The following is a 72,089-nucleotide window of genomic DNA, read 5'->3' on the forward strand; positions in this document are numbered from 1 at the left end:
ACACTAAGGTCTATATAAAAGAGACTCAGATACGTATAGGGGACACTAGCTATAAAAGAGACTTCAGATACAGTATTAGGGGACCACTAAGGCCTATATAAAAGCATCCAAAAAGCAGCATGTCATAGGACCTTTAAATATAGATCATTTAAAATATAAGCCAGTTTTATTTTGTTTAAATAGTTTTTAACCCTGGTGTTCATTTTATTCAGTTGGTTTTAAAATGAATTGTTTTATTGTCCTTCCTTTCTCTCTTATCTGTGTCTTAATTTAGTGATTTTATAATGTTGTTCTGTGAAGCACTTTGGGCTGCATGCTTGCATGAAAGATGCTATATAAATAAATACAAGTTAAGGTAAAGTTATTATGCATTTGACCATTACTGATATACATTTACTGATGGTGTCTTCCAGTCCTGTTTTAAAATGTAACGATAGGGCTGTACCGTTTGCTTACATTTGGATTATGGATTATGCCTTTATGAGAACGAGTTGCTCAGCAGTGCGAGTGAGGATCTGGTTAAAGTTATGCTTCTAGCAAGGAATTAGCCTGACTGCTTGTTTAGCGCTGTGTAGAGGAGCTAATGGGCCTGAATAAAGTACAGCGCTAATGGCTGAATGACCCTCATAAAACCGGTTGTCGAAATAATGATTTGAATGCACAATTTCACTGAAAGGAGAGAGCCTGCTTTCAGTCACAGCGTGGAGGACTAATATGTAGGGCTGCTCCCTCTTAGTCGATTAGTCAACTAATCGGTCGTTTTGGTCTTAGTCAACTAAGATTTCTTTAGTCGATTAGTCATGTTTCATGCTTTTTTCATGCTGAATGACTTATTTCCAAGAAACGTATGAGCACATCTCTGGTAAACACAAGAATTAAAGTGGTGCTTTTGCATGAATCTTTGCAGAGAAACTCAGATTTACAGATCTGTCGATTAAATCAACTAATCGATTAGTTGATACAATTGAATGAGTGTTAGTCGACTAAGAATTTCTTTAATCGAGCACAGCCCTATTAATATGCTAAGTGTCGCATGTTAGCCTGTGAGAAGGCATTAGCTGCTGTTTGGGGAAGTTCACAGGGCTAGGGGGTATTTATGTTGATATATAGCGCTACTCCTTCCAGGCACCTCCACTCCCTATTTCTTCATACCTGTACCCAAGGGCGTAACTTGGGGTTCAACATTGGGGGGCTTGAGGTCTCCACTTTTGAGCATTGGAATTTTGAGCATATAAAACACATTTTTCTGCACTAGTTGGTGCCTTTTCTGCATCAAATATCATTATAATAGTTTTGTTTTTTTGGGGGGGAGGGGTGTTGCACTGGCTAGCACCCATAGGGGAAGGGTTGTGATTCTTGGAGGGCCCCTTTTGGGCCTTCAAATGAAGATGTCTCCTCTGAATGTTACGTTGAAGGCAGACTGGGCGATGCTTGGCTTACTGCCACCCACTTACAGAGAGACAGATGGGAGAAGAAAGGTGTTGCCCGTGGGGTGGGGGGGGACCCACAGACAGAGTGGGACCTCAACCAATGTGTTGGGCAGAGTGTGACTTGCTAGTACCATGCTTGCTAGAGTGCCATCTCGGAAATACGTCTGTGTTCAAAGAACTCACGTTAATTAAAAAAAAAAGTTCCATTTGCTATTCATGCCTTTGAAAATCAAACCTATCTACGTCATGGTTTTAATTGTTTTTGTAAAATAGTTAGTAGAAATCTATAATGAAATGATATGCTTATTCTATGGAGTTAGTAAAGTATATAAAACTATTCAATTAAATGCAGGGGTGCAAACTCATGTTAGCCTGTGAGACGTTTTCCCTACGGACTGAGCTACTGCAGGCCCTGTGTGTCTACACAGAGCTGACAGCCAAACGTTGGCAGAAAAGGCAGTGTGACTGATCAGTCTCCCCAAATTGGTCAAAAAAGTGCCTCGGAACACACCAAAGTGACGAGATGTAATACGTCTTCATAACAGCAGGCGGTATTGTAATCTGTATTGTTGCCCAAAAATGAAAACTGGCAGCTGATTGGACGAACGCGTCACGTGGATCTGTTTTCTCCGGAAATTCAAAGACGGACTGTCATGGCGGCTTGTTCAGAATACGATCTCGTATTGTACTAAAATAGTTCACTGAAACGTTTCTGAAAACATTTTAAGAAAGAAATAGGCTGTGCAGATTTTTGTCAGATTTTGAGAGACTCTAGTCACGCTTATCCTGCTCCCCGTTTCCGGGTTAGCTCTCCACCAATCAGATGGGTCATTTGAGTCCGACTGATTACACATGTCAAATCGGCCAAAATGAAGGACGACGGCCCCTTGGATGGACGACAGCACGGAACACTGACCTCGCCTGACTGTCCAATGGACAATTATCGGCTCTGTGTGTCCGGGCCTTTAAGTGGCATAAGTTGGTGTTGTGGGGGATTTTCCAGTTTACAAACTCATGCTATGTATGTTGAGACAGTGGAACCCAGGTCTCATTCAGGTCAGGGTCCAACTTAACCTCATAACCTGTCTCAGGCAGAGTAGTAGTTCAACTCTGTCTCCATAGAAGACGGCAGACGTAACAGCTTTATGATAAGACAGTGCTGCCTCAAGCGCTCCCATCAGGGACGTCCCTAGGATTAGATTAATGTGGATAACGTTAGTGATAGTGAGGTGCTTGCTACAGTTGCATTTCTAGTGATGAATCAGCAGAAAACATTTATTTATCCAATTCACTGCTTTGTTTTAAAGGTGCCCTGCCACACAAAACCGTTTTTACTTGCATTTTTTGCAATATGTTAGGTCCATCTGTGTTTGTGTTATGTGGTGAATGTGAAAATGAACTGCTACCTCCTCTGTCAGCTCTAGCCACTGAACAGAAATAAGCGGAGAAATCAGGCCAATTACAAAAGCTGGTCAGTCTGACGTGGTGTTGCCTGAGCTCATTACTATTCATGAGCTCGCCCAGTTGCGCTGGGTAAAGGATGCTGATAGCCAGGCTCTCATTGGCTAGCTGTTAGCCAATCAGAGTAAAGCAGCTTAGCTCGTTGAATATTAATAAGAACTGGCAGAAATCGAGCTGAGTCTTCCTGCAGCCTTTCTATACCACACTAGAATGGCTTGAAACAAGGTAACCAAGGCATTTTTTCCACAAAAAAATGTTGCAGAGTCCATGGTAGAACTTCAGACATTACCACAAAGTAATGAAATATGTGTGGCAGGGCACCTTTAACGGCGCTCGGTCTCTTCAGTCACTCTCCGTGCATGGTAAATACACCTTCAGGAAGACAGGAACTTCAGAAGTTGGGATGGCACTACACTGTACTGTAAATTCTCCTCAATTAAGATTTCATGAAATGCTTCAGTGTAAGTCACCAAAGCCTCCTGAACCTTCTCCACGCATGTGAATATCAGTTGTAAAAGCAAAAAAGGGGAAGTGAACGAGACAGAGATGGGGGGGGGGAGGGGGAATCTGCTTCACGAGAAAGCAGGTACATGACACATTTTTGGAATAGCAGCAAATAAAAAGGTGGCAAAGAGTGTGAGAAAGGTTTTGTTGACAGTAGTATCGAAACAGTGGGCTGAATGCTCCCAGACCGGGTTAACACCTTGTTGCTTGCAGAGCGGATATGCCTCACATTTATCCTCGAGTTAAATGTAACTTTGGTTTCAAGTAAGCTATTGGCTTGTAAGTGTATATGGCGCTTTAAAAGTTTTCATAGTGTTTATCTTTGGTAAAAGTACTGTACTTGGACCAGGCTATATTGTGATTCTGCAATCAAAATGACATAAAAGCAATCAAATATCATTGATCGATTGTATTTTTCACCATAAGTCACTGTCAAGGGGGTAAGCGAGCATCCAGAAAGCGTAGCTCCTACGGGGAGATTCTGAGGCTAACAAGCCATCACCTCCCGTTAGCATCCCATTGACTTCCATTCATTTTGACGTCACTTTGACAGAGAATAACTTTACATCTGAAGAGTTTAAAGACTCTATTTGTCCATTGTTTATTTCTAAAGAAACACGACAATGTATAAAAGGCTCCATTACCTTGTATCTCACGTTATGGCTCCGTAGCAGATGGTTTTTATAAAAAATAGGCTAACGATTGTGTCATGACCACGCGACTTTCTGTCGCACAGTAGAGAAATTACCGTATAGTACAGGAGAAGCTCGCAGGCAATCGGGGGGACATGGAGGCATACAGTCAAGGGAGAAGACAGAACAAAATATTTCAGCAACGTTTTGCTCCTGCTCCTACGCTCATGGACAGCTCCTACTCACGCTCTCCGTCTCTGCTAGATTGGGAATGATTGAGATTTCTCTTGGCACAGCTACCAGAAGACTTCCAACTTTCAGACAGGTTGCTCACGTCACATCTACGTCTTCAAGCTCAGTTGGAGGCTGCTCAGTAACGCTCAGCCATCACCGGAAAAGTGCTTCTAATAAACTTCACTGACCTCCATCAAAGTCAATGGCGTGTCCATTCTCTTACTGTCTATGGTCATTGTCAACCATCAGCTTACTTCTCTTGTTGGCTTCCTTTTATCTCCTTAAAATCCTCAAATCTAAACAAATCTGTTTCTCTCCTGCAGTATTTGCAAGCTTACAAACTAGACTAAGGTCTTAGGAAGTTCAAATTGCTACTACTCTGTATTTGTATTGGATCCAGACCACGCCCATCCCATTGCAGTGTTAACCCTCTAGTGTTTACTTCCAGCACATAACACAGAGTCCGTGACCAAGGATTGGTGGATGTGGGAAAACGTGCTGGTTTAAGGCAACTGGCACATATTTGAATATGAGCATTGAAGAATTCAACCTACTTTTCTCTCCTGTAGTGTGAAAAGAAAGAAAGTGGAAATCAGAGAGTGGGGGAAGTACATATACTCTGGTGCTTTACTTAAGTAAACTTTTCAGGTACTTGTACATTAAATAAACAATTCTTTTAGCGTGTATAGAGCCAGCATATTTTCACATGTAAATGAGTGAATTAAGCATTTATTTCAATAAAACCACAGTGTTGATTGTTGGAACGATGGAAAGAAGAAACAAGACGGCTTATGATTGAGTTTTATTTTGTTCCTGTCGACTTTGAATGAAGTGTGTTTAATGACAATAAAAGGGGAACTATGCAGTTTTTTTTAGCTTAATTTACCTTAACTGAACAGCTTCAGAGTCATTGGAATGGTTATGTGACTTTTTACGGGTTGAATGGTGGTCGTCTCGCTCCCTCCTAGCGCCTGTGAGCGGAAAAACCACCCTTGCAACTTTGGGCCGGCATGTCGCTGGCCTCAGCGTCAGGAAGTATGGCGTGATATCAGGTCTCGCAATGTAACGGATTGCTTAAAGGCCGTTTTACAGTAACCGCAGCCCGCGTGGCGCATCCAAATGTGACGTCATGAGATCGCCGTGACGATTTATACCTGCGCTGGTGGTCACGACACTAGTTGCAGTCTTCTCCTGAACAGAGGTGGCGCTAATGAGGAAAGACTACTGACGTTGCTCTTTCTACGGACTAGAAGAAGAAGAAAAAGGTAAACAACGGCAGAACTGGCTGCAGCATTGCCGTCAATGCTTCGATCTGATTGGATGAGCTACTTCGTCGGATCAAGCCTTTCATTCACCATAAAAGAACTCATCTTAACCCAGTAAGTTTACCAGAGAGACTAGCAGTCACTGTGAGAGCCCTGGCATCCAGTTGGCTGCGGACCCGTTCGGCCTCCCGTTTCCGCTTTGTCGCGGACGCGCCGGCAGGATATGACATCATTTTGACATCACGATGGCGCGCGCCAGCTTGGATGCGTTCAGTATATAACACCTGTAACGCCACTGCGCACAGGGTCGTCGGACGGGGACTGAGTACCCAGGGCCCTCATGTGAGGAGGGGCCAAAAAGATGCTAAAATGAATAGCTGTGGATGCGGGGAGGGGCCCATAGAAAATGCCTTTCTACAGGGCCCAGAATTTTGTGTTACGCCCCTGAATGCACACATACACACCGCTACACGCCCCCATCCAGGAACCGGCTAGCTATAAGAGCAAGGTAGCGATGGAGTTTTTCACACTATCGTCATGGCTGAGCCGGCTAAAAAGAAGCAGAAAGCTAGGAAAGCATTGTCGGAGGAACAGAGAAAGAGGAAACGGCAGACTGACCGAGCGAGGAGTCAAACACAAGCAAACATCGGAGCTGCGTTATCAAAATGGCGAGAACTGAGACAAACAGAAGCCTCAGCATCAGATGCTGACCTGGCGTTCTTGCTGTTGCACTTGTAAGTATCTTTGATCAGAAACGTTATCTGCCACAGAGTTTCTTGTCAGTTTGATGTTGGCAAAGTTGCTTCTGCTCCGACAGCGTTCTAAGACCATTGTAGGAAAAAAGAATAATGTTACGGACCCAGGAGAGAGGGGTAATATTTGGAGAAAAACCTCATTGGACACGGCTCCGTGCGTTCGCCGGCTTCTTTGAAAACAAATGCCCATGACCAGAGGGAGAAGATGGGAAGGGGGAGAGTCGCCAACGAGTTTTTACGACAACGTTGCCAAATATCTATTCCGAAGCTGTAGGTGGAGCTCTATAGAGAAATCTGTGAGCAAAAAGCGAGAAAACAGAAATAAGAAATTGCCAGAACTGCATAGCGCCCCTTTAAATGAGTCTGGTGGGTTTGGCGATGGCGATTTCGGGGTGGTTTCATGTTAAGGAAGGATCTTACTCTTTAACAAAAAGGTCTATCTCTGTAGGGAGTCTTTCCATAATGTTGTCAGACACTTAGAATAATAATCTGAGCCTGTCAGCGGCAAAAACAGAACTTTTAGTGGACAGAAATTTAAAGTGTGCACATGCCCATTAACACTACATTGCAGCGGTCTCGTTAATACTGGACCAATTCCAAAGATTGTTGTTCCCATCAGTCCCTTAGACAGAAAAACATAAGAAAATAGGGTCCAGGTTTAAAAAAAAACAACTTTAAGTACTTCCATTATGCTGCACTTTAATTCTCTTCCACTACATTTCAGAGGGAAATTATTGTTATTAATGATAATAACGTTTATTTATATAGCACTGCACTTCAGGGCTGGAGTGGGACTGATTTTCAGCCCTGGAGTTTCATGCCGGCCCACTTTACTTCACGACTGACTATATTAAAATAATGTCATTAAAACCTTAGTATAAAAGTCTGCAACAGCGCACTGTTCTCTACAGCCTTGTAACTCTGTGTATTTTTGTAAAATATAATTTCCAATTCAGTGCAAATACAGTAAGTGTTGCTTCACAATGTAGATTTATTAGAAAACAATGTTATTCTTTACAACAACCTAATAATGTTCAACAATATCAGAATGTATTTTCTTTGCAAATTGCAAAGTGTTCACAAATATCCAAACCTTGAAATTAAATAAAAGAATAAAATAAAATGTATTGCACTTTGAATAATATTTCATATAACTTTCTATACGCTTTCAGTCGTGGGCTTTATGTATTTACTATCCTTATTTCTTTGATAAAAGGCATAATGGATCACTAGTTACTGTTTCTGCACTACATATACTGTTAACACACACACATAGCTGTACATACTGTACATATCTGTCTATATGGTTCATACTGATTATCCATATTTTACTCTGTTCTTCTTATAATAATACACTGCATTTATCTATATTATTTTTTACTACTACTATTATAATGTTACTGCTGCTACATTGCACATATCTGTACATGTTGTTCATATTACATAGACATATTTATTCAACTCTTATCAGGTATCTGCTAATACACTGCACACAATTATATTTAATTTATATTACTCTAAACCACCTTCTGTTAATCAACTGTACACTACTGTCTACACTGCACCATATTTCTTGTCCTGTCTATACTTGCACTTTTCTGCTCTCATTGACAATTAAATCTAATCTAATCTAATCTAATCTAATCTAATCTAATCTAATCTAGTAACATTTAGTCAATAAAAAGTGGTAATATTGTAACTAATCTGATCATGTTTGCTTGTTCACACACTGTGGTCAAACAGTTTAGATGTGCCTTCCACACTGACAGCAGCTTTTACAAAACTTTCTCATGAAGTCAAGTCAGTTTCATTGGAGGGTCACTACCGTTTTTTTCAACCTATGTTCCTATGTTTTTTGTGTCTAAGTGACTGATGGGAACAACAATCTTTGACATTGGTTCAGTATTAAGCGAGATCGCTGCAGTCGGCAATTGTGCAGCATGTATATTTTCACAAATGTGCTTAATTTTGCCGCTGACAGGCTCAGATTAATATTGTCTTAATAAGTGTCTGACAACATTATGGAAAGGATTTCTAAGGAGGTCGACCTTTCTGTTAAAGAGTAAGATCCTTTTTTTAAATATCAAAAACATTGGCGAAATTTAGTTTGCGAAAGCCACCAGACTATGTATGTAAGATGTAAATAAACAATAATTTAAGCAACGTAAAATACATTTCATTCAAAGTCGACAGAAACAAAATAAAACTATGAAAAGCTGTTTTGGGTCGTCTTTCCACTCTTCTTTCAATTGAATTAACTTTATTCATTATCGGTAAAAGTACATTAATACTGTGCTTTTGACATAGCGGTGAAGTGGGAGCCGAGGAGGAGGTGAAAGGCTGCAGAGGGTCGAGGGTGAAGATGGGGAGAGCGTGGAGGTAGAGGAGGGTCGAGGGGCTGTTCAGTGTTTGGTTAAGGCCAGATGGCAGGAGAATGGCGTGTGTAGCCCCCGCTCTGTGTGCTGCGCAGCGAGGGCTGGGAGGAATGCTCGTCTTTTCTTTGCTTTCTCTCTGTGAGTGGAGACTCAGAGGACTGCTGTATAACAGTGGATTAAGTGCCACATTCCCGTTTTAATCTCTCTATAGTCACCCTCAGCTGTTCCCCCTCAGGCACATGCTCCTCTACCTCTCACTGCCTGTCTGTTGATGTTGGGCTCGCATACAGTATACTGCATACTATATACACACACACACACACACACACACACACACACACACTTTGACCATAGACATGCACCAAAACCCAATCATCAAGTGAATATCTCACAGATTGGGACTGAAGGACATCTCAACCAAACATTTGGCGCACTGAACTCCCATCATCCTCACTGTGTTGATTGTGGGCTGATTTTTTGGGACTTACGGCATAGACATGGCCAGACTTTTACAGATGAAATTTAATATAACCTACAGTTGAAATATGAGCTTCAGAAATCAAATATTACCAAAATCATCCGCCACAAGCTCCACTGATTTCCGACATCTCTGTCAAACCTGAAGACGTCAGCTAAATGTGTGGAAAAGTCATGGTACATGAACGCTAGTTAGACGTTTCATGAAGTGGGCTGAAGTGCACGAATTAGATTTTTGATCATTAGAAAATCTTCAAAGCAAACAAAGAGTGTGCCAAGAACGTTTCACACAAGTAGGTTTTTACTTCTTTGTCAGCTAATGTCTTTCAAATGTCATGCTTTCTTACAATAAAAACTAACCAGGCTAATGCTGCATTCAGGTAGTGTTGGAATAATCTGAAAAATGAGTTCCTGACTGGGAAAATTCATGGGAATTCAAGTCGGAACAACAACTCGGAAAGTCTTAGTGCACGACATGCAGAGTTTATATTACGGCGTAACATGGTGAAAGTAAATGTTGGATTGATGGTAATTCACGTTGGCCTAATGCTTATCAAATTTTTGGTATTAGGTTGTAATAGTTAGTTGCTGCCCACGTAAAGTGACCTAGATTAGTTAGAAAAGTTATTTATTAGCATGAACCCTGATAAAAAAGTTCGGTCAAGCAATATTTGAGTGGTTTTAGGGAATGTAACGTTACTGGTGCAGCAGGTCTGGGACAAAATCACTGATATAAAGCTTCAAACTAAAGATAAATATTCTTTTCTTTGTAACGTCCACATTAAAACTAAAGCTCAGAAGAACAACTTACCAACTCGGGATATGAGACCATCCGAGGAGCACGTCAATGCAGCACAAGAGACGTGGCCGTGTTGGCTCAGTGGTAGAGCAGGCGCACGTATATTTAGAGGTTTATGCCTCGACGCAGAGGTCCATGGTTGGAGTCCGACCTGTGACGATTTCCTGCATGTCTTCCCCCTCTCTCTCCCCTTTCTCACCTAGCTGTCCTGTCAATTAAAGGCGGAAAAGGCCAAAAAATAATCTTAAAAAAATGCAGCACAAGAGTCTGCAGTCGTGATAACCCAAACACAAGGGATCAACATAATGAGGAAGGTGGACGGTTACATACAGGCTTTAAATTAACTTTTTTAAACACCAGCCAACACGGCTATTAGATTCTTAAAGTGCCCATATTATGAAAAAAACACTTTTTCTGGGATTTGGGGTGTTAGTTTGTGTTTCTGGTGCTTCCACACACATATAAAGTTGGAAAAATAACATCCATGCTGTTTTGAGTGAGATACGGTTTCTGAATGTGTCCTGCCTTCAGTCTCTGGGTGAGCTGTTCAAAATCTGCACGGCTTTTTACGTCACTAGCCGAGACGAGGGGCCTAGGGGGCTAGCTGTTAGCATGCTAGCGCTAGCATGCTAGCTTGTTCTGCTACAACACACACAAATTCACCCTAATTTACAAAATAAATTGTATAGAACTAATTACATGTCCCTGTTCTGCAGGTATTCCACACAAAGTTGGAAGTGCGCCCTCATTTAGAAGAAGTCTCCCGGTTAATCCTGCCTTGTACAGGCTGAAGTTGCAGAAACAGCTAGCTAGCTCATGTTATCCTTACCTAGCTACTGAGCATGTGATCTTACCTAGCTACTGAGCATGTGATCTTACCTAGCTACTGATCATGTGATCTTACCTAGCTACTGAGCATGTGATCTTACCTAGCTACTGAGCATGTGGTCTTACCTAGCTACTGAGCATGTGCGACTGCCAACAAAGATGTTACAGCAGTGAGAGGTCTCACTCTGTAGCTAAAACAGAGACCTGAACACAGGGTGAAAAGAGGAGCTGCAGCAATGTGCAGTACAACAAAAATATGGTGTTTTCTGAAAATTAAACCATGTAAACCTATTCTGATACAATCTCAAATTACAATTATGAACCTGAAAATGAACATAATATGGGCGCTTTAAACTTACCAGCAAGTCAGATTTTCCACAGGCCACATTGTTTTTTTCCTAAATAACTTTACTACTTCATTTCAGCTTCTCTGGTTTGTTTCACACCGTTCCGTTCTTTGTTTCAGCGTAGCTCGTAATCAATACCTAGACGCACCCTAGACAAGTAGCCAACGGTTGTACGACACTTCACGACATAGTGTTCATGGGAAATGTAGGATTAGTACTATGAGCAGTGTTGCGAGATGAAGGCCCTGTTTACACGTACCTGGTTATTTTGAAAAACGGAGACATTTCCCTTCGTTTGTTCCCTTCGTTTACAGAGAATTCACTTCTGAAAACAAGTCTTTTTAAAACCTCTGGCCATAGTGGAGATTTTGGAAAACTTTGTTTGCACGTTTGCGTGTAAAGTGAGACAAACGGAGGTTTAGGCTGCCGAGGAAGTGAGGAAGAGAAGAGAGAGGAAGTGATTAGTTGCTGTTGTTGCTATTTTCGGGATTCTAATTGGCTAACGTGGGCTTGAGCTTCTCGTTACACCGCCACCTACAGGTCTGGCATGCTCTTAATGGCATTGACGGATATACACACGGGGACGTGTAAACAAACACTTTTCTGAAAACTGACAGCTGTGCACGATGTTATTTTTGAAAACGGAGAGGTTGAAATGTCCGTTTATGAAAATAGCCGGCCACGTGTAAACGTACCAAAGATTACGTTTCTAACCAAACGCACACAAAAACGCCCAAATTTCTTGGCAGTTCTGCAGCCGGCCGATTCAAACAGACGGCGTGTTATCGGCTTCATTCATCAACGGCCAAAATGGCTGGTAACTTTAAAATGTTACGCACCAAAGTTCATTTTTACCTGCATTTGGCGGGTTAAGCCCTGGTTACACAGACAGCACTTTTCAGATCGTCATTATGCCAAATCTATGTTATCATTTATTTAGCAAATCCTTTTTAATTTCTGTGTAATATAATTTTTTTTCAAAAGACCTAATAAAGATTCTTAGCAAAAATTAACACTTTCCTTTCGGTTTTCCTAGTTTGATGCAATTCAAATTGGCATTAAAATCCTTGGATTGAAACCCAGCACATGCTCCCAAATTCTTCAAACTTTATTTCCCCAGGTGGGCTACAGAGGAACTCAGAGGCCCCACTCCAGACCAGGAAGCCTTTCTTTCTGGGGACCCTGTGAAAAGCAGTCATTTTCCAGAGCCCTGGGTCAACCTTATGCTACCATAAAGCTCTTTCCGGCTCCAGATAAATGCTCGCCTAAATGAGGAGCCCTCCCCATTGCAGCACCACTAAAAGGGTTTCTGCTTTTCTCTCCACTTCACGTCCCCGACTCTCTTTGAGGATCAGATCAGCACAGTGTTTTCAGCAATTCGGGGAACCGGATAGAGCCTCAACCTGCAGGTGCAAGAGATTTTGTTCCAGCAAGTGTATGGTACAAGGGGAGGAGGGCAGGAAGGGAATGACGGAAGAAGACAAATACAAAGCATAGGCTGGATAATTTATGTTTGTATTGTGGATCAATGCAAATAAATGCACTAAAAACTCAATTAAACATATTTTATAGTATTGATAGATTGAATGAGAACAAACAAGTACATTGTTTGAATTAATTTGAACATAACACACGTATCCTAATCTTAAATTAAGTAGTAGAATGTGTGCAGATAGTGAGAGCGGACAATGTTGCCAGCGGGAACTTGGGAGCGTCGCACAGCCTGCGGTCACCATGATGCTTATACTGCTGGGCCTTGATCTCCCTTTTCCCCTGTGAATCCGCCATGGTGTGGATCCCTAGGCACGCAGAGGGAAGTAGGCACACAAATTGGTAATCACATCCTCACATCTTCACCTTGACTGCAGGCATGCATATCTCTGCTCCCCAGTCCCATCGTCTCCTGGTCTCACACTGCCGCCGTGTCAGTGACCCTCTCTTTTGTCATCCTCTCTGTCTGTCTCTCTGTCCCTCTGTGTTCTGTCTTCCTTTTCCTCTGTTCACCTGCTGCCATCTTTGTTTCTGGTTGGTCGCTCCTCCCAACCGCACCATAGGTCACCTCCACCTCTCATAGGTTAAAAACCATATCCATTAAAAAGAGTTCAGGTGCAGGCAATTGGGGATTAATTATTCAAGTCAACAGGGGAATTAAAGTCATTAAAAGCAAGAAAAAACATGCAAGCAAGGGGTTCGCGTCCCGTTCTTGTCCCGCGTGTCACTAAAACGTGCATTTTGTGAACCCACCTACGTTCTTTTTCTGAACCTAACTGTCCCTTCCTTGTGCCACATGCCAGTTAAACGTACGTCCCGACCCATAGCGTCAAAAAGTGATGCCAAGAGTCCCGACCAAGGGCTCGTCGCCAAAGGAGACGTTTTGCGTCAGTAACAAACGCCAAAGGCACCTGACGTGTCTCTTTTTGATGCGCTGGGAGCGAGAATGTGTTGAAATGACACCCCCAGTCCAACATTTACAAGCATACAGAAAGACATCATTGCTGAGGATTTGTGGTTTCATTCCTGCTAGGGTCAACCAGCGGCCTACAGCAGGGCTACAGCACACACTGTTAAAGCAGTATGGAGGGAAAAAAAGGATGAAAAAGGTCATGAAGGACAAAAGAAGAAATGGGGAACAAAGAGAGGAGGAAGAGGAGGGAAAGCCTGCTTGGGCTAATTAGAGTAATAGTAGGGGGCCAGAGCATGCGGGGAAATTGGAAGGGGTCGACGTGACTAGGAGAGGTAGATGGAGAAGATGGGGGTGGTGGGAACAAGACCTGGGCCGTCCCCACACTAGGGGGATGCTAGGTAGTGGAGGGTGGCTCTGCAGACTTATAACCACTAGAGCAAGCCGGAAAAATGTCCTGTGGACCTGCCTCCGCAAGAACACATTTTCCCAGGAAAACAGCAGAGTCCCTCCGTGTCGATTCTAGTTACAGTAGCTCTATGGCGGTGGAAACCCCTGGGAGGTCCTGTGTCGTTGGGAACTCTCGCCTCTTGTTAGCCACTACATGGCTACGGTCTTTGATCAGCTCAGCTGACTCCTAAGCTCAGCTTAGTGCGGCAGGGGTCTGGAAAATCTGGGGAGAGGTAAGAGGTGGGGAGAGACGATGGAGAGAGGGAGAAACTGATGGCACCCACTGAACCATGTATCCTTTGGTGGGGAGAGGAGGAAGAAAAGATAGAAAGACAGGGAGGTGATTGGGGATACGCATGTTGCAAGGGTAAATGGGTGGAGAGGATGCAACGGAGGGGTCACCTTCCATTCTTTTCTCATGCCTCTCACAACCAAGCCTGAATAAACTTCAGCTTCAGTTCAACAGGAGAGAACACATAACAGCGATTTTAAAATCACTTCACTGGCTCCCAGTCCGTTTTAGAGTAGATTTTAATATTCAATTGATGACTTTTAAGGCTATGGGGATTGTTCCAAAATATATAGCTGAGCTTCTTACCCCATAAGAGCCTAAATGTAACCTTGGATCCTCTGGTAAGTCAGTCTTGGTCATTCCAAGAAGTCCTCTTAACCAATTGCTTTTTTAAGCCAAGTACCCCCTGACCAGCGCAAAACATTTTTGGTAGTATTCCTATTGGCTTGAAATTTTACATTTGCGTTTGCATGAACTGGGGTAGACACTCCATATTCATGCTCCATCTTGAAATACGTTAGCCGGTAAGGGACATACAGGACATACTGCTCCACCTTTCACGTTTTCACTGTCACATGATAAACTCACAGCTGCTGCTAATGCTGCTAACGGGTATCGTAGCTTCCCAGCCCCGGCAAGTTTGAAGAAGGAAACATGGAGGACCACACGTATTCAAAATCCAAATTTCAGGAACAGGAGTCTTCTTCTTCTTCGCCCAGAAAAAGAAAAAGGAGATTGAAAAGAGCAAGAGACCGGCTTTCTGAAGCGTGAAGGCTACCGTAGCTGTGATACGTACTTTGAACTGCGTGGTGCGAGAGAGTTGACTGATATATGATCTTAACGCTAGACGGGAGAAATTCCCACACATTGGACCTTTAAAAATAAAGATGGGGCCTTTTCTGCTGGGGCCCCATAGTTGTAGAATGACCAACACATGGTCTTCTTTTAAGTCTCTTTTAAAAACTCACTATTTTATGGCGTGTTCTCACCAAGGCGAAATAAAATATTTGCGTTGCGCCATTCGCATGAGCATCATGATGCTGATGTGTAAAAAGTTTGAATTCATACTTTTTCAGGTCTGTCCGCAAGACGACAAGCAAACGACTTTTAAAATGGTTGTTTCCTGTTGTTTTTAAGATAATTTTTTGGGCTTTTCTGCCTTTAAGTTTTGACAGGACAGCTAGGTGAGAAAGGGGGGAGAGAGGGTGAAGACATGCAAGAAATCATCACAGGTCGGACTCCAATCCTGGACCTCTGCGTCGAGGCATAAACCTCTCAGTATATGTGCGCCTGCTCTACCACTGAACCAACCCGGCCACGTTTCCTGTTGTTTTAGACTACCTTTTTCCCATTGATTTTACTGTTTGTTCGTTTATTTTCTCTCTTTTTTGTGCTTTTTCTTATATTAACTGTTAGCTCATTGTCTTTTTGAATAAGTGTAAAGCACTTTGTAACTTGTTTTTGCAAAGCGCTTTATAAATTAAGGTATTTTTACTATTCATTCCTCCCCTGACAGTCACACGCTTCGCTACTACCATCACCAGAAGGCGCTGACCCAACAACTGAACTGAAGCCAGGCATTACGGCAAGGTCAACCACAGTGAGTTTAGGAAACAGTGGGATGAAAAGAATTCGGAGAACGCGCTGCCTCTGTATCTCATTAGATGAACAAGACTTTCATGGAAAGTGCTCTCACCAAAACTCTCACAGGAGTTTGAAGATTTAAGTAGCCAAAGTGACATAATTAAAGCAATTAGGACGTCAGTCAACAACAATGACCTCGCTAAAACATTCGACTGTCAACCTGTTTTTCTCCTCCACATTCTCAACGTTGTATTTGTGTGTGTCACAGCACTTGTTCTTCAACTCCATAATGAGCGGAGCCAACAGTCTCTTCAGGGACACTCGAGTCCGACCAGAGGAGCTCTCCTTGGGGCACACACAGACGTACATTATTCATTATTCATTTCTGTGCCTAGTTAGCATTCACCCAGGCACCACCGTCTCATGTGGGCTCTCCGGATGAAGAAAAAAATGAACAGGAAAGTCTTGACGGACTGTAATTAAAGTTTACTGGAGAGCACTGCAAGGTCTCTGGGAATACTGCTAACTCACGTACACATTTGCATCCCAAGTGATGTATAACATCTTCCAGATCTATGACTGCATACAAATTTCCTCATGTGACATCAAAGTAAAGCTGCTTCACTAAATAATCCCTAGACGTTTCTTCAAATAGACTAATCCACAACCTGCCTGTTGTGTTACATAATTCTCCTCCAATGCTGTTTACATGTCCACATGTGTCTCACTGTAACCCGGACAACACCAGCTAATCTGATAGGCCCCTGATGAGTATGAGACTTTGCTAACCACATTTGCTGGTTTCCTGTTTGGGGAGAGTCATAAAGACAAAGAGATAAGAGCTGAGAGTAGTGAAGGAAAGTGATGTCTGAACTGTAACGTGTTTCAATTGAATTCAATTTTATTTATAGTATTAAATCATAACAAGAGTTATCTCGAGACACTTTACAAACAGAGTAGGTCTAGACCACACTCTGTAGTTTACGAAGCCCCAACTATTACAGTGGTTGCCTCAAGAGCAAGCATTAGCAGTAGCTATTGCGACAGTGGCGAGGAAAAACTCTGATGTCTGACTACACCACAGATGCATTCTGGGATAGGAGGAAAAAATGCTCTGTGTTGTTTGCATTTCTTTAAACCAATCACAATCGTCTTGGGTGGCGCTAAGCTCTGGACTCAGCAACGGTGGCTCTGCAAAATAGTCTCGGGAAGGAACTTGTTTTGGTGGAACATTTGCAACAGAAAATGCCACATACAATATTCAATGAAGTTAACTGTTGCAGGGCTCAATCTGAGGGGCGGGATAAACAGTTGTCTTTCAAATTCCCTCTGCACGCAATAGGATAGCGCTACAACCAACCAGAGCAACGAAGAAGGTAGCGGAGCTAGTTGATAGATTAAACTTTTGCCGTACTTGTTCGTCAAATCTCCGAACAGATCTTCCTTTTTTAAGACTTCAGGGCCGTTCTTTGTTCTTTACTGTACTGTTCTGTACTGTGTATTGTATTCAGATATACAATTTGTTTAAAATAAAAAAACAAGTGAAACAAATAATGAATGTGATGCTTTACTGAGCAGATTTACATTATGTTGTTTTATCCAATCTAATATTTCCAAGCAGATTTTCTATGCTGTATTTTGATAAATTCCCCCTCCCCCCCTGAGTGATTATTGGTCCCCCCTGTGCCACCCCACTTAAAAAATCCTGGACTGGCCCCTGAGTTTCACACTTGGGCTTGTACCGCCATAACCCCACCAACGGCAGTGTGTTGTTATGTTTTAAAAATCAGAAAGCCCCCACCGCTCCACCCACTACACTGGACCTGAGCACTTGTTTTGCCTTTTCTTTCATCTCTTCTCGCCTCTCAGGCTCAGCTGACCTCTGTGCGCTGACGACAACTCACCCCACATGTCAAGCTCCTCATTAAACACCGTAAACCTGAACGCACAACGGTAACGGTCACACATACATACGCTTTGAATATGCAAACATGAAGAATAGCCTGGATGAGAAAGGCTAATAAACCAAGGTTGGATTGAACCATGTGTAGACCTCCATGTATGGCTTTATCTATCCATGTGTGTGTGTGTGTGTGTGTGTGTGTGTGTGTGTGTGTCTAGTGCCGGATAAGTGCATCACATGCATGTTCACGTGTGGTGTCTTTGTGATGTTATGGTAGATCAAGTTCAAGGTTCAATCGGTTGGAGAGGTTAGAAAAGAAACAAAAGGGCAAACAGAAAATACAAGGAATCAAGTGGACAACAGACGTTGATGCTCATCAAAGCAGAATAATTACACCACCATTTGTTTTGCTTTATATTTCTTGTTTTTATTCATAGGTGAGTAATGTTTTTTTTTTTTTTATATCCAAAGTCTGTTGAAACCAACCTTGAGAGTATATGTAAGAACATGGTTGTTGTGTAGACAGGCTGTGTGTGTGTGTGTGTGTGTGTGTGTGTGTGTGTGTGTGTGTGTGTGTGTATGTGTGCAGGGTCAGGGTGAGACATGTCTTACAGATGTGAGAAAACGGCCATGTCTCTGAAAGCGAGTGTGTGGACAGTCTAATTGGCAGAATAGAATTACAGAGTTAGTCTGAAGTGAATTGAAGATAATGAAATGAGTTAAAGAACTGTGGGAAAACAGGATACTGCACTCTCCGAAGACACAAAAAGACTGGAGTGTGTCTGCATTTTGCAGCTCGCAAGGATGTACAGTCGAGTGAACTCTCACTCGCTCTCTCTCTCTCTCTCTTTCTCTCTCTGCATATGTCATGGTTGCCATGGTGATTGGGGAAGGCTTGCCTCGGCGGCCCATAATTTCCAGAGAGCCTGTCTGGATGTGACACGTCCTTTTCAGCCAGGCATTGTTTAGATGCTGATTTACGTGTGTTGGTTGCACTTTACCACCACCTCCTTCACACCTCCAGCGGGGGCGGCCAACCTTTAAAGGATCAATGCACCCAAGACCTAGGTAGAACAGCATGTTGACGTTTTGTTCAAGGGTTAGAGTGAATAGTCTATAAGCTCTGACACACCAACCCGACGGCCAACCGTCGGACTGATCATTCGGCTCCCGTCGGTCCAAAAAGTGCCTCAGAACACACCGAAGTGACGCCGACTTGAGCGTACATTCTGCGCGTGCGCGAGACGTAATACGTCTCCATAACAGCAGGCGCCGCTAATCGGTATTGTCGCCCAAAAAATGAAAACGTGTCACGTGGGTCTGGCTTCTCCCGAATTTTAAAGCCGACCATAATGGCGGCTCGTTTGGATTACGTTCTCGTATTTTACGAAAATAGTTCACCGAAATGTGTTTCTGAAAACATTTTAAGCGAGAAATAGGCCGTGCATTTGCTGAATCTGTCTGTTTTTTTGATCGACAAAGGTCAGTTTGATAGCCTGCCAAGTCAGACCCACATCAAGATGTTGGGTCTGGGAACTCACCATTGGCAGGGCTCAATTCGAGGGGCGGGATAAACGGTTGTCTTTCAAATTCCCTCTGCACGCAATAGGATAGCTCACAACCAACCAGAGCAATGAAGAAGGTAGCGGAGCTAGTTGATAGATTAAACTTTTGCCATATCCGGTCGGCAAAACTCCGAACACATCTTCCTTTTTTAAGAATGACTTCAGTGCCATTCTTTGTTCTTTTCTCAAAGAAAAGCTTAACTCCAAGTCTTCCAGAAGACCGCTGTTCCCAGCAGCAGCAGCCATAAGACTCTATACACGATGTGATTGGCCTGACCAGAGTTTGGTTTTTCCAGCTCACAAGCCAATTACATTTGCTGCCGCTAGGGTGGTCTAGATTTCTATCAGTTTAAAAGATTTTCGTCAGATTTTGAGAGGCATTCGTCACACTCATCCCGCTCATCATTGAGCCCTTAAAACAGAGACATTTTGGTTAGAAAACTCCGGGGTTGCTTTGTAGTCTGGACGGGCACAAACGAAGACCTTTGGAAACGACGACGCACGTCAGTCAGTCTTATCAGTTAGCTAGTCTGACAGACCTTTCAGTTCATCAGTTCCACCTCGTCGTCGGTCCAAGCTAATATATCCCTGCTCTTACTTTTCACCATAGTTGTTCTTTCTCCAAAGTATTTTCAGTATTTCCAATTTATACATCCATGATTTTCAACCGCAGAGTAGCGTCAGACAATCAGCTTCCTGTTTACACCGACACGCACATGCCCAGTGTGTGTGAATGGTCATGTGACGTGCATTGTCAGACGTGTTAATATGGATGGAGATTAGTTCTGCAACTGGAGCTAAAACTCTTGTGTGGACAGAGATTGTTGTTGTCTCAAAACACCGCTTAAAAAAATAAATAAAAAAACATTTATTGGTGTAGATGTAGCCTAAGATTACAGATTCAAATGTATGACTACGTATTTATAAATGAACTTGTCATTATGACTTGATCTGGGTTGTTTTTCCTCCCGAGTTACATCTTTTTCTTTCCCTCTCTGTTTGCTTGTTTTCCCAACCAGCCTGTCCCTCTTCCCTCCCAGTAGGCGTGCCTACAACACAGAGACTAGCCCTTTACCCCCATCCCTCTGTGGTCAGCCTGTTAAGGACTTTTTGTGTTCTTATTTCCTTTGACTTTTTTTCCCTGCTACCCCTCGTTGAGCCACTTGAGCCTGGAGCAGATGGAGAGATCGTAGTGGGGGGAAAGTAAGCAAGCAGAGAGAGAGAGAGAGAGAGAGAGAGAGAGAGAGAGAGAGAGAGAGAGAGAGAGAGAGAGAGAGAATTGGAAGAAGCCATGCAGAGAGTGAGGCAGCCCAGCTACGATGCTTGATGAACTGAACCACTGACCACCAGAAAGTCTATCTTACACTTTGACAGAGCCCCAGAGAGATCAAGGAATCAGATAGGACAGTCCTGAGGGGAGACATCAACTCATCATCTCCAACTGACGGGCTGAAACCCAGAGCAGGACGAGGAGAGCTCAAGACAAAAAAGAAAGAGTAAGAGACAAGGAGAAAGAGGCGAGTTCTACCGATGAGAGTTGAAGCAGAGAGGCAGAAGGAGATGCTCAGAGTGACCAGATAGAGAAGAGAAAAGTGAAACAAAAGTAACAGGATTGCTACAGGTGTGTCCACAAGGACCGCTCAAAGGGAAGGGCGAAACAAAAAGCTGTCCCAAGTGAAACAGGGAGTGAAAGAGCGAGAGCAGACAGAAGCAGAGGGACAGAGCTAGATCAGGATGGCCAACTCAGGTCTCCAGTTGTTGGGTTATTTCCTGGCGTTGGGCGGCTGGATCGGCATCATCTCCACCACCGCTTTGCCCCAGTGGAAGCAGTCGTCGTACGCCGGCGATGCCATCATCACGGCCGTGGGTCTGTATGAGGGGCTGTGGATGAGCTGCGCCTCGCAGAGTACAGGACAGGTGCAGTGCAAGATCTTTGACTCCATGCTCTCGCTGGACAGTGAGTACGATGTTTGAATTTAACTCTGCAAAACCGGACTAACTTGTAGTGTCTCTGATCTCCCCCTTCCAAACTGTTTAGTAAAACTTCTTCCAAAGGGATATTCTCATATATATTGTTAGTTCATGGTACCTGTCATATTTGAAACATGATGTAACTGACAAAATATGCAAAAAATCTTGGGTTGATGGCGCACTGCGTAGCTGATTAATTAGTGATATTTACTGGGTTATTCGTCAGATGATGGAAAAGCACAATTATAATTCTAGTAAGGCAATCATCTGCTCCTAAAGCATCACCAAGAAAGGCTTCTCTAATTATTTTAATCTCTCTATACTTCACACTGTATTCTCAGATTGTTTTCTTTCTTGGCTGCTCTCATTTAATTTTCTTTAATGAGCTTTTTTCATATAAGGAAGTTATGTGCTACTTTTCATCAGCAAGCATGATGAAGAAAGATCCAGAAAACAAACAAAAAAACTTTCGCCTACAGTTTGTCTTCCCAACTTTCCCCCGGGGAAATATCCATGGTGTTATATTACGAATCACAACATTTAGTGTAGCTGTCTGATTCATTTGGCCACATGTATTAATCAGCAGCAACAGTAGAAAGACAGACAAAGTCCCCGAGCCCTCGCTGTCTGGGACACATTAAAATCAGAAGCTGTAAATCTCACGGAAAATGCGTCTGTTCAAATCTTTAATGAAGGGCAATAAAAACTCTAAAACATCATGACACGTAATGTGTGAGCAGTGGGTGGGGGTCAGGAATGTGGGGTTCAGACATAAATTAGCTCAGAATATGAGCCTCCTGTCATCTCCGATCTGTAAGTAGGACCTAGTGACTCATAATTAATGGCACACAGATTATGGGAATTCATCCATCTACTTAAATCATCCTATTAGGGATTCTAATGAAAGACTACAGGGACTCAGTCAGAACTAAGTAAGTAATTAAGTAACTATGTAAGCAAGTAAGATAGTAAATAAGTAAGTAAGTACGTACGTAGTTAATTAATTAAGTAAGTAAGAATGTATGTATGTATGTATATGTAAGTAATTAATAAAGTAAGTCATAATAATAATATATCTTTATGTCAGACTCACAAGCAGTCCATAGCACTAGTAACTAAGTAATTAAGTAAGTAAGTAATTAAGTAAGTGTATGTAAGTAACTAAGTAAATATATAAGCAAGTAAGTTAGTAAATAAGTAAGTACGTACGTAGGTAATTCAGTAATTAAATAAGTAAGTAAGTAAGTAAGTATGTATGTATGTATGTAAGTAATTAATAAAGTAAGTAAGTAAGTAGTAATAATAATAATAATAATAATAATAATAATAATATATCTTTATTTCAGACTCACAAGCAGTCCATAGCACTAGTAACTAAATAAGTAAGTAAGTAAGTAAGTAAGTAAGTAAGTAAGTAAGTAATTCATTAAGTAATTAAGTAAGCAAGTGCCTAAGTAAGTGAGTAAGTAAGTAAGTAAGTAACTAAGGTAGCTAGCAAGAATACCAGCACGGGGCTGACAAGATTAAAATCAGAGCAGCAGCAGATGATAAGAGTAAAAGACAAATTAAAATTAGTTATTCGGATACACCAACCAATGAGGTTTTCAGTCGATGTGCTTACGGTTCCTGCTATGACACACTTGCCTTAAAGCAACAAATGAGGCACTTTGCAAACATTTTGGCGTCTTGGTGAGTCATTATATCAAAACACTTTGTGTGGCGTTCTGTGTGACGGCCCGGGTGCCCGAGCTGATCTCCCATCTCCTTTGGTTCATTGCAGCAATAAGAACAGCGTATTGTCCTTGCGGATGAATAGGGGCTGTTAGGAGAAGAAAAGGCCAGTGTTGAGCCAAACACCAGAGATATTCCCAGAATGCTCTCTGTCTTCCCCACACGCGCACATTGTCCATTAACACGCGCAGTGAGTACAGATTCAGACTGAAGACAAACACTAAGGGCTGCAACTAACAATTTATTTCACTGCCGATTATTTTTATTGTTTCCAATGGGTCCATAAAATCTCAGAAAATATTGAAAAATGTCCATCCCAGTTTCTCAAAGTCCAAGGTGATGTCTTTAAATGTCTTATTTTGTCAGTCTAAAACCCAAAGATATAAAGTTTAATATGATATAAAAGAGAGCATTTTCTTCCATTAATCGATTATCAACATAGTCAACGATGATTCGGTTAAATATAAATACCTCTGAATGAACACAGGACGGAAAAGTCGTGACCAAACATTCTTGCTCAATCACAGGTTTACTCAGGTGTTTTCCCCAGACAGATTATGAAATGGAGCAGATCAGCATCCAATCATGTGTCCGGGGATCAGAGAAGGCACAGCGGGTCTCAAACTTGTTTAAACACCCCTCTGCCGTCGTATTTGATCCAACACTGATTTTAATTCTGAAGCAGCTCCCAGGCTTCATCCGCAGCAGGAGCAGCATGTGATGGAGGGAATAATTGTTCACCAGACTGTGCGGTGCTCTGCTGATGTGGCCGAGCAGCTGTAGTGGAAACTGTTGGATCTGCTGCAAGGCAATGTTGTAGTCAAGAGACCACCTAAACCGAGACCTACTCATTACCAAGACCAGAGTGTATTGAGACCGAGACAAGACCAAGACTTTGAGGGGTTGAGACCGAGACAAGACCAAGACTTTGAGGAGTTGAGACCGAGACAAGACCAAGACTTTGAGGGGTTGAGACCGAAACAAGACCAAGACTTTGAGGAGTTGAGCCCGAGACAAGACCAAGACTTTGAGGAGTTGAGACCGAGACGAGACCAAGACTTTGAGGAGTTGAGACCGAGACGAGACCAAGACTTTGAGGGGTTGAGACCGAGACAAGACCAAGACTTTGAGGGGTTGACACCGAGACGAGACCAAGACTTTGAGGAGTTGAGACCGAGACGAGACCAAGACTTTGAGGAGTTGAGACCGAGACGAGACCAAGACTTTGAGGAGTTGAGACCGAGACGAGACCAAGACTTTGAGGAGTTGAGACCGAGACAAGACCAAGACTTTGAGGGGTTGAGACCGAGACAAGACCAAGACTTTGAGGAGTTGAGACCGAGACAAGACCAAGACTTTGAGGGGTTGAGACCGAGACAAGACCAAGACTTTGAGGAGTTGAGACCGAGACAAGACCAAGACTTTGAGGAGTTGAGACCGAGACAAGACCAAGACTTTGAGGGGTTGACACCGAGACGAGACCAAGACTTTGAGGAGTTGAGACCGAGACAAGACCAAGACTTTGAGGGGTTGAGACCGAGACAAGACCAAGACTTTGAGGAGTTGAGACCGAGACAAGACCAAGACTTTGAGGGGTTGAGACCGAGACAAGACCAAGACTTTGAGGAGTTGAGACCGAGACAAGACCAAGACTTTGAGGAGTTGAGACCGAGACAAGACCAAGACGTTGAGGGGTTGACACCAAGACAAGACCAAGACTTTGAGGAGTTGAGACCGAGACAAGACCAAGACTTTGAGGAGTTGAGACCGAGACAAGACCAAGACTTTGAGGAGTTGAGACCGAGACAAGACCAAGACTTTGAGGGGTTGAGACCGAGACAAGACCAAGACTTTGAGGAGTTGAGACCGAGACGAGACCAAGACTTTGAGGAGTTGAGACCGAGACGAGACCAAGACTTTGAGGAGTTGAGACCAAGACGAGACCAAGACTTTGAGGGGTTGAGACCGAGACGAGACCAAGACTTTGAGGGGTTGAGACCGAGACGAGACCAAGACTTTGAGGAGTTGAGACCGAGACGAGACCAAGACTTTGAGGGGTTGAGACCGAGACGAGACCAAGACTTTGAGGGGTTGAGACCGAGACAAGACCAAGACTTTGAGGGGTTGAGACCGAGACGAGACCAAGACTTTGAGGGGTTGACACCGAGACGAGACCAAGACTTTGAGGAGTTGAGACCGAGACAAGACCAAGACTTTGAGGAGTTGAGACCGAGACGAGACCAAGACTTTGAGGAGTTGAGACCGAGACAAGACCAAGACTTTGAGGGGTTGAGACCGAGACAAGACCAAGACTTTGAGGAGTTGAGACCGAGACAAGACCAAGACTTTGAGGAGTTGAGACCGAGACAAGACCAAGACTTTGAGGAGTTGAGACCGAGACAAGACCAAGACTTTGAGGAGTTGAGACCGAGACAAGACCAATACTTTGAGGGGTTGACACCGAGACAAGACCAAGACTTTGAGGAGTTGAGACCGAGACAAGACCAAGACTTTGAGGAGTTGAGACCGAGACAAGACCAAGACTTTGAGGGGTTGACACCGAGACGAGACCAAGACTTTGAGGAGTTGAGACCGAGACGAGACCAAGACTTTGAGGAGTTGAGACCGAGACGAGACCAAGACTTTGAGGAGTTGAGACCGAGACGAGACCAAGACTTTGAGGAGTTGAGACCGAGACGAGACCAAGACTTTGAGGGGTTGAGACCGAGACGAGACCAAGACTTTGAGGAGTTGAGACCGAGACAAGACCAAGACTTTGAGGGGTTGAGACCGAGACAAGACCAAGACTTTGAGGGGTTGAGACCGAGACAAGACCAAGACTTTGAGGAGTTGAGACCGAGACAAGACCAAGACTTTGAGGAGTTGAGACCGAGATAATACCAAGACTTTGAGGGGTTGAGACTGAGACAAGACCAAGACTTTGAGGAGTTGAGACCGAGATAATACCAAGACTTTGAGGGGTTGAGACTGAGACAAGACCAAGACCAAACAACTGAAACATACAGTATATACACATCTAATATTTATAGCTAATAATCACTAAATCCCTTTGGGTGAGGGGTGAAGAGATTTCTGGAGAGCTTTGGTAAAGAGAAAGATTGATAACTTTAGCTAGCTAGCTTCGCTAGCGTCACTTACACTTATCTTTCTTTATGCTTCCTTACTTAGTGCAGATAAACATTGCATCCTGCCCCAGAAAAATTTGAGCGTTAAAAACTTCATTTCCTGCATTCTGGTGATTTTTCCGGCAACAATTTCTGCCTTTTCTGCATCAATTTGTTGTGCAAATGTCTTTATGTAAAGGAAATGATTTTTATTATTAATTATTCTCCCGTATTGTTCAAAACTTTATGCACTTTTTGCATATTCAAAACATCACATGTGTTTCGGGATGATTTGTTTTTTAGGAACCATGTACATCTCAACAACAAATCTGTTAGAGAATGAGACCTTGTTAAAGCCAGAAGCTCCTAAGTTTAAATCTACAAAAGACATGACATTTAAAATCACAAGAAATCACTTTTTTATTTTTCACGGCCCCTGTGTGTTCTTTCACCCCCCCGATGTAGCACAAGTAGACAGACAGAGTTGTTTTTTTCTGTCAGATCACTTATAGATCTCAACATTTCCGACCGCACATGAAGGCAGCTTCATTTCACGGAGAAAGAGAAATATTCTAAATATTGGGGGGTTATGTGCAAGGTTATTATAGTAAATTGGAACTAAAACGAAAATGAAATTTTTTTGTAAACTGAAAATCACTAAAAACTATATTGCCAGGTTTAAAAAAAACTAATAAAAGTAAAAAATCTAAATGAACGTGAATCATCTCAGTTTTTGTTTGTTAGTGATAATATATTTTACTGCTGAGAAAAAGGAGACAGTTTGACATTAGATGGCACACGCCGTAATTACTTCACATTGGACACATTGGAAAGATTTAACATCATGGCTAACCATGTTTTCTTTATGTATATGTAGCTACATATGGCGTTTTTCCATTACATGGTACCTGCTCGACTCCCCTCGACTCTACTCTCCTTTTTTGGTTTTCCATTACGAAAAAAGGTCCCTGGTACCTGGTACCAGGTCCCTGGTACCTGCAGACTACTGATTGGTCGGAGAGAATCGTCCCTAATCACTGTGTCATCATCGGTAGCGACAGATGGGGGTGTCCTGAACAAACTGCAATGGAAAACGGAGGACGGGGCACCGCGTCCGAGTCGAGCCGAGCCGAACCGAGCTGAGTAGAGTAGAGCTGGTACTAGCAGTGGGTAAGCGCCATTAGAGACATAATACCTGGCCCTAACAAAAACTAAAACTACTGTAAAACCAAAACTAAATATATAAAAACTGAAACTAAACTAAAACTAGCAAACTCTGAAAACTATCTAAACTAAACTCAAATTAAATCCAAAAGTCAAAACTGGTATAAAATAAAAATTCATTGAAAATTAAAAACTATAATAACCTTGATCTGCTGCAGGTTTACTGAGTATTTTGCTCAAAAAGGAGCTGACGATCAGGATGATACACAGGATTTTTGTTTTCAGAGGAGTGTGGTGCCGAAAGGACAGCTCTTCAGAGCCAGATACATCTACACTAAGCGTGATATTAAAGACACAATGACTGACCTGCCCGAGCCAATCCGTCATTTAAAGGCGCTGACACACCAACCCGATAATCGTCCGTTGGACAGTCTGGCGAGGTCGGTGACTTGAGTCTGTTCGGTGTGTTCCGTGCCGTCATCCGCCGGAGGGTCTGTCGGCCTTAATTTTGGCCGACCTGACTTGCTGGGTTGAAGGGCGGGAAGTTGGACTCGATGACCAATCTGATTGGTGGAGAGCTAACCCGGAAATGGCGATGAATGACGGACGCCTCTCAAAATCTGACAAAAATCTTTTAAACTGACCTTTGTTGATCTGAAATGAAGACAGATTCAGCAACTGCACGGCCTATTAAAATGTTTTCCGAAACACGTTTCGGTGAACTATCTTCATAAAATACGAGATCGTATTTCGAACAAGCCGCCATCACTATTGGCTGGAGAAGCCAGACCCACGTGACACGTTCGTCATTTCCGGTTTTCATTTTTTGGGCGACAATACAGATTAGCGCTGCCTGCTGTTATGGAGATGTATTACGTCTCGTGCACACGCAGAAAGTACGCTCAAGTCAGCGTCTAACCGGTGTGTTCTGAGGCACTTTTTGGACCTCGGGGAGCCGACTGATCAGTCCGACGGTCGGCCGTCGGGTTGGTGTGTCAGGGTCTTTAGACGATAACGTGTGGCCGGGTTGGGTCAGTGGTAGAGCAGGCGCACATGTACTGAGAAGTTTATGCCTCGACGCAGAGGTCCAGGGTTCGAGCCTGACCTGTGACAATTTCCTGCATGTCTTCCCCCTTTCTCACCTAGCTGTCCTGTCAAATAAAGGCGGAAAAGCCCAAAAAATAATCTTAAAAAAAAAAAAAATATATATATATATATATATATTAGACGATAACATTGGAAAAATAAATCGTGTTTCTTGACTGTCATTGTTGTCTCCTGTTCTGTAATGTAGCCTACAGTCATGTCAAAGTGTAATTCTGCTTACTAAATGCAGCTTGAGATTCAGTAGATGAGTACACTGTCAATCGATTCAAATATTTAATCGCGATGAATCACATGATTGTCCCAGAGTTTCTGCAGGCTTCACTAAGTCAAATTTAAGACTTTTTAAGACCTTTTTAAGACAGTTATGAATGACATTCAAGACCTTTATCACAACATCAACTTAGCCCTGAATTCATTCTTTTCATTATTGTTAAACTTGCACTTCCCCATAGCCAAAGAATAAAATCCTGCTGTGGTCCAATCTGAAAGAGACTTGCGCCAATAACACAAATTCTGATTGGCTGCAATATAAGTAGCATGTTGGACTCATTTGTAGTCGTAATACAGGGAATTTGGACTAGCGTAAAGGGCCGTCCACACCAAGAACGATAACTATAAATCTATAGTTTTACAAATCGTTCTAACTCAAGTGGATGGTGGAGTCCACACCACCACTATAACGACGACGACAGTGGAGAACGATATCGTTGGGGTCACTTTCAGAGTGACTTGATGAACGATAGAAACACTGACAGCCAATCACAATCCATCTGAGTTTACCACATGGCACGGCAAAGAGAGACACTGCGGAGAGATTTGTTTCACACAGGTGGTTAGTGGCGTGACTTTTCCCCTCGGCGGGGCTACAACCTCAGATCTGTGTATTTTAAAGGAACACGCCGACTTATTGGGACTTTGTCTTATTCACCGTATCCCCCAGAGTTAGATAAGTCCATACATACCCTTCTCATCTCCGTGCGTGTCATAACTCTGTCTGACGCAGCCACCGCTAGCCTAGCTTAGCACAGATCCTGGAGGTAACCGGCTCCAACTAGCCTACTGCTCCCAATAAGTGACAAAATAACGCCAACATGTTCCATGTTGTGATTTGTAGAGTCACAGTGTGTACAAATAACAAGGTCACATACTGGGAACTATATTCTCAGAAGGTGAAGTACTGCTACTTGGGCGGAGTGATATTACTCCAACACTGAGCGAACTCCAGGCAAACTCTCTGCTCCTCACCATGGGGCTTCTCAGGTGCTGCGAGCAAATCACTCCACCCAAGTAGCAGAAAATGTAAGTGATAAAGCCTGATCCTCAGAACAAGAAGTCTCTCTTTAGATGAAGTGTTTTGTGATTCAGGATTAGGTTGAACCTCTGAAGACGTACAGGGTGCGGCCCTAACTCTTCTTATTTGTGTTCACTTGTTATTATCACGTTCATTTAGACAGCCCTACTTTAGATATTTTGGATCAGCTGCCCAAGAGCTAAATCAGCTCAAATCAGGGGACAATCAACTGACCAAATCCACACATCAATTTGTCATTTAAGGGATACGGCTGGTGTTATTACTGTATTTGTTTGTTATGGTCAGCAAATCCCATAAAAAGACCAAAACCAACAATGTGTTAGTCCGCCTTGCAATACTTTCTGACTTCCCTTAGCCTACAGTCTGGGCACTCAACCCTATGAAGACATAAATCACAAATATATACTTTAAAAAAGGCTCAGCAAATATTTAAATGAAGTTTATAGCAAATTTTCCTCAAACAGGAGGAAATAGTGCATTTGTGGTAGCAGGACGGTGTGTGTGGGATTGAGTCAAAATAAATTACAGTGTGTGTTGTCATGGTAAGAAGGATTATGTCACTCAGTGCAACAGGGTGGCTCATTGATGTGTTTTAATAGTTTTTGGGGAACAATGGAGTTCTATGGCACAGAGGAAGACGATATATCACACCCAATTCTTGCTAGTCAATACATACATTGCTGGTTTTGGTCTATTCTTGGGATCTTTTGACAATAACAAACATATAGAATATCACCTGTCTTTTACTTTTACAATAGAAAGGTATTCTTGATGGCTTGGTGCTCAGATCCAATCATGAATGTGAATAAACCACAATATTGATCCACAATGGCAAACATATTGTGTGAAGTTCAGGTCCAGGTTACTTTATTTGCTCCCTTAGGTAGATTTGTTTTGCAGCAAGAATATGACATCCATTATGACACACACAACTATGAAAACTAAATACTGAAAACTGATACAAGTACTCAAAATCTGATACAAATACTCAAGGTTCCACCAATCAGGACATAAATGTTATGAAATATAAATAAGTGAAATAAAAATCATTCAAATAAATATTCTCTCAAATAAATAAGTGAATGTCTTCCTGTCCAGAAGAGTGAGTGTAATGTTTCTGATCCCACATAGTGAACAATAACAGCCTCTATTCCACTCAACTTTTGTTTTTGTCCGTCTCATTTGCTGGGTTTAAGAGATTAGTCTTGGCTGGTTAGAGTAATCACGGGGTGATACCACCCTGTTTATTTACAGTAAGTAGCCTAAACTGATGTTTGCCAAATAAAGTGTGCTAATACAATCAAGTAGGACCAGGGGCGTAGCACAAACTTCTGGGCCCTGTAGAAAGGCATTCTCTATGGTCCCCTCCCAGCATCCACAGCTATTCATTCTAGCATCTTTTTGGGCCCTCCTCTCATGAGGGCCCTGGGTACTCTGTCCCCTTTTTCCCCCCAGTCTGACACCCCTGAGTAGGACAATCCAAACGTGGATTGAAAAAGGGCTGGAATAGCTGAGTGGGCAAACTGGAATAGCTGAGTGGGCAAACATATTACCTACGACAATACATAATAAAATGGATAAAAACACTATTTCCGTTCAAATCAACGTAGCAGAATGGTCAGAGCGGCAGCTGTTTTTATGTGTAGCACTGCCATGACAAAGGTGTATACGTACCTTTGTATAAACCGACTTGCAGCAAGTCTCGGAGGTGATGTTTTACATGAACGAACAAAACGAGCAGTGGAGTAACGTTAGTAACACTACGAGGCAGAGAGCCAGCCGCTAAATGAGTCAAATTTAACAACTTAATGCTTCAGCCACACAAAGCACATTGCTTTTGCCAGATTAGTGACAGCTTTGTTTCAGCTCGTTTTCTGTGACAGGTGGGGCGTGAGTTAGCAAGCTAACGTTAGCCAACTAACAAGGCGTCCGCTGGCTGGCTGGCTGGTTCTGTGGTGCTTTCATGCTGCTTTAGTCTACAGTATATCCACGACGTCCGGGATTGGTGGACTTGCCAGACCTTCCTCCGCAGTGCTGTGGAGGAAGGTTTGGCAATGCGAGACTAGGCCACGCTACACACGGACCTCCTTAGTTTACCTTGATTGACAGCTATTGTTCAGGAAGTGCCCAGGATAGCACCAAAGATAAAGGACTGTATAAGTGTCTCCCATCCGTTCTGTTGATGGGATATGTGTGATGCTTTTTAAATGTCCGTAAATCCCTGCAGATGTAAGCGACCTTATCTCTAACATTAGAGCCAGCCTTAGCTAACATGGTTGTTGTAAGCCTGGCCAGCCATGGCCTTTCTATCTATTTTATTTCTATGCGTACGACACATTCACAAGTGACCTCACAATGGGACCTTACAGTGCCTACACACACATCAGCAAGCACACATATTTATTGGATGCTCGTGGCTGGCACTGCCAACCTTGGCACTGGAGAGAGAGGGCCTGGTGGGTGAGTGAGCCCTCCCTCCCTTCTTTCTTTCTTTCTTTTAGCCTTTCCTTTACCCCAAAGGCCCTCAAACTCCCTTTTGGTTTGCTACCAACTGAAACTGGTCAGAGCATCGGCCCACACACCCTCAGAAAAATAAAGAGGAATGCTCAGAATGGATGAAAGAAAAGGAAATCAAACCTCTCTCTGTTGAAGACTATTCAGAGACTCCATCAAAAGAAGCTCCGGAGCCATAAATCAGACTTCAAAGATTGTCCCCCCATCATAAGTCCCTTCAGATCGGCTTCTGAAATGTTACTTCACTGCTGCACCATGAATGATGGTGTGTGTATTTCTGTCACAGATGACAAATGATGACTTCAGGTTCCTGCTCAGGCTGTTGCTCCACAGCACTTTTTGAAGTGATTTTCTTTTCATATATCTATAGAGGCACATTCTTTTATATTCTAGCTTAGCACGGAATTTTATTCTTGGCATTGGGTACAGCAATTTGACATAATGATCTCAACTACAGGTCCGATTGCTAGCTTTTGTTTCGAAGCTTTGAAGACCATGATGTGTGAGTGAAAGCTACTGGAAAAAAGGTATTTTCAGACTAGTCAATACTATTTTATTCTACTCTTCTAAATATAAATGGACTGCATTTAAAATATAAATACAGTGCTTTTCTAGTCTTAAAGGTCCAATGTGTAGGAATTTCTCCCATCTAGCGTTGAGATCATATATCATCAACTCTCTCTCACCACACAGTTCAAAGTACGTATCACAGCTACGGTAGTCTTCACGCTTCAAAAAGCCGGTCTCTTGCTCTTTTCAATCTCCTTTTTCTTTTTCTGGGCGAAGAAGAAGAAGACTCCTGTTCCTGAAATTTGGATTTTGAATACGTGTGGTCCTCCATGTTTCCTTCCTCAAACTTGCCGGGGCCGGGAAGCTACGATACCCGTTAGCAGCATTAGTAGCAGCTGTGAGTTTATCATGTGACAGTGAAAACGTGAAAGGTGGAGCAGTATGTCCTGTATGTCCCTTACCGGCTAACGTATTTCAAGATGGAGCATGAATATGGAGCGTCTACCCCAGTTCATGCAAACGCAAATGTAAAATTTCAAGCCAAAAGGAATATGGTAAAAATTCATGAAAAAGGACAAGTTTGTGAACGGGCAACACAGATTTTGATAATGAACAACTAAAGACGTTACACACTGGACCTTTTAACGACTACTCAAAGCGCTTTACACAGTACAGGCACCACTTTAAGAACATTAAATGCAGTTGAAAGCCCTGTATTAAGTGTACCTTTTTTCTGCATAAGTCTGTTTTAGGGATTTTAGAGACTTTGGTTTAATGTGATTGTTGCCTTTCTCCTGTGATGTATAAACACTGACTTACACTTCCAAGTCATTGTTATTTGAAGCTTATGCCTGTGACCTTGTCTGCTAAACATGTATGAAAGGCTCTGTTATGTTTACTTTAAATACCATATTTGTCAGCTTTGTCGGTTATCAGAATCAGGATATTGAACTTTGCATGTTTTCTACCGCTGCTGGGATTTCAACAATCCCCTCGCTGTTTGTAAAAGAGACACACTCCATCAGTATTTTGACATTATCATCAAGCGCTTAGCATCACTTCAAACACGTTTGTGAGCGTTTTGCGTTTGAGGCAGCAATGTCTGATCGCCGTGGCGACAGCCCCGTGAAAACAATCTTGCTTTGTGACAAAGCCACACTAATCCCACTGTGTGCAACATGTAAAGCAGGCCCTCCTACAGCTGCTCTGTGTGTGACAGAGAGTTGTGGGTTTCATCTGTGTCTATTCCACCTACAATCATTACGTGTGTGCAGATATTGTGCATTTGTACATATGTATGTGTGTGCGTGTGTGTGTAAATACGTGTAACTATGTTCCTCCCACTAAGTTATGTGTGCTGAGGCCTGTGTGGGCGGCACATTAGATTTTTGAGAAGGCAAAAACCACACTGGAATTATCTGGAGAAGATTTGCAGGATCATTGCAGGGTCCCAGACATAGAAATAAAATGGATAGAAAGGCCATTCTCATTTAAACCAACGTAGCAGAATGGTCAGAGAGGCATCTATTTGCATGTGTACCATTGCCATGGCAACGTATAAACTTGCGGAAAGTCGCAGCGGTGAGGTTTTGGAGTAACAGTCAAACAAACAGTGGAGTAGTAACAATACGAGGCAGAGAGCCAGCCGCTAAATGAGTCAAATTTAACAACTTAATGCTTTATCCACACATAGCGCATTGCTTTTGCAAGATGACTGACAGCTTTGTTCGGCTCGTTTTCTGTGACCGATGTGGCGTGGGGGTAGCCTGGTCCTACCAGACTATGGTACATTGGTCTTTTGAGGTGAGATTTAAATGTAGTTAAGTTGTGTCAGGCTGTCAAATGTGTGAGGGCAGGGAGTTCCAGAGCCTGGGAGCACCGTATGGCTGGTATCTGAAGCTGAATTAATCAGACTCTTAATAGCTACGACGTTCCACTTCCGGGATTGCTCCGTTGCCGCTGGAAATTCTGCTGGATTTCACTCTTTTCGGCCGTATGTCCGGTACCTTCCGTTTTTTTGACTTTTAAACTCTGGTGGATTTCTGAGGACTATGGTTAACTGCTCCTCAGATCTCTGCAGGGTAAATCCAGACAGCTAGCTAGACTAACTGTCCAATCTGAGTTTTCGACTAAACTTTTGAAACGTACACAAGTTCCACCAAAACAAGTTCCTTCCAGAGGCTATTTTGCAACCGCACCGGGTATGCTGAAGATGCTTAGCGCTGCCCAAGACGATTGTGATTGGTTTAAAGAAATGCCAATAAACCAGAGCACGTTTTTCTCCCATCCTGGAATGCTGTGTGGACTAGCCAGACCTTCCTCCGCAGCGCTGTGGAGGAGAGTCTGGCAATGGGGGACTGGTTTTGTACTAATCAAATGACCCCGGCAAACAGTTCAATGGCCTTTCTATCCATTTTATTTCTATCGTCCAAGATCTTGGCCAAGAAAGTCACCTCTGGAAATGAAAAAGCTGGAATTAACAGCAGTGGACTCCCTAATGAGCTTTCTGTCAGAAATGCATGCGGTCTCCCATCAATCCTGCATGGCGTGTGTAGCTTCATTCCTTTATAACCATCACTTTAATGTCCAAAAATGTGCGTTTTATTCCAAGTGACAGATTAAAAGACTATTTGTTTCTCATCTCCTCACCACTTTCTTCTCTCCCCTCTTTCTCCTTCCCTTCCTTCTTCCATATCTTCTATTGTATCACCACTCACCATTCTGTGCTCCCATCTGCAATCCCTGCCTCCTCCTTTCCTTTCCTTTATCCAGTCCACATCCAGACATGTCGGGCCCTTATGGTAGTGTCAGTACTGCTGGGCTTTATCGGCATCATCGTCAGCGTGGTGGGCATGAAGTGCACTAAGGTGGGAGATAACAACCCAGTCAGCAAAACCCGCATCGCTGTCACCGGTGGAGCTCTGTTCCTGCTCGCAGGTGGGATTTCTGCTGTGTTCTGTAAACGCTTTGGTTAGTTCGCAACCAGTAATCTACTGCAGCATCTCCTGCAGCCAGTGCATTAAGCAAGAGTGGTTTTAGTAATTTTCTAGCTTTATATCTCGCACCGGGGATCTTCTCTCTGTAATTAAAGTCCCTGCTGTAAACAGGAAGTGGTCATTTGCAAGGCATTAGTCGCTGACCTCATAAACCACAAGCCCAGGGGAGAAAATTAGAAAACATTCTCCAATTCATTTGTGTGTTTTATTGTTGTTGTTGTAGCTACACTGAATGCTTGCAGATCTTACATAAACTGATACAGAGAACTAATGCTCTCATATGAATATTTTCTCCCTCCACAGGTCTATGTACACTGGTGTCTGTGTCCTGGTATGCCACTCAGGTGTCCTATCAGTTCTTCAACCCAAATACACCACCCAACGCCAGGTGTGTAAAATAATCAAGGTTGAAGAAGTATTCAGATCCTTTACTTAAGTACAAGTACTAATACCACATTGTATATAATACTCTGTTACAAGTAAAAGTCCTGCAGTGAAAATGTTACTTAAGTAAATGCATGTATCGTCAGGAAAATGTACTATGAAGTAATAGTATTAAAAGTAAAAGTACTCGATGCAGAAGAATCCTCACATTTTAGCAACTGGAAACAATGCAAACAGTTGTGTGTTTAATGGTCTGATCATCTCAGCTGGACTTGTAGGCCATTATATTGTTGGGTAGTTTACTTTATAATCAAACATCAGATTTTATAAACTACATGTGTTTTGTGTGCAAAAATCATAATTTGGAAATTAACTAGTAACTAAAGCTGTAACAGATGAATGTAGTGGAGTAAAAAGTACAATATTTCTCTCTGAAATGTATCGGAGTAGAAGTAGAAAGTTGCAGGAAAAGAAAAGTACAAGTATACAGGGGCGTAGCACAAAATTCTGGGCCCTGTAGAAAGGTATTTTCTATGGGCCCCTCCCAGCATCCACAGCTATTCATTCTAGCATCTTTTTGGGCCCTCCTCACATGAGGGCCCTGGGTACTCAGTCCCCTTTTAACTATTTGGTGTATACAAACCTGTACAGTGTAGGTAAGAAAAGAAAAAAAACATTTTAAAGGATAAAAAGTGCAAATTCAAGCTCAAATAAAATCAGAAAAGGCTCTCCGTACCGGCGTGTACGGTACCAGGAGGTCAGAGATATTCGAGGTGCGAGGCCGTGAAGAGCCTTAAAAGTGATCAGTAAAATCTTAAAATCTATTCTAAAACATGGGAGCCAGTGGAAAGAGGCTCAAACAGGAGTGATGTGGTCACGTCTCTCTCTCTCTCTCTCTCTCTCTTTCTCTCTCTCTCTCTCTCTCTCTCTCTCTCTCTCTCTCTCTCTCTCTCTCTCTCTCTCTCTAGATAGATATATACATAATGTAGGGTTGTCAAGGGTGGTATATATAAGTATTGATGGTAAATGTGACACATTTTATTCAGCATGTATGTGCCATTTAAATTCTTACTGTCATTATTTATATTGGCTGATTAAAAGGCATTTTACAGTCTACTTTGTATGGGACTGTTTTGTAGCAATGGGCAAATGTAGCTAGTTTCTTTACATAATCCAAAAATCTTGGGCGGCGCTAAGCTCCGGACGCAGCGACGGTGGCTCTGCTAAATAGTCTCAGGAAGGAACTTGTTTTGGTGGAACATTTGCACCCCGCAAAAGAAAACGGCACATACAATATTAAATTAAGTTAACTGATCACACAATACAGTAACTTGAGCTATTTAAATGAGCTGATACATGGTTAAACCTCATTGGCTCTTACCAGTGTATCTCCGTGTGTACTTCGTCCACAGCAATCCCACCAATCAGTCCCAAAACGTCCCAGTTAGACAGGAAATGCCGTAAACATATTCTTTGTAAATCTTTACAATCGTTCACCGAAAGAACCAAACAGGATTATTACACGATCCAAATTTTCTTCAAAAGCTGCCATTTTTGGCGTGTAGCTTGCTAGGGATTTTCATTTGCTCTCCCTTTAGAGATGGGCTTTCTAAAAATAGGAAATACAAAGGTGTGTGTCAAGATCTCGAGACAGGCAGTACGTATCATACTCTCACATGGGTCATGAGGTTCATTTTGAGACTTGGGTTTTGAGTAAAACTACTAATTTAGACACAATATTCTTTAGATTAATATTTCTTCTATACTGTGTGAGTGAGGAAGTGAGTCAGTCACAGCCATACTGTATACATGTGCTCTGTCCAACCTTTTCCTCTCTCTCTTGCACAGGTATGAGTTTGGCTCGGCCCTGTTTGTGGGCTGGGCGGCGGCCAGTCTGACGGTTCTGGGCGGTTCCTTGCTGTGCTGCTCCTGCTCTAAAGAAGACGTGCGAGGGCAGCAATATTACCGCCAATCACAGCCTTCCACAGCCAGGGAGTACGTGTAAACCCCACCCCCCTTCCAGCAGCCACCCAAACAGAGAGCATCGGACACCCACCCCCCTTTTTCCTCAAATTATACTCAAAACAAAAACAGAAAGACTATCATGTGGCGCACACACACACACACACACACACACACACACACACACACACACACACACACACACACACACACACACACACACACACACACACACACACACTCACACACACTCACACACATAGCTACTCATACAGTATTACACACAAGCACATCCACCTGTAGGATGTATTTTATTGGCTAAAAATACTACAAACTTTAATAAATTATTTGTGAGCAGACAACCTACATTTCATCATCCAGTTTACTGATATAGATATAGATAAAAAGTTAGCTATTGTGACTGGAAACTTCTCAAATCTATTTAAAATTAGCAGCTGCTTGAAATCTGACCCTCAAAAATCACAACTACTCACTCACACACTACTCACTGAGTCATCCACTAATAGAAAAAGGGAAACAAATGACAACATGGAAAGACAAAATGTAAGGTGTATCACAGCCGATACGCAGAGAGAACGGACATGGAGCTAGACATAACGGTAGAGGAAAAACTTGCTGAACTTTTCTTGGCATGCCCTATGCTTCCTGATTGGAGCTGCGTCTGTGTTTTGCCTCCATATTGTTTTGTGTATTCACACTCCACTGGTGCAGTTATGTTGTGTCAGGATAGAGCCCCAAATTCACTGTACAAAAGCTTGGAAAGGTTACCGTACTGTTGTGGAAGAAACAGAGGTTGGCTTGTACAATCTCATCCAGGAAAACAGGTCAGTTAGGCCAGATCACAGAGGACACGGATGTCTCCTGCTCAAACTGTAAGCACAGCAGCAGGTTGTCCATGTTAACACAAGGACATGTTTAGCGCTGTTTTCATCATCGTTAAGCAAACTATGTGTTTACACAGAGACACAGTTATGCTGGTGTTTGTATCTATTCAACACAGGAGGAGGCGGTACGCAATAAGAAGTCCACTCATGTGGACAAAAGTCAGAAGTGGCGGCACTGGTTAGCAGTACCAAACTTGGAGCTAAAAGAAGCACATAAAATGTGCAAGATAAAATAGAGAGGCGAAGTCCCTCCCCTTCCGGTGGACCTCATGTGAACTTATTTCGGAAAAGTTATGTACGGTAGTGAATGGGATGGGGAGAGACTAATTATTTTTTTATCCTGTTTGAATTAAGCCATGAATTACACATATGATGTTTGTCAGTTTTAAAGATATTTTGCAAGTCAAGAAAGTCAAAGTTTGCTGTAGGTTTGTTGTAGTACAACTTAGTTTTGTGTGAAACTGCTCAGTGAACTACATATCTACATATTTATGTCCGCTTGCTCGAGGATCGGCTTGCTCGCTAGCTAGCTAGCTTAGCTATGTTCCACGACACATGTAACGTTATCTTACCTGATGTGTTTTATCCAACAAAGTTTTATCAGCCGAGAAGAGAAAAACAAGCAAGATCTGTTACTCGTAGTAACTTTATATCCCAGTGCGAAACACACAGACATCGTAGCTTCAGCTAGACGTCACCTCTGCGACTTTAAAGTGTGTAGTCCTCCTAATTACGCATTTTCAGTCTTGTTTTTCAACAGTTTTACAACAAATTCAGACTTTCTTCACTTTCAAAATTATCTTTTAAATTGACAAACATAGTGTAATTCATGGCTCAATTCAAACAGGATCAAAAAAGTATTAGTCTCTCTCCCCATTCCCTGCCATACATACTTCTTCTGAAAAAAGGTCCCATGGTGGTCCACCGCAAAGGGAGGGACTTCGCCTATCTATGAACTGCCTAATTGTGCTTGATGAGAAGGGTTACGAGCCCATTCCAAAACAAATAATGTTTGTCACGGAGACCAGGCCCATAGCCAGAAGTTCAGAAATACAGAGGTCTAAGTCCCCCCTCCCTGAATCAAAATAACACAGAAATCAGCATACAAAATATCCACCAACTGTAGTTTTTAATTGACTGTAAAGTCCCCCTGGGTTCAAAAATTCCAGAAGAAATGCACGCTCTCAGTCGACGGCCTGATGAAGACAGCTTACGTGTGATTAAACTAACCAAAATGACAGTAAAGAAGCAGATGTGTTCATTGTCCTGTGTAATTAAGGCCTCAGACAGCCATTTTGTAACAGCTGTGGAACGTCCTCACTTTAAATGAAGCTAGTTCTTATATAGTCCTGTTTTACACAACAGTCGCTTGATGAGGGCTGCGCATGAAGACACAATCTGAACTGCAGGAGTGGAGGTGAATTGTTAGTAAAAAGGTGTCTGCTGAGTATGAATGCTGTTAATGATCATATCACCATTTTACTCTCTACTTAGGCTACATCTACACTACTATGTTTTGGTTTAAAAAAGGAATGTCTTTTGCTACGTTTACGCCTCGCGTCCACACTTCTCCAGCGTTTCCAAGCCCCTAAAACAGAGACAATTGGAAACACTGCAGCCCCCGTTTTGGTTTGAAAACTCCAGGGTTGCTTTGTAGTCTGGACGGGCACAAACGGAAACATTTGGAAAAGACGCCGTCAGTCAGTCTTATCGGTTAGGTAGTCTTACAGACCTTTCAGTAACAGTTCCACCTCGTCGTTGGTCCAAGCTAATATATCCCTGCTCTTACTTTTCGCCATAGTTGTTCTTTGTCCGAAGTATTTCCTGTATTTCCAATTTATATATCCATGATTTTCAACCGCAGAGTAACATCAGACAATCAGCTTCCTGTTTACACCGGCACACACATGCCCAGTGTGTGTGAATGGTCATGTGATATGTGATGTCAGATGTGTTAATATGGACGGAGATTAGCTCTGCTAAAACTCTTGTGTGGACAGAGATTGTTTTTGTCTCAAAATGAAAATGTATTAGTGTAGATGTAGCCTAAGAGAAAGTGGAGGCTCTCATTGACACCCATCACCATCCTCCATTTCCTAATCATCATTTCAGATTCATACACTCCATCTCATAATCTCTTGTATAACCAATGTCTAAGATCTTAACTAATACATGTACTTCTCACACAGGTATAATCTCGCTGGGGATCATAAGCTATGAGACATTAGCATTATTACTTTACAATGGACTTTTAGCTAGCATGGTGCTTTAAACAATTGTAAATAATATAAACAATGTCTATTTAACTTCGACGCAGTAGAACTATGGGTGTATAGCAAACCACTGACTACTCCAAGTGGATGAATTACAAAAGATATCTGCAGCATTTTGAAAATGTGCCCCACGTTAGAGCCTGTAAAAGTCAACAGTCGGCTAAATTGGCTCGTGAGTTCCCTCTTGATGCTCCCACATCAATTTGCCTTCATTTGTGTTTCTAAAAGCGCTGGTCCATCACTGTTCCAGATAATAAAGCCATTAACCTTTCTCAGAATTGCTCCCGGTCCCCCCAGTCCCCCCATTTCCCAATCATATGGCCTCTCTTCTTGGTAGACACTTGTTTGTGGAGTGCTCTGTTATTGTCAGGTTGGGGGGTTGTAGGTCTATAGGGAATTCCTTGCGCCCTTTAAATAAAAGGGGGATGTCAGGTGCCACTGGTCTGTCATTAGCAGCTGTGCTTTGAATAGGGATTGCTCAACAACAAGTATGATGAATAACTACCTGTAAAGCTATGTCCAAAGAAAAGAAAATATACATTTAAAGTAATTATTTGACATTTTTGAAGTAAGCTTATTTGCTTTTTTTGCCGGAAGTTAGATGTGAAGATCGATGCCACTCTCAGCAAGAAAGCCACCAAATGTATTTCCCAAAATATCAAAGTAATCCTTAAAATAAAGCTGATGAACAAGCAGCTATCTTAAGCAGACTACAGCCATATACACATGACGTAACTTTCATTAGTTAGTCCATAATTATTAATATTTATTTGAAATATGTAATCTCTTTAAAGTGTAGATTACTGGCGAGCTGACATGTAGCATCAGCTGCCATGCTCCTTCTTACTGACTATGTTTACATACACTTATTATTCCAGTTTTTGCCCCTATTCCAACTAAGCTGTTTACATGGCTAATGAAAGACAACATTTCAATAATATTCCCGTTTACATGCAGCCGTGAAAAATAGGATTTAAAAAAAAGGTTTCCTTTGGTGGCGGACTTGTTTGACTGGGGACTGACCTTTTCTCCGACGCTCCATTGTTCCGACCTCTCAATAACCCGAAATATTCCCTTTGGTCCTACAGCCCACTAGTCCGACGTCCCTTTGTTTCGAAAAAAAAAAAAAAACTCTGCTGCGACATCCCATTGTTCCGACAATATAGGGTTAGGGTTAGGGTTAGGGACAATTATTTATAATATTTCTTTAGGATTTTTGCCTTGTTTAACATGTCGGGAATCCTGAAGTTTCCTGTTTGAAACAGCCAAGATGAGGCGTCTTCTCACTGATCAATCAGAATCAGAATCAGCTTTATTGGCCAGGTTTGCGTAGACAAACAAGGAATTTGACTCCGGTTAATCTTTGCTCTCAAAGTACAACACTTAACATATTAAGAATTAAAACACAGTTGACGTTAAGAATATAAAAAAAATAATGTACAGTATAACAATACAATAGAATTTACAATTTTACAAAAAATATACAAAAGAGAGGGAAGGAATAGTGCAATATCGGTCAATAGACTGAGATTTTAGGATTTAAATATCAGTACAGTGCAAGGCAGATCAGTGCAATGGTAATATATTAATAACAATATTGTAGTTGTAGGATTGAAATAGACATGAGATAGATGAGCAGAACAGTGGTGGTTGACTTTGTTCAGTGTGAGGGTGGGGGCTATTTCTGAGCGTTCAACAGAGTGATCAAGTTAGTTTCACATTGGTTATTGCAGGGATAGCCTATGCCCCATTCCTATTCATTATCATTGCAGGCTTATGGAAATATAAATACATATCCAACCCAAAACTAACTTTACCCTGTTGGACTTTGGACTTAGCCTACATTTTTATTTCGGTTTTTCAAAGATACGCTAAATATTTAAATGTGTTAATAAGCTAGAGCTTGTTATTTTTGATTCACATTTTAGATTATGGGAGGTGATCCGCAAAAGCCTAGCCTGGTTGACAGCAGACCCTTCTCAGTTGTAACTGAGAGTGGGTCTGGGGAAGGCTCATTGACAGTTCATTTCCAATGGGGCGTCACCGACGGACGCCGCTCAAATGCCTCTGGGTGCATTGGATAGTACTTCAACCAATCAGAACAACGATCCGGGTGACGCTGCGCTTCGGTAGCCGTCATGTTGAATGTAAACAAAAAGCTGCTCGCCATCGCTGCGCTATCGTCGTTACGTAAAGCCCGCCTCAACGGTTATGATTGGTGTAAAGCTCGCCTCAGCGGTTGTGATTGGTCCCTCGATTTTGGGGACATTGGAAATGGGTTTGAATGGGCTCTTGGCCAGACTGACTTGCAGAGCAAATCTCAAATTTGCCGGAAGTTCGTCAGGGTTTACCCAGGCTAACAAAAGCCTATATGGTCGGAACAATGGGATGTCGGAGCAGAGGGTTTATTTTTTTCGAAACAAAGGGACGTTGGACTAGTGGGCTGTAGGGCCAAAGGGAATTTTTTGGGTTATTGAGAGGTCGGAACAATGGAGCGTCGGAGAAATGACATGGCACCATTCAACCGTGCGAACACAGCCTCGTTCCTTCAACCACCTTCTTGAAAACATCGGTGTTGTGCCTTTCATAATGTTTAAAAGTAGCTGTGTTTCTCCTTCCGACCAGAAATGTGGACTTATTTTTGGGGAATGCATCTCTACCGCAGCCCTGCAAACTGTTGGCTGGTTGGTTTGTGTACAACAACCACAGTAATGCACAGAGCTGACCATAAGCCGCAAACAGGCAAGAGGCCGTAAACTGTCACAAATTGCGGTGAAACCCCTGATTGAGACACATATTACGAATGTCCAAAGAATGCTTCTAAAACCTGAATAATACCAGCATGTTCCACGTCTTAATCAGAAAATGCTATATTCGTAATATCCAAACGGAATATGCTGTTTACATGACCCGTATCAAATTCAGAATATTGTCATATTCTGAATAATAATAGTGCATGTAAACGTACTGACTGACTTTCTATCCTTTTTGCTCACATCTTTATAATCAAGCTTTCTTTCTAACACATCACAACTGTTGTGAGAATGTGAGAGGTCTTGATGTGTCTCTTATTTCCCCTCCTGTCTTCTAATCCTGTTCTTCTCTGACTGTCTTCTTCTCTCCTCTAATTCAGGGCAGAGTTGTTGAGTGAAACTAGTTTCCCTGACTGATCAGCCCCTGCCTTTTTATCGAGGACTGTCCGACCTGTCCAACCACTGTCTTCCCCCCTTTTTTTCCCCCCGGTTATCTCTTAGACCCTAGAGTTGGACCTCTTGTAGTAGAATATCTGTTTTCTTCAGTACATCTGCACCTTATCAGTTTGAATTGGAACCAAGATGCATTGTCTTCTCCCATTTTTTCCCTATACCTTCTGAGCCTTTTCTGTAAATATGGACTCTTAAAGGATATGTGATCAGACCTTCTATTTAAGAAATGAGGCGTCCTCCTCCATTTCAGCCTGTCAACCCTCTGCTCCACCTCCCACACCCTCCTTTGTCCCATTACTGGCCGAAAGTTAACAATGAGTTGAAAACCCTTTGTGGTTTTGTTGCGCTGATTTATGATTTCACTTATATCCTATGACCTCTGGGTGCTTTTGTAAATGTGTCTTTTGGGTTTATTTTGTGCGCTGTGACTGAACTGTCTTTTTTTTCCCTTTTGAATTGCAGACCAAATGTTAAAAGTACCCCACCAGAGAAAAGGGAGCAGTACTTGTAGTTTGGGAGAGTCTTCTGGCCTTACCATGGTTTAGATTCTGTCAACAGACAAAACTCTCTCACTGAGGAACTCAAAACAAACAGACAGCATTAAAGAAAGAATTTATGAACAGCAACCTTTCAAGCATATTGCAGCAACATAAATTAGAGTCTTTGTTGAAGTAAAATAAATGGTTTTCGAAGGTTTTATGAAGAAGTTGCTTCAGAGGGATTGAGAAAGATGATATCCATGTCTTGTCTGTTTTGTTGACTTTGGGAGAGACATTCAGGGTATGTTTTCTATAACATGTTAAAATGCCCGGGTGTATATACCACCTACTTTATTCATTTTTTTCCTTTTTTTTTTACTACATATATAATGTTTTACTACAGTGCCTTATAACACGTGTTTGTGCACATGCATGTTTTTGACTTCATGGATTCTTTATAGTGTCCCATCCCATCTGAGGGATGTGTGTCCATACATGTAGTTCCTCTGCCAGCAGATATGTATGCCCTTTTTTCTATTGTTGGATTTCTGAAAATGAATGTGAAGCTACTCTACAGTACCACTTGTAAAAACAACAAAGACATACATATGATAGATCGTCAGCATTGTGCCTTATGCCACTGTCTGTAATAAGCTGTTTGCCTGTTTCCAAGTAGCCTGGATTGAGGATATACCCAGTACATTCAACATTTTGTTTCAAGTGCCAATATGATTTTGTGTGAATGACAGTCATTGTGTTATTGACTTTAAAGGTACTTTTAATGTACTGTGCTGTGTGTTGTCTCCTGTAGCCTACTAAGGAACACCAGTTTTGCTGAGTGTTCAAATGCCCCTCTGATGCCTGCATTTATTTACCATGCCATTCCTTTCTCTAATATTTACCTCCTCAATGTTGTGTACCATCTCATTTACAGTATACCCCTGTCTGTTTCTTTTAGAATAAAGTAAACAGAGACATAAAAATGGATTTGGTTATGAGTCAGTGCTTCATTAGTTGTTTCCTAACTTTTCACCCTCGCCTGACGTTTTCGCCCACTCCCCCCCCAGTCGTTCCTCTGTTTCAGCTCAAATACTTCTTTTGCACCCTGTTGTTCAATAATTGCAGACGTGGAATTCCACTTCTGCTCCACTGGTCTGTGGCACATTCTCAAAGGTGGACTCACAAAGTTAAAAAGGCTCGAATGTTCTTCTTGTGTTGGGTTTCAGCTATAAAACCGTTGTTAAATCACATGCAAGCTTGGAATTAAAGGGTCATTTTTTTTCAACCTGGACCCTGTTTTTCACGTGCATTGGTGTCTAAGTGACTAATGGTCCTGTGTTGAGAAAGAACGCTGGAACCGACACCTGCCAACCTGCAATGTAATCCTATAGGGCAAATGTACATTGTCAATTTCAGTCCACTAAAAGTGTTTTTTTTTTGCCACTGACAGGCTCAGATTATTATTCTAAGTGTCTGACAACATTATGGAAAGGCTCCCTACAGAGATAGACCTTTATGTTAAAGAGTAAAGTCATTTTTGTTTAACATGAAGCAGCTCCGAAATCACCATCGCCAAACCCACCAGACTCCATGTAAATAATCAGCACTTATAGCGTGTATAGAGCCAGCATATTTCCACATGTAAATGGGTGAATTAAGGGTTTATTTCTACCAAACCAGAGTGGTGATTGTTGGAACAGTGGAAAGATGAACCAAGACGGCTTTTGATAGTTTGATTTTGTTTCTGTCCACTTTGAATGTAGTGTGTTTTACGATGATAAAATTACTGTTTATTTAAGTGGAGTCTGGTGGGTAGCTCAGTATGTAAACTAAAGCATTAGGTACTGAATCAACTGAATCAATACAGTTGTACCTAATTAAGATTATTTGACTAGAAACATTTAGTTGTTTGGAATCATTACACAACTACCTCAACTTGTCTTCTCAAATTCAGTCAACTTAAAATTTGAGGGCAGCCCGGACACTTTTTTAAATATAAAAGAAATTTATATATTTTTTTACAGTGTATGTAAATTAGGTGCCAAACGCTGAACACACATGCAAGTTTCTGGCTCGTAAGAAACAAGATGGTGAGTCTGCTACTTATATGTGTGAACAGGTGTTTACATTAGAGTCATGGCCAGGATGGAGAGAAAGGAATGATGACTGCCACCAAACGTTATACATACGGACATGTGGGTATTGTAATAATAAAAAAAAGGAGTTGAAAGAAAAGAAAGAAAATCACACAAGCATAAAATAACATTGTAAGATCTTGAACATGTGGATGATTTGAAGGACTTTATATTGATAGGCTCCTTGATGCAACCTACTTTTAGTGCAAATATACATTCAGTTTCAAAGCTGCTGTCTTTTTTACCAAAGAGACAGACTGCCCATGAGTTTGTATACAGTGTTAAAATAAGGCAGTTTGAGAAAAATGCACACTGAAGACACCAGTGGTGGGAACAGAGTACGGACGTGAAATCTCACATACACCTGACATGTACGGATGCTCCTACACTACCTCTGACTGTACAGTCTGTTCAACAACACGGACGTGTACCGTTGACACCATTTAAGACTATCATGCAAAAAAAACAAATTTCCCGCAGAGGCATTTGCTCCAAATGTATGCACACTATACAAAAGCATTTCACAACAACTGTGATTTATACCACATTCATAAAACTCACATCCCTCAAGCTGTGTGAAAAATATTTTTGTCACGAGATAACACTTTACTCATATGAGATATTCAGCTACTCACACACTTTATTCATGAAATGAATATGTTGGAGCACAGAGCAGAGGTGCACTTAAATAATGCACCTGATGAACCAAAGCTTGCAGCCCAAACCAAATTGTTATACATGTAGTAAACACAGGAATGTGTTTTCCTACTTTTAGCACTTTAAATGACGCATGATGTGTTACACATGCTGTTGATTGGGACTTGCACATTGTGGTAATTTAGGAATGTGAGACTGGAAACTATCTCCTTAATTGCTAAACTGTAAACATCATTACAATGAAGTAACATGTTTTCATAGTGAAACTCATTCATACTGAGGAGGGAACTGAGAGCAGATATTAGCAATTTATGGAACAACTTTACTGAAAAGCTTTAAATGTGGAAACGTATTTTGAAGTAGACTGTGGTGACATGGCAGTTTTGTATTTGGCTGGCTGACGAGCCTCCTGATGCCATCACTGAGTATGTTTTCATGCACGCTAATATTCCACTATTATTCCGAATATGATAATATTCTGAATTTGATACGGGTCATGTAAACAGCATAGTCCTTTTGTATATTCCAAATAAGGCCTCTTTCTGAATATAGCATTTTCCGATTAAGACGTGTGATATGCTGCTATTATTCTGGTTTTAGAAGCATTCTTTGGACATGTATACAGCACATTCGGAATATGCGTCTCAATCTGGGTTTTTACCATAGACGGTATAATATTAATAGACAGAGCATGTGTGACGTCACCCATTGGTTTGTGGAGATCTGCTATGAGTCGTCGAGTTTGCCGTTACGGGCGCAGCCATCCTGGTTGAGGATGTGACGATTTTAGACGAGAGGGAGGAGTGAGGGAGGAGCCCTTACACTCTACGTTACGTTACACACTTTCACTGGCAATCACATCATAGCCACGCCCTAAAACACCCCTTGCTTTATCACCGATTTTTACATTACATGTCATTTAGCTGACGCTTTTATCCAAAGCAACTTACAATTGCTATATATGTCAGAGGTCGCACACCTCTGGAGCAACTAGGGGTTAAGTGCCTTGCTCAGGGACACATTGGTTGATGTATCGCAGTGGGAATCAAACCCGGGTCTCCCACACCAAAGGCATGTGTCATATCCACTGCGCCATCAACGAGACCATAATTCAAAAAATGAACATCGTTCTGTGTTGCAGAGGACTTAAAACTAGCGATTGAGACCATAAACTCATTATGAAAATGTTTACTGAGGTAATAAATCAAGTGAAAAGTGGGTCACTTTCTCATAGACTTCTACAGAAACCAAACTCCTTTTGCAACCGCACGTGTCGCCCCCTGCAGGAATTCAGATAGAAAGCAGGTTTAAGGAGTCTCCCCCTGCAGGAATTCAGATAGAAAGCAGGTTTAAGGCACTTCCGCATTTGCAGCACTTCGCCGAACCGGACGCTCTGTCCATTAATATTATACAGTCTATGATTTTTACAGCAGTTTACGCACAGTTTACGGCCTCTTGCCTGTTTACGGCTTATGGTCATCTCTGTGCGTTGCTATGGTTGTTGTACACAAACCAACCAGCCAACAGTTTGCAGGGCTGCGGTAGAGATGCATTCCCCAAAAATAAGCCCACATCTCTGGTCAGAAGGAGAAACACAGCTACTTTTAAACATTATGAAAGGCTTGGATATCAACAGCTTTTTGGATATGCACAAACATCGCAACGGCGACCTTTTCAAGAAGGTAGTTAAAGGAATGAAAGAGGGACGCTGTGTTTGCACAGTCAAATAAATCTGCAGCCGGTGGACAAGTTTGAAAAAAAATCCTTTGTTGCATGACTGCATGTAAATGGGAATATTAGCGATGTAAACAGCTACAACTCTGTCTTTTTCGGAATAATGGCAAAAACCGGAATATTATGTGCACGTAAACGTAATCAGTGATATGAGACACACTCCTGATTGCCAATACAGCTGAGGTAAGAGAGCAGAACACACTTCCCACCATCAACCAGGAGGGGAGCCCGAACTCAGACGTTACCCCAGAGTCACGTGTTAGGGCGCTGACACACAGAGCCGATAATCGGCTGTCGGACCGTCTGGCGAGGTCGGTGACTCGAGTCTGTTCGGTGTGTTCCGTGCCGTCGGCCGTCCGAGGAGCCGTCAGCCTTCATTTTGGCCGACCCGACATGTTCAGTCGGAGACAGGGCAGTCGGGACTCACCCGGAAATGGCGAGCGGATGAGCCTCTCAAAATCTGACGAAAATCTTTTAAACTGACCTTTGTTAATCTGAAATGAAGACAGATTCAGCAACTGCACGGCCTATTTCTCTCTTAAAATGTTTTCAGAAACACGTTTCGGTGAACTATTTTAGTCCAATATGAGATCGTATTCTGAACGAGCCGCCATGACAGTCTGGCTGTGTATTTCCGGAGAAAAAAGACCCACGTGACGCGTTCGTACAATCAGCTGCAGTTTTCATTTTCTGGGAAACAATACAGAGAAGCGCTGCCTGCTGCTATGGAGACGTATTACGTTTCCCGCACGCGCAGAGCGTACGCTCAAGTCGGCGTCGCCTCAGTGTGTTTTGAGGCAGACAGTAGAAAAAAGGAAGCAAGGAAGGAAGGAAGGCAAGAACAGGTTGAAAATAGTGACAAAAAGCGACAAAAACTTAGAAAAAAGCGCTCACGTACCCCCTGCAGTCCTCCAAAGTACCCCTAGGGGTACACGTACCCCCATTTGAGAAACACTGGTTTAGAGGACAGTCTGTATCTCTTGTTGTAAGTGTCCACTCTCTCCTGAGAGACATGCACATTTCAAAACCAATACACAGATGAGAGTCAGAAGTTCAACATAACAACTGTTGTTGCATGAAGTGTAAATAACTTAATTGTGTGGAAATGTGTTTGAACCAGAGAATGATATGAATCTGAAGTTGTCACCCACTGTGCAGAAACCACAAACCAAACAAACTGCTTCTGGCTGGATTTGATTAAGGCTGGGTTTTTTTTTGATTGAGGAGCTGCAGTACCAACACATCCTCATTCCTAAATGACAGAATAAAGCAACTTCCAAAGACTCCTTAAACGACATATTGTACTGCCGCACGGTGGCTGTTTTAAACACGTGACCATAACACGTCACCCACGGCACTTTTAATCACGTGAACGTTGTCTTTAATGTAACGGCCGCTGTTTTGAACACGTAGTTAACGTTGTGAAACAGAATTAGTTACAGTTTTTGCCAATTGCTTACACACTGAAATCAAAAGTATTATAGAATTATCAAAACCTTACAATCAAGGAGCAAAACATTGGCACAGATGTGCACCACTATAAGCACAATGTCAGCCTCACACTTTTTGCAAAACAATACACACAGTGATTTGCAAAACACCAAACACTTTTATACATTAGACACAGAAGTACATCATGATGTCACTTCTTTGTAATTCCAAAGCACTGACTGTCAAATGACCTATGAGTCAACCTGGGAACAGCCATCAGGTACGGAAACACATGATTGCCTACGTAATTGTAGACACACCATTCAGGTTTAAGCACTATAAAAATGCAGCAGGTAAGTCTAGTATTTTCTGTACTATTTTTTTTACTGTAATTGTAACCTGCACTGGATATAGTATGTTATGTTTGTCTATTGTTTGCTGAGCTAACAGTGTATGCTAACACATTACTGTCGTAGCATTAAAACTGGGACATGTTGTTGTTGGGATTCTCCATGTTGACATGTTGACTGATTTGGGTATATGGAGAGAAATAAATTATATTTTCCTCAGTCTGCAGCATTGGTCTTGTGTCTCGTGCACTTGTACTTGTCTCTCTGTGTACTTCATTTACAGTACTCTAATCACTGAGAAGTAGAATTGCTAAAAGCGTTTTAGGTTAGCAACAGCAGAGTGGAACTGGTTCACACAGAATTAAGTCATATGGTGTGTTTCATGTGGTAACAAAATATGTTTTTTTATAAATTAGTGTATAATTTTTGCAAGAGTGTTTCATTTTCAGAGGTGTCAGGTAACGAAGTACAAATACTTCGTTACCTTACTTAAGTAGAAATTTTGGGTATGTATACTTTACTGGAGTTATTATTTTACAGCAGACTTTTTACTTCTACTCCTTACATTTTCATGCAGTTATCTGTACTTTCTACTCCTTACATTTTAAAAATAGCCTCGTTACTTTTTTATAGACAACCATACAAGGGTAATTGTTACCAAGCCTGCCCTGCACCAATTTTCTTGTCCAGTTTTGTTATCTTACATCCGTTGCCCTCACGGATTCCTGTAGCTAAGCTTGGATGTACATTTACATTCCAATAAAGGCTATTGATAACATGCCTTACAATACTTATAGGCAACTAGTCATCATAGCTTCTGCTCCATGAAACACATGTTAAGGCTCAGTAGTACACATATATGCTTCTTTAATGTATTTGCATTGTACTAAAATGTGATTTTCAATGGGCATAAATGCGGCTGAAACAGGTGCATCCCAAATTTCTCAACATTAACATTTTAATATAACATTATAGTCATTATGGCCTTTAGAAAAATGTTTTTTTGTGGAGGTGGGGTAGTGCACTATAGGCCCCTGTGGCACGGCCTAAGCTTTTGTCCTTAATGGCATTTTTCCCCCTTACATTACTTTTACTTTTATACTTTAAGTAGTTTTGAAACAAGTACTTTTACACTTTTACTTGAGTAAAAAGCTTGGGTTGATACTTCAACTTCCACAGAAGTCTTTTAAAACCCTAGTATCTATACTTCTACCTGAGTAATGAATGTGAATACTTTTGACACCTCTGTTCATTTTGCAAAGGGTCTGAGGTGTTCTGTTAATTGGGTGTATGGTTGTGCTGATTGTGTGTAGTATTTTTCAAAATAGTGCTTAGGCAATCAAAAAAAAAGTTTAGGCAACAAAAATCCTTAGTTAGGGTTTGGTAATCATCAGATGAGTCACATAAAACTATTAAAATGAGGACATCACTGCAGTAGAGTCTGTAAAAATCCCTTTAAATAAAGCAGCAGTGCATCAGGAGCAGCAATTATTAGACACCTCTGCAGTGCAGTGATATTTAAGGGAGGATGTGTTGTTGTACCGGGCAGATGCTGTTTGAAATAGAGCTGCAAAGATGAATCGATGAATCAGTAGTTGTCAACTATTAAATTAATCGGCAACTATTTTGATAATCGATTCAAGTCAAATTCTTTGATTACAGCTTTTAAATGTGAATATGTTCTATTGTCTTCTCTCCTCTGTGACAGTGAACTGAACATCTTTGAGTTGTGGACAACACAAGACATTTGAGGATTCGGCTTTTTGGGAAACACTGATCGCCAGTACACACTGACACACTGAAGCTAGGAGCTCAGCCACCAGGGTATCACTGCAGTCAGATAGACTACACAGTAGTGCAGCCTAGTGGTTACTCTACTCTTCTCTTCATACAACGATTAGCAGTGATTGCAGATGAGAAGTTGTGTGTGTGTGTGTGTGTGTGTGTGTGTGTGTGTGTGTGTGTGTGTGTGTGAATGCAGACATGTTCCCATTGTGTGATTTGTGAATAAAAACAGTTTTTTGATCATGTGCAATAAAACAAAACATTCATTAAACATTCTTATAATTAAATCCCCCCTTTCAACACCATGGATATAGTGCCACTCGGCCAGTCATGCTCAATACTGAATGGAAAATAACCTCAAATTGCACAACGTGGTGTCAATATAACACACAACGCTTTCAAGCCAGAGAGCGGAGTTCACTTTGTGGCAAAAACAAAAAACTCTCACCCAGGAAACGCTCGTTCGTTCCTTCGGGAACGTTTTAACCACAAACCTTTTCCTAGACTTAACTAGTCGTTTTGGTGCCTAAACTTACTGTCATCGCCGCATGCTGCTCACTTTTTCTGGCTAAACTCAACTACCACGGCCCCTGAAGGGACCGTTATCTGGCGGTGCCTGTAGCCGCCTCACAGTCACCTATTGGCGGCTAAACAACTGCCTCTGGTAGCCAGTGTCCCGGAGCTCTGTAGCGGCTAAATACAGCGAGCAACTGCTGCTTGGATTTTATCTTTTTATGGCACTATAGACAATGGTCTATTGGTGAAGTAGCATTGATTACTATGAGGGGGGAGGAATCATTTTGTCCTACAGGGGATAAAAATAATTCAGCAGAGGCAGGGATATGTAGACCAGAAAGGGGGAAATCCCACGCAGGTCCCCGCAGCAGCGGCGATTAGCAGCAGCAGGCTTGTCAGCGCTATCAGCAGCCCCAGGAACTCAGTCTGTCCACTAGTCAGTAGGTGGAATAATTAACAACTTCCATCATGGAAAATATCAGAAGTGACTTTGCAAATGCTGAACAAGTGCAGCTGATTTCCAGACAGGATTGTGTTTCCATGACGAAGACAAGCAGCTGTATTCTCAGATGGACTTGCCAAGCATTTTTGAAATAATGACTTGTAAATGGACTTAATGACCTGTACACTCCTAATACCTCGTCAGCACTAGTGGTGGAAGGTGTGTTCAGCTCCTTTACTTAAGTACCTCTGATGGGATCACATCAGCTGCCATGCCAAATTGGGCCAGGGGCGTAAAGTGGGGGGCCCCTTCATTACATCCTACCCCCCTACTTTGGGCGCACTTGGCCAGACCACACCCATGTTTGAACTTGGACTTTATTTTGATCTCAACTACACACCTGTGAAGTTTCGTGACTGAATATTGCACGCTTGCGATGCTATCGCGGCGACAGACGGACAAACAGACAGACGAGACTGTCCTCCGAAAAACGCTCGTTTGTACAAGCAGCAATTTCGACTTATATTTACGTTTCTAGTGGTGGTTAGGGGTGGGTGATACTGGGAATTTTGGTATCGATCCGATACCAAGTAAATACAGGGCTGGTATTGCCGATACCGATACCGATACTTTTTACTTCAATCATTTTGTGATTTTGCCTTTAGTTAGTTGATTATGATTATGATAAAACACAGGACAACGATTTTAGGCAAATCTAAATGTTTTTATTTACTAACTGGAACAATATAAAACAATGTAACGGTATAAAAATAATAAAATAATATAACAAAGTATAAATATAACAAAGTCAACAACACAACCAAAAATACCTTCCATTACACACAGATATCTGTGAAAAATAAAGTCAGTTGTGCAAAATAAGTAAACAAAAGCCACAATGTATAAATATGAATTTAACAATATAAACAACACAACAAAAAATCATCACGGACTTCTCTCACTGTTCTGACTCTCCGCTCTCCGCCTCCGGACACTGTGCTCGCATGAACTCGGAGAGATCTTGGTATCGATACTATCGATATTTAGATCGATACGCCCAGCCCTAGTGGTGGTGCCCTCTTAGCGGCCGTAGTAATTATGACAGGAGTAAAGCAGGAAGCATGGTGAAGAAATATAAGAGCGCCAAAAGAGGCAGGTTGGGGTGGTGGATGGGTCAAACAAACACAGGACTTTCACTCAGGAGACAGGGGTTTGTGTCTGTAACTTTGTAACAAATGTCACGTGCGTAAGCTTTAGGAAGTGAAGTAACATCTACATTTTAACCCAAAATCTTTTTCTAAACTTAAAGTAGTTTTGGTGCCTAAACACAACCCTTTAGGTTCAAAACCGTAACGACCGTTCTCTGGTTTAGACATGGGGTTGTATTTCACGCACTGCTGGGGGCGCAATTTTATGAAACGCTCCTCTGAGTTGTATTAGAGGTTGGGAACAAATGACCCATATCGTCGCACGGTTTGGAGGACTTGTTGGACAGACAGACGGAAATATAAACACCTGGCAAAGTACTCAGAACCACCTCTTTGGCACCTACAGCAGGGGTCTTGCTGAAAGAGCAGCACAAAGACTGGAAGCTGTCTGGCTCTGTCTAAAGGCAACACAATCCACCTACCAGCACGTCTAATTAACACATGGTATTGTTTTTGTGAGTCTGTGTCTGTGTGTGTGTGTTCTTGTTTAACTACATTTGTGGTGTCCAAAAAACGGGAATACAGTATACTTGTGGGGTCCAGACAGCTTTGTGGGGTCAAAATGCTGGACCCCACAAGTTTAAAGGTCTGTTTGAGGGTTAAGACTTGGTTTTAGGATTAGGGTTAGAATTAGGTTATGGTTAGGGTGAGGTTAAGGTTAGGCATTTAGTTGTGATGGTTAAGGTTAGGGTAAGGGGCTAGGGAATGCATTATGTCAATGACGGGTCCCCACAAAGATAGTGTGTGTGTGTGTGTGTGTGTGTGTGTGTCATCATGGCCAAAATGTTAATAATGCTAATAAACCATGGAATAAACATACAGTACATTATTTCCAAAAATGTTGAACCAACCCTTACTGTAAACTACTTGATACACTTTTACGTCATTACGTCTTTTACAATTCATTCTATCTTATATGCTTTTTGTATGTTGTTTAATGTAAAATCTAAATCTAAAAATTACTAGTAACTAGGCTACAGATGTCGATAGTAAAGGCAGCAAAAGTATAGCCTGGTCCTACCAGACTCTGGTACACTAGCCTGGTCCTACCAGACTCTGGTACACTAGCCTGGTCCTACCAGACTCTGGTCCATTAGCCTGGTCCTACCAGACTCTGGTACACTAGCCTGGTCCTACCAGACTCTGGTACACTAGCCTGGTCCTACCAGACTCTGGTACATTAGCCTGATCCTACCAGACTCTGGTACATTAGCCTGGTCCTACCAGACTCTGGTACATTATCCTGGTCCTACCAGACTCTGGTACATTATCCTGGTCCTACCAGACTCTGGTACATTAGCCTGATCCTACCAGACTCTGGTACACTAGCCTGGTCCTACCAGACTCTGGTACACTAGCCTGGTCCTACCAGACTCTGGTCCATTAGCCTGGTCCTACCAGACTCTGGTACATTAGCCTGATCCTACCAGACTCTGGTACATTTCATTTGTACAGAGAGTCTGGCCACTCTCCATTGACAAGTGTTAACTTCCTTGAAGGCGGGTACTCTGTTGAAGTTTAAAACTATTGGATCTGTCCAGAGCCACTCTGGATCTGCCGTAACCAATCGCTAACGTTTGGTCGTGACATCGGCTTAGCATCGCTAGCATTAGCCTTAGCCAACTCCTTCACCACTTCAGCGAGCTAGAAAATCAAACTGTTCCCGAACCCCGTGGGGAGGAGGGTCACAACATCATGGCCACCAACACAACTCAGCAGAGATTGTTCTTACTCGGGCTTTAACTTCTGGATATTCGGCAGCGTTGCCACAACGGACCGAATGGCTCCACTCGCATCTTTCTCCGCCGCCATTACGGAACTACAACTCAAACTAGAGCACGACCTCAACATCATCGTTCTTAGCCACTCCCTCTGTTCGCTGATTGGACCCAGAAAACCCAAGAATATACCGCAAACCCAGACGGAGTACTGAAGGAAAATGAAAATTGAGCGGAAGTACGTAGGAGGGCGGAGCCAGGCTAGTAAAAGTAGACGTTTAAAGCATAAAATGGAAGCCGTCCTCAAATGTACTGTGCTTAGGTAACGTTACAGTTGCCTTACACAACAATTGCATTATAAGGGACATGTACATTATAAGGGTGAGATTTAGAATGATTGTATTTACATATTTATATTAAGTATAACCTACCTGCATGTGGATGGATACAGATTTTTCGACAAGTGAGGACACTGTGGTCAAACACAAGAAAGAAAAGGCATTTACACCTCAAGAGAAAGTGAAAAAAACAGTCTAATATTATACAACTTAGATGTATATAAAAAAAAGATCTCTAGTCCCCAGACAACTTCCATAACTTTAGGATGGTTACTGTAGTTAAAACAAGCCTCTTCAAACATTTTAATGCAATGTTTTCAAAGAAGTTACATTATCTTTTAATGAGAAAAAAAATCTTCAACTGTTAAAATTATCTCGTTGTGTGGTGAAACAGCCTTTCTTTAAATATATTGCAAAAAGAATCCCAGTAGTCGTCTTGCAGCTGTCGCGAGGGTAATGAACAGCGCTGTGGAACTGTTGAAAAAAAACCCTTACGTCTTAGAAAATGTTTTATATCAAGGATTGACTCTCAAAGTGAATCTGTTCATTTCCTAAAAAAAAAGGAACGTGGGAGAAATTTTGGTGCAAAGGCAGAGCTTCAGAGTGTGTATTTGAGTGTGTGTCTTTGCCACTGATCATTCCCAAATGACGTGGGGGTAAGCCTGTGTTACTGGGGTTTGTCAAAGGGCTGAAATTAAGAATTTAAACACACATGGCCTTCATGACTGCACTATGACTTTCTATGTTGTTCTCTTTGTTTATCCTTTGAGAAGTTTCGCCATCAATGTCACATCTTTCTCCCCTCAGACTGAAGTAAATATGCCTCATCTGAAGACATTTTCTGCCATTTACATTAAGACTGCTCAGATGTGGCAAGGAGATATTTGTGTAGAGATGACAAGATAAAACGCATTCGAGAGAAAGGAGGGACGGAGCGTGGGAGACAGAGAGACAGACGAGAGAGTCGAGCCATATTGAGATTTTCAGATGGATTATTGTGGAGTGTAAATGCCAGCCGGCTCAGTGCCAGCTGCCTGAAGAGGGCAGTGTTGGACTTCCTACTGCAACACCTCACTGGGAAGACTGGAGTTGTTAGGTAATTAAAAAAAAGAGCTCATATCCATAATTACTTCCAGTGATGTATACGGAATCCAGAAAGCTCTCTGCATATTAATATTGAGTGTTAATAGGGTTCACAATAATAAAAGTGATTTGTTATGTTTTTTTTAGAATTTAAAAAGATTAGTTCAGGTCTTATAAATAAATGTGCTTTAATGAAAATAGAGGGGTTTGGAGTTGAACAGTGACTGTGTGCGTGCGTGCGTGCGTGTGTGTGTGTGTGTGTGTGTGGTATGCAGGATCAAATTGAACTTGTGTGTGTGCTTGTGAATATTGACAGTTTTTGTCCTTGTATATGCGTGAATATCAGTTGTACTGTGTGTTTGTGTGAACATTAGCAGGTGTTTGCGTGGTATTCTGTGTTTGCATGTGCATGCTTTGTTTTTTCTGTGCCCGCTCAGTCCCAATCTTCTCTCTGCATTACTCCACTCTGTGTCCTAACAATGTGGCTTAAAGGCTCATAATCACCCATTGATTCCTCATCATCATTACCACAGTTAGCATTGTGTGTGAAGCCTCATCTGAATGGGAGGCTGAGGCAAAGCTGCACGGGACCATCGCGCCCTGGCTTTGATTTGAACAAGGTCAGAGGAATCGATCTCCTTTGATCGGAGTCTTGCAAAGAGATTCAACAATTTCCACAAGCGCTGCCGGCAGAGCACATAGTCTGGGGCTTCTCCTCAGTGCAAACGTCTGCGTCCAGTGAGTGTGAGAGAAAATCAGGTTGTCCTCAGTAACAAAATCTGTCGACAGACAGACAGACAGACAGACAGACAGACAGACAGACAGACAGACGGATGGACAGAAATATAAACCTGGCAAAGTACTCCATCAGAGACTAATGAATGAAATAAAGATGTCAATTTGTTTTTATGTAGCACCTTTCATCACAAGTAAACCCAAAGTGCTTTACATTAAAAACAGCATACACATTTAAACAAAGCATGAATAGAAATAAGAATACAACAAACACAACAGGAAAATCAACAAAAACAAACAGAACATGCAAGTTCTCACACACACACACACACACACACACACACAAGTGCGTGGCACTATCTTTGTGGGGACCCGTCATTGACATAATGCATTCCCTAGCCCCTTACCCTAACCTTAACCATCACCACTAAATGCCTAACCTTAACCCTTACCCTCACCCTAACCATAACCTAATTCTAACCCTAATCCTAAAACCAAGTCTTAACCCTCAAACAGACCTTTAAAGTTGTGGGGTCCAGCATTTTGGCCCCACAAAGCTGTTGGGACCCCACAAATATACTGGACTCCCAGTTTTTGGACCACACAAATAGAGTTAAACAAGCCCACACACACACACACACACACACACACACACACACACACACACACAGTAATGCCTGAGAAAATAAGAAGGTTTTGAGTTTGTTTTTAAATGTGTATACAGTTGTGTAAAGATGAATGTTTATTAGAACAGATGATGGGATATTGAAGTCTCGGTAGAAAGTCTTTGGTGCTTAGACTCTACAGGGAGATTTGCAACTGAGGGGCGTTTGCTCTGAGCAGCAGCGAGATAAATCCCCCCCACACTGGTGGTGATCGTGGCTGATGATTCTGCAAAGACTGGCCGTGATGTAGAGGTGGAGGGGCGCTTTGCCATTTTTGACAATTTGCACTGAAATGACAGCTGACAGCAACAGAGATAACAGATTTTCAGTCAGACAACTTTTATTTGAAATGTTTATTGTTTGTTTATTATAACAGCAGGGCATAGCCTACATGTGGATGCTGGGGTGCTGGTGGGGTAGGCAACACAGGTGCAGGGCAGCAGCAGCACTGACAAGGCAGAGATGGGGAAATTTGTAGTTTAAACAGACCGCCAAATTGAGAGGGTGTGTTTGGTAAATGATTACGGAGAGTAAGGCATGTCACGTGTGTATGCAGCAGTGCAGCTCGAGTTGAGTGCCATAAGCTAGCTCGTAGGCATCGCACCAGTAAATAGCATAACAGTCATGAACGCAGCACGTGCATAACAGCAGCATGAATGTGATAAAGGCAGAGAGAGAACCGTATTTAAACAGAGGCAGCGGCAGGATGATCGGCTAACAATGTAGGGGTGTCGCTGAGCTATAGGATAGATGAGACCAGCTGATAAAACGATCGTCAGCCCCAGAGAGAACAACAAGGACTGAGTGAGTGAGTGAGTGAGTCTTCCTGACTAAACTTATGCTATAGCTATATTATATATATAGCTATAGTTTTACACACACACACACACACACACACACACACACACACACACACACACACACACACACACACACACACACACAGTGCGTTTCAGTATCTTTGTGGGGACCTGTCATTGACATGATGCATTCCCTAGCCCCTTACCCTAACCTTAACCATCACAACTAAATGCCTAACTTTAACCCTTATCCTCACCCTAACCATAACCTAATTCTAACCCTAATCCTAAAACCAAGTATTAACCCTCAAACAGACCTTTAAACCTGTGGGGTCCAGCATTTTGGCCCCACAAAGCTGTCCGGGCCCCACAAGTATACTGGATTCCCGGTTTTTGGACCCCACGAATATAGTTAAACAAGAACACACACACACACACACACACACACACACACACACACACACACACACACACACACACACACACACAGTCTTTTAGCCACTATGAAACAAAGAATTAGAGGATTCAGAGGAGATTAAAATAATGAAGTCCTTCAAACTTCTCCACCATATTCTCCACTCTTCACAACAACTCACAGGGATGTGTCACTGATGCTCGTGGCTGCGTTGCCTTGGGCAGCATCACAAATAAAGAAAGCCATCTCTGCATCTGTTCTGTCGTCTTGCCGATCTTTGAAGTCTTTCCACTGAGAGACGATTGCACATGCTGTTTTTTTCTCTTCTCTCTTCTCTCTTCTCAGACACTTTCCTGAGAACTAATTTCCTCTCATCTAATTCCCCCCCCCCCACCCCCCCACCCAAGATGGCTGAAGGCAGAGCTGTGCCCATGCTACACTGCACCTATGCTATCCAAAATAACCTGAGGATTTGGAAATAATTCTCTAAATTTGCCTCCACTTGTCATGCTGGACAACAGACGAAGCCTTTCTCAACACAGATTGAAAATAAAGCAATGTTTACCTGCTGCCAAACTCTAAGTGATGCTTCCACTGCGAGGTTGGCTGAACTCAGGACTTCTTTTCATTTCTTCCTTCAGGTTTTTTGTAGCGTTAGTGCCGACTCAGAGGACTCCATCATTATATTAACTGCACACAAGTGATTACATCCAGCGGCAATCACCAGAATCAAACGCTGGCACGCATTCATGCACAGATGCACACACACACACACACACACACACACACACACACACATACACACACACACACACACACACACATACCAAGAAATACAAACACAGTTGAACCCACAATAAGTCAGAGATCCAGTTAAAAGTGTGTTTGGGAGATCTCCAGAGCTGCACACCCAGCAGCTGACAGCTGGAGTATTGTGTGATTGTGTTTTTCAGTGTGTGTGATGTGTGATGTGTGCCCGTGTGCGCATGATAAGCTGTGAGTGATTATCATTGTTGTTGTATCAGTTTATCACACCACAGGAGAACAGTTACACTCACCTGGCCATGTTTCCCTGGAAGCAACATCGCTGAAATGCACACACACACACACACACACACACACACACACACACACAGAGGCAAAACGTAATCTAATCTGTGTGTTTTCTCTCTTTTGCAATAATACAGCAGCCTAATTGGCTCTGACAACTTGGCCAACTCAATTCCAGCCAGTCTCGTCCAGAATGCCTCTCTATATCTCTAATTAGGTCCAATCAGCCGGAGTGATATTTATCGATTCACCTCATCCCTCTCTCTTTCTCTCTCACACATGCACACACACACACACACACACACACACGGAAACATGCACGCACACACTGACACGCTCTATCTCTCTCTCCTTCACACCAGCCTCCCTTCGTTCTTCCTGCGTTGCTTGAAGGAGACTGTGTTCCTCCCTTCTTTGGCTAATTTTAGTATGAGTAAAATAATTATGATTGATGCAGGTGCCTCTCTCTTCCTTCAAAGCTTTTTAAATAGATAACCCCTCTCCCCCTCCCCAAAAAAAGGAAGCAAGAAGCTAATTAGCGTGTGAGGATGAGCGAGGAGAGAGGCTTTATCGAGCCGTTATCAGTTCGCCTGCCCCACAGCTTTAAACATCATATTAGATATCTTAATTGTTCATTCTGACAGGGGCGTCAGGGACAAACTTTCCCATTTTCCTGGCCAATTGATGTGCTCTATTTTCCCCCCTCTGGTTCTTAACTTTTTTTTTCCTTTTATTTTATTTTGAGAGATACACAGCCATCAGCTGCTACGTGTCAGGAATGCTTGATGCTTTAATTCATCTAAACAACCTTTTAGTCTCGCTCCGAATGTAATGCTACGTTTAAGAGTCTGAGCAAAGCTGGCGTGTGTCATTTTGGGAGTATTGACGCGCCAGCCTCGCTGCTGAAGACACGTCTGCAATGACATTGTAGCTGATGGTTGTTTCTCTAAGTATGTGATGGGGTAGTAGTGGCTAGATACGAACTAAAAGAACGGGAGGGAGAGAGAGATTAACTGCACATACAGTGTCAGAATACAGCACTGGCTATGATTGTTATAAAGGTCAAATCAGTTCATCTAGTCCAGGTGATCTGTGGAAACTATACTACTATACTTTTTTATAAAAGCATGGAACTTGGTACACTTGTACAGTTTGGGGTGCTGAACATTTTCAGAAATGGAGCCATCACAAAAATCTTAAATTGCATCCCTGTTTCCTTCACTTGCTTCCCTTCCAAATCATGCAAGGAGAAAAGAAACGAGGAAATGTGAATGAGATGAGCGTCACAAGAATTTGTCAGCTGTATGGGCGGAGTTAGCAACAGTTTTCAGCTGCACGGTTTCCGTGTATCCTCGCTCATAGCCCCTCAGAGATCCCTCCTCGCTCATAGCCCCTCAGAGATCCCTCCTCGCTCATAGCCCCTCAGAGATCCCTCCTCGCTCATAGCTCCTCAGAGATCCCTCCTCGCTCATAGCTCCTCAGAGATCCCTCCTCGCTCATAACCCCTCAGAGATCCCTCCTCGCTCATAGCTCCTCAGAGATCCCTCCTCGCTCATAGCTCCTCAGAGATCCCTCCTCGCTCATAACCCCTCAGAGATCCCTCCTCGCTCATAGCTCCTCAGAGATCCCTCCTCGCTCATAGCTCCTCAGAGATCCCTCCTCGCTCTAAACCCCTCAGAGATCCCTCCTCGCTCATAACTCCTCAGAGATCCCTCCTCGCTCATAGCCCCTCAGAGATCCCTCCTCGCTCATAGCTCCTCAGAGATCCCTCCTCGCTCATAGCCCCTCAGAGATCCCTCCTCGCTCATAGCCCCTCCTCGCTCATAGCTCCTCAGAGATCCCTCCTCGCTCATAGCCCCTCAGAGATCCCTCCTCGCTCATAGCCCCTCAGAGATCCCTCCTCGCTCATAGCTTCTCAGAGATCCCTCCTCGCTCATAGCTCCTCAGAGATCCCTCCTCGCTCATAGCCCCTCAGAGATCCCTCCTCGCTCATAGCCCCTCAGAGATCCCTCCTCGCTCATAGCTCCTCAGAGATCCCTCCTCGCTCATAGCTCCTTGGGGCAGGAATAACAACTTTAAGATGGCCTTCACAAAGGAGGGCCAGATCAACTTCCAGTTCAAGCGAGGAGAGAGGCAATATCAAATAAGAGACTTGGGATCCACCCAATGTATTTTGCAGCATATCTTCTGAACCAAACATGATAACACAGAATAGGTGATGTCTACCCCTAGCCATGATCCGGGACTATCACACATCACAGTCCTGGATGGCATAGTTGGTCTGGTATGACCAGTAAGTTATGGTGGCTAGATGGAACTCACACAATTCAGTCACTCTGGTAATGATTTATATTTATTATGGGAGGAATGATAAAAATATGAACTCACAAGATGAAAGGAAATTATTTTAGGAGTTGTCAGGTAGGTGTAAAGTAACACAAAGCATGTAAGGGACATCACAATGAAAAGCATGATTTATTCTTTCAGAGGTTGATCTCTGATCCATCTAGTACTAACTTGTTTCCTTAATCAGAATGGTGGTACCTGGATCAGGAAGTTCAGAACAAATAGCCATGCTTTAAAATTTTAAACATCTCAGCAGTGATCCACCAAAACCTGACAGGATGAACAGGTCACCTGTCTAATTTTGACGGCCAATTCGACAAGGTGTTGTAGTCTTTTTAATAAAGCAGCAGGTTGCTGTCATCACTCTCTCCTGTTGGTCCAACAACTTTAACTCAAGTCTACTTTCCCTTGAACTTGCTATTTTATACTGAAGTGAGTGAGTAGTTCTCTAGGCTTCCTGACCTCCACATAACCCTGATTTAAGACAGAATGATGCTTTCTGATCTCTGCAGCTCTACCCAAACATCCTTCTCCCACTCTGTGTCAGTGTCTCTCTCTCTCTCCCTCTCTGTTCTGTGCAGTGTGTGTACAGGCTGGCTGTTTGTGTACCTACCAACTGACAGACTCTGCTTGGATCAGGTCCGAGCCCCGGGGGGCAACACACCGCTGGCCCTCCTCTCTAGTTGTCTGCGTGTATAGAGACACACACACACACACACACACACACACACACACACACACACACACACACACTCAGCATTCACATATATACTCATTCATGTGCACATCAGAGGCAGAGCGAGTTAATATGAGATGTTGATGTGCTCAACATTTTCTGTGTTGATGTTTCAAACAGCAGCCATCATAATGCACCACAATGTAAGAGGAGAGGCTTGGAAAAGATCTGATGATGGCTGATTGATCCTTCAAACCTGGCCAATCTTAACAGGGACTGACGGGGGGAAAAACACAGGGACGGGCTTGTTGTCTCATTTATGACAGCTCCTTGCTCCTCGGTTGAACCGCAATATGTTCTGGCCCTCCTTCGTGAAGGCCGTCTCAAAGCTCTTATTCGGTGCAACGATCGAGGAGGCATCTCCGAGGAGCTATGAGTGAGGATACACGAGAGCAGCCTTCCAGGAAGCCGTGCAGCTGAAAGCCGTTGCTAACTCCGCACATACAGCTGGCGATTTCACGGAAAGGACGTCTCATCCCTCTGAAAACACATTTCCTCGGTTCCTCTCTCCTCGCACGATTTTCTCAGGTCACTTCCATGCTTCCTAGGTGGGACGGACTAAGGCCGGTTACACACTGGATGCGTCGCGGCTCGAGCCGCGCCGAAAATGCATGCATGCTAGAAATAGGACCGACGCCTATTTTTCACGCAACAAGCGTGTTGGAAGTGTTTCAAGGCAATATACAATAGGAAAAGATGTTTATATGTCATTTTGACACTAATACATATTAATAATTGACATGTTGATGTTTGAAAGTATCTAGGTTTTGATATAAATGTAATTTAAAAAGAAATCGATTTTCTAATTTTGCACCTGTCAATACAGAATGAAATATTCTGTAGCCTATTTTGCCGTCAATACTTCCGGCGTCTTTGCTGTAATCAAATCAGTATATATTTATGTTTAACATGGTATTTCATTTTATCAATGGGAAACATCCATGTGTCCAGACAAGGCTAGCAGCAGCAGCGCCGCGTCAGACACATTTCTGTTGTGTAAAGACATAGAAAACGCCACACAGCCACCACGCAGCTGACACGCAACAGAAACGCCACGGTCACGCCACGCAGGCAGTGTGTAGCCGGCCTAAGACGCGAGGAAGGGAAGCAAGTGAAGGAAACGTGGATGCAATTTAAGGGAAGTGAGATTCAGCCTCAGTCCCTGCTCGTCCCTGTGACTGACAGACATGCTCTGCCTGGCTCTCAAAGTGAGCACCCTGCTATGATGATTAGCAGATTGCAGTTACCCTGCCAGTGTATGTGTGTGATGTGACTGAGAAAGAGCACTGGTACTTGGAGAGAAGGAAAGTGCCGAAATTGGCTGCTCAGATGCCCTGGCTCTGACCCCTCTCCAGTGAGCCAACAAGCAGATGGCATTCAAGTAGTTAGACCCCGAGTGGCTAGAGCGGAGGTTGAAGGCGTGGTTGGTACCATGAAGTGTCGGGTTACTTCACTTCTCCTTTTGAATCCTTTTAGGACAGATGTAGAGGGCCGTGTTAAGTGATTTTTACTTGGGCGATTAAACTGTCTATTCAGTGAGCCAGTTCAATTCCGCCCCCCTGCTGCGCCACAGACATGATTATGGAGGTTACGGATGTCACTTTTCTCCCAGCGGATCATTTCCCACCATCATCTTGAATATCCGCTCATCATCCCTTCATCATACTCTTTCCATCGCATCAGCCCTGAGTCACAGACATGTCATTTATCCCCCCCCCGGCACCTCGCTGATGTAAAAATGATTTTGTGTCCAGGTAAATGTTTCATGTTCGAGACACGGATCTCGTTGGGGAAATTAAGTCTCCCTGGACATTTTTCCTGGCTGCTGAAACACTCTCCAATCAGAAATAATCATCCCCAGTGCCGCATTGAGCACACATGACGGTGATTTGGTGCTATCTATCTGCCGTGGAGCAATGCTTCCTTCCAGGTTGCAGGTTATTAACTGACAACACAGGCTGATGAGAAATGAAATATAGCTTCCACACTGGATCTAGGTCAGGCCAGATCTAAACGAGGTAGAACGTTATACTGTAGAGGGGGAGGCAAGGCCAACGTGGGATTTTATTTTTTTGTACATTTTTCCTGCTGAGTAAACCACTCGCAGCCTGAAGCCAGATGGGACAGAGCCAATGTATTCTGCAGATGTAAAAGCAGGTGTCTACCGTATAACTCTGGGCTGAAATAACACACTCCCATCACTCTCGCACAATTACAATTACACCGTAATTTGGTGAGCTGCTGACAATACGAGGGGAGGAGGGGTGCATTTTAACAGCCAAGCTTTTCCAGATGTAATAGCATGACTGATAGCATGACATTGTTTCTGCTGACCTTCTGGACACTGGTCAAATCAGCTATTGTTGTATTGTGGGCTATATTCTGTCCCCACCTTCCACTGTATATAAAGATGGTTGACGCGTCTTCACTTCCTCCCACTGTACAAAAGTGAAGCCAAAATATCCCAGATATTGGCGCCGCCATCTTGTGATTTTGGAGACAGAGTCTGTGCAGTAGTGATCGGGCAGTGGAACACTTGAACAAACATCAGCGTGATAAGAACCACCTTAAATGACGGAAACCATCTTTGGGGAAATTTAACCGACGTGTATTTTGATTTTTTTAGTTTGGCCCATGTCCCATTGCTAACATGGAGGGGCGGGGTTAGTCTCGCTTTGTCAGACCCTCCTCCACAGCGCTGCGGAGGAGGGTCTGGCTAGTCCACACAGAATTCCGGGATGGGAGAAAAACGTGCTCTGGTTTATTGGCATTTTTTTTTAACCAATCACTGTCGTCTTGGGTGGTGGAGCCATGGTGCCACTGCAAAATAGTCTCAGGAAGGAACTTGTTTTGGTGGAACATGTGTACGTTCAAAGGTTGTTTTAGTTGTGCAACAGAAAACTCAGATTGGACAGATAGTCTAGCTAGCTGTCTGGATTTACCCTGCAGAGATCTGAGGAGCAGTTAACCATAGTCCTCAGAAATCCACCGGAGTTTAAAATGCCAACACAAAGAAAGAGGAAGGTAACGGACATCTGGCCGAAAGGAGTGAAATCCGGTGGAATTTCCGGCGACACCTGGAAGTGGAACGTCGTGGATATAGACTATGGCGGGGTTTATGCTATCCAGCCACCAGGGGGAGATCCACTTGTTTTGGCTTCACTTATACAGACTATGCATCAACCCACTGTCAATCATGACGTTTCACCCTGTCAATCATGACATTTCACCCTGTCAATCATGACGTTTCACCCTGTCAATCATGACGTTTCACCTGTACAGTTTCTTGCATGATGGTCTGAATGCTGTTTCGAAGGCTTCTCCACACTGCCAGGTATATAATTCTGAATATTCAGATTTTTTTTCTTCCTTGGGATGTTAAAACCCCAACATTTTCAAAAGCAATACTGTCAATAATACACAATAATGTCCTCAGTGGTGGCTACAGCCTTTGCAGAGAATGAAACATGGGTTTCTTTTAACTTTGACCATGATCCTGACCATTGTCCTGTAAAAAGGAGCCAGATAAGAACATTTGGACATTTACTGTAGGTATGACTACTGTAGTTCTTGTTGGTACGACAAGTTTGGGGAAACTGTCAAATAAAAAATGTATGTGTGGGTTTTCCACACTAATGTGGGTGTGCAGGATAACTGCCCCTTTGATAATCATCCCACAACCCTCAAATCTGGACGATTCAGTCCTCAAAAAGTTAAGATCAACAACTGATGACAAGCAATTGTTTTATAGGTGCTGATAGTGTTTTTGTGAGAGTTATATATGAACATATATATATATATATTTTGGGTCACTTATTCGGTCTTTAGGTATAAGGACAAGCAACAGGGAGGCATAGCCCAGTTATAGTTAATTATTATGATACCTGGGTTGCATCCATCTGCCACAGTCATGCCTGGCTCATCACATGGTGAGAGATTGAAGAGGAGAGTTAAACAGAGACTAAAAGTCTCTCCTGTTAAAGATTAAATTAATTTCTCATGGACACAATGTATTCTCATGTATGTATTCTGAATTTTATTTTGTTATGCACACAGTGGACTCAGGTCAGAGTGCATTTTCCTGCTTCAGTTGGATGCATAGACAAATTGTTTGTAATTTGCAAAGTACAGAGTTAAAAAAAAATACATTATATGTTTAAATGTCTTCTTAAATGGATAATAAGCAGTGGAAAACAACAGGACATATGGGAAGAGAGAGAGACATAACATAAACATATGTTTTCCATACCACAATATAGAATAACAAACTATTTATATTGGGGGTTATATTTATATAACAATTTATAGGGAGTGGCAGTAGCTCAGTCCGTAGGGGAGGGTCACTGGTTCAAGTCCCCATACGGACCAAAGTATGGAGTGTGGCCTGGTAGCTGGAGAGGTGCCAGTTCACCTGATGGGCACTGCCAAGGTGCAATTAAGCAAGGCACCAAACCCCCAACTGTTAACTGGGCAGCCCTCACTCTGGCATCTCTCCATTAGTGCCTGTATAGGTCCTGTTTGTGCATGTGTGTGTATTTCGGGCATGTGCGTAATAAATAAAAAAAAAAAAAATTATTTCCACTTGTGGGATCAATAAAGTATCACTTAATCTTCATCTTATCAAATGAATACACACTGTCCACTCTCCTCTTCACATGTAATCCCATCACTTATTTTTGACATGAAATGCTTGTACAAAGCCAGCGGCATCCAGGGCAATGTCAGGTTTTACCCCCCACCTTCTGCTCTCTGTGTGTTGCCGTTCTCAAAATTCCTTCAATACGAGAAACGACAACAAACTTTGAGTTAGCAAGCCACACGCTGAAAATGACAAGTTTTTAAGAACATTTGGATCGTGCAACAAGGCAGGCCTGCTTGTTCGTTCGGTGAATGATTGTAAAGATTTACAAAGAATATGTTTACGGCATTTCCTCTCTAACTGGGACGTTTTGGGACGATTGGTGGAGATTGCTGTGGACAAAGTACACACGGAGATACACTGGTAGGAACAAATGAGGTTTAACCATGTATCAGCTAATTTAAACAGCTCACGTTACTGTATTGTGTCAACAGTTAACTTCATTTAATATTGTATGTGGCGTTTTCTTTTGCGGGGTGCAAATGTTCCACCAACACAAGTTCCTTCCTGAGACTATTTAGCAGAGGCACCGTCGCTGCGTCCGGAGCTTAGCGCCGCCCAAGATGATTCTGATTGGTTTAAAAAAATGCAAACAACCCAGAGTGTTTTTTTCTCCTATCCCAGAATGTATCTGTGGTGTAGCCAGACCTTCCTCCACAGCACTGTGGAGATAGGTCTGGCAATGTAAGACTACAGTTCCCTAAAGAAAACACAATAACTTGTGCAAATTGATGTACTTTGTTCAGTGTATGATCCCATGGCAGCAGAGATGCATCTTTCCTGCATAATTAGGACGATATTGATTGATGTGCTATACCGCTCAATCCCTGTAATCTGCTGAGATCTTGAGTTGCATATGCTCCATCACATGTTTTCAAAGAGTGCAGAGCTGGGTGAATCCTGCGGCTGGCTTTGCGTTGGCTGACAGCATCTCATCAGGTGGTCCGGACTTCATTACAGACAGGGAGTCCATCTGCAAATAACAGAAGTCCCCTCATATGCACTCACACATGGCATGTGTATGCCAAGATGAGACTGCAGACTGAGACAGACGCACGTTAGAAAAGATGTGTTGGCTGCTCAAACATTATCTCTGTCTACAAGATGCATGTAAATGTTCCAATTTTCTCTTTCTTTGATTCAGCGTTCACAACTGAAATGGAGGCTCCTGGCCTTTTGAGCTTTCGGAAAAGCATGAGACAGATGTGTGTCTGTGACTGCCCGTTGCGTTCTTGTTGTGGACCCAAATAGAGACTGCAATTAACCTAAGTTAAAAAAAAAATCTCTTTACTTTAAATCATGTAAATGAGTGAGACCATGAAATAGAGGCTTGGAGATTTCTTTCACCATACCTGGCTGTGAGTAGCCAGCCAAGGGACTTCACGCCCCTTTCGGGGGTCAGAGGTCAAGTTATTGAAGTGGAAATCAATGGCGGATTCCCAGGTGGCCTTAAAAGGACTAGAAAGGAAAGGAACATTTCAAACAAATAAATAGCAGCATTTTCAAGGTGCCCTCGCTACTTCACAGCTGTGGATTGATCTCGCCAGTTTAACCCAGAGGAGGAGGCAAAGAATGGAAGAAGCGAGGAGAGCCTCGCTCTGGTTTGCTTTTTTTTTTAACGTGATTATTACTTTTTCACCTTGCTGCTGACATGCTCCCTTGCTGCATTGGTGCCAGCAAGGCTGGGACGGCAGTCGGTCCAGACTTACAGGCGGCTAGTCAAGGTTAATCTACTTCACACACAGCCTAAGTTAGGGTACACTTTGATACACGTCTGACAGGTCTTTGAAAAAGTATTTTTTAAGCTCAATTAGTAGGGACAACTTTCTAGCTGGGGCTTAGGCCCTGTTTACACGAATACACTCGTGGGTGAAAACAACAAAATATTTGATCAGACGTGCCTTTCGTTTAGACGGTGACGGCGTTTTTGGGGCTTAAAAACGCAAAAAGTGAAACCACCCTCCAGAGTGGAAATCTTAAAAACGCTCCACCGTCGCGGTCCCGTCTAAAGGGTAAAAACGCACTGTGCGTGTGTGTGTGTGTGTGTGTGTGTGTGTGTGTGTGTGTAAGGGATGAGCGAGTACAGCATTATCTGTATCTGTATCTGTATCTGTTAACCATATGAATTATCTGTATCTGTATCTGTACTCGGACTGGGCGGGGCCTAACCCGGAAGTGGGCGGGATTTAACCCGGAAGTGGGTCAATTTGTCTTGAAATGGGTGGGGCTTTAACCGGTATGTTATTTTAAGCATGCAATTGATATGGGTTGATCAGAAATTATTATATTTATCGCTGATTAGAAAACTATTTACATGACAGCATCAGCATTGAGCTTCAGATCAATGGTTCTGATCACAATAACA

At 42.6% G+C, this 72,089-nt stretch overlaps 1 protein-coding gene across 2 annotated transcripts; it reads left to right on the forward strand.

Moving 5' to 3' along the window:
- The first annotated feature begins 20,428 nt into the window (after positions 1-20,428).
- Positions 20,429-45,928, forward strand: cldn19 (claudin 19). Of its 2 annotated transcripts, none has more exons than XM_031280239.2 (5): positions 20,429-21,259; positions 35,509-35,673; positions 36,036-36,120; positions 37,965-38,111; positions 44,390-45,928. In XM_031280239.2, exons 1-5 carry the CDS (start codon positions 21,037-21,039, stop codon positions 44,424-44,426), a joined length of 657 nt encoding a protein of 218 aa, XP_031136099.1. In that variant the 5' UTR covers positions 20,429-21,036; the 3' UTR covers positions 44,427-45,928. The 2 variants fall into 2 exon arrangements, with proteins under 2 accessions (XP_031136099.1, XP_031136096.1); XM_031280236.2 differs by having other exon boundaries at positions 20,431-21,259; positions 44,925-45,928.
- Positions 45,929-72,089: the final 26,161 nt, after the last annotated feature.

The sequence above is a fragment of the Sander lucioperca genome, chromosome 6 (genome assembly GCF_008315115.2).
Source record: "Sander lucioperca isolate FBNREF2018 chromosome 6, SLUC_FBN_1.2, whole genome shotgun sequence".
NCBI lineage: Eukaryota > Metazoa > Chordata > Actinopteri > Perciformes > Percidae > Sander > Sander lucioperca.

Excerpts from the sequence above, each read along its gene's own strand:
- cldn19 (XM_031280236.2), top strand. The coding sequence starts at position 21,037 with ATGGCCAACTCAGGTCTCCAGTTGTTGGGTTATTTCCTGGCGTTGGGC. Across the intron at positions 21,260-35,508 it reads CTCCATGCTCTCGCTGGACA|TCCACATCCAGACATGTCGG; the intron begins GTGAGTACGATG and ends TCCTTTATCCAG. Across the intron at positions 38,112-44,924 it reads CAGCCTTCCACAGCCAGGGA|ACCAAATGTTAAAAGTACCC; the intron begins GTACGTGTAAAC and ends TTTGAATTGCAG.